Source organism: Loxodonta africana, chromosome 15 (assembly GCF_030014295.1).
Source record: "Loxodonta africana isolate mLoxAfr1 chromosome 15, mLoxAfr1.hap2, whole genome shotgun sequence".
In the NCBI taxonomy this organism is placed as follows: Eukaryota; Metazoa; Chordata; class Mammalia; order Proboscidea; family Elephantidae; genus Loxodonta; species Loxodonta africana.
The window spans coordinates 76,993,531-77,064,655 of NC_087356.1; the positions used below are offsets into that span (position 1 = coordinate 76,993,531).

Below are 71,125 nucleotides of genomic sequence, written 5' to 3' on the forward strand. Positions count from 1 at the left end.
ACTGTCTCTGGGTGAATGGTAGGGAGCAGAGTGAAAACTTCACCTCTCAGAACATAAGTTAGCTACCTACAGCAGGAGGGACTGTAGTTGGATAAGAGGTAACAGTTACTGAGTGGAAGGAAGATGGTTCCATTATGGCGCAGAAATCCCTCTGCCTTGGGCAAGTTCAGGAGCCTGGGTGGCACAAGTGGTTAGTGATCAGCTGCTAACCTAAAGGTTGGAGCTTCAAACCCACCCATCAGTTTCATGGAAGAAAGGCCTGGCAAATTGCTTCTATAAAGATTACAGCCAAGAAAACCCTACAGAGCAGTTCTACTCTGAAAGGCATTGCGTCTCCATGAGTTGGGGCCAAATTGACGGCGGCTAACAACAGGCCAAGTTCAGTGACAGAAGATTCCTACGGTGCTCAGATGACTACCTCAGAGGCTAGTCCCTCTTGGACTATGGACACCATGGACACAGCTGACAATATAGGCATTGCTTCATCCTTGGTTCTTAAAAGTTCGGGGCCAAACCCCATCCATGCTTGGGGCCAACTCTGTACAGCCAGTGGGCTTCCTCCAAGATCCTGTCTGCTCTGCGCCTGTGCCCTGCACCATGGGTTTGCCGAGGGGACTGATGAGGGCTGAGAACTGATTGTAAGGGATGAGCTGGGTATTTAATGTTGGGCTGACCTGTGTGGCTGTGGGGGGACATGGGTAATAGTAACAGGAGTCAGTGTTCATTGTGGATCTCCCTTGTGCCAGTAGCCGTGCGTCCACTAACCCTCACAACAGCCTGATGAGGTAGATGTCACCAATTCTTCCATTTTACAGAGAAGGAAACTGAGACCCAGAGGAGTTAAATAACTTGCCCAAGGTCACACAGAAAACGACTGAGTCAGGATTTGAGCCCAGCACCCCCACTCCACAGCCCATACTCATCATCATTACACCCTATGGCTTGTGTCAGGGATAGGACAGCTGGGGTGATGGGGTCAGTGAAGGGAGAGGCGGGGCTGGGAGGGGGGTTCCAGGGTCAGCATCAACTCTGCTGGGCAGTGCCTTGGTGACTTAGTAGGTGGGGGCAAGCTTTGAGGAGGGGAAGGCAGTGTTGCTGGGCCACCTGTGTGAGGCTGAGCACTCTTCTGAAAGGGGCATAGAGGCTGTACAGTCCCACCTCCCCAGAGCAGAGTTCCCACCTGTGGGCATAGCACATTGTACCAAGACTGGTTACAGGTGTGTCAAGAGAGTTCCCTTCCATTCTCCAGATGGTGGCCAGGGGTCCCAGGATGTCTGCTACTCTTTCCCCCCGGCTGTAGCCTGGGGCTGCTCTCATTTTCTGGTATGCCGTGGTGCTGTGAAAACAGTGGGGAAGCCCTGCCTCAGAGTAACCCTTCCAGGCACCAGTGCCACACAGCGACTTTAACAGCTGCTACTGCCACTGCGCTTACTGTGCGCCAGGCACAGACAAGCCCAGCCTTGGTTGGACTGCTCTGATACTCTGTGGGTGGGTGGGTGGGTAGGTAGGTAGGTAGGTGGGTGGGTGGGTGGGTGGGGGAGCCTGGGTGGTACAGGCTACTTAAACCCATAAAGCTCTGAGAATCTCCTAAGAAGCTCATTTCATCCTTTGACCCTCCCCAACCCACCGCCCTCATGCAACCTGGTCACCACCAGCAGTGTGATCCTTAGACAGGTCGCCTCTCTAGGGCCCCAGTTTCCTCATCAGGAAAATGAAAATAATGAATGCCCACCTCTGAGGGTACTTGGGAGCACTCCGTGAGCTCCTCTGCTCCTCCATCAAGCCTTTGCTGAGTGCCTGGTGTCCGGCAGTGGGTGGTGGGTGGTGTGAGGGATGGGAGAGGACTTAATACCACAGGGTGCCTGCCCTGTACAAGGGAGGGTTCCAGGGACAGAGACATCGGCCCAGGCTCAGAGAGAAGGATACTTAATATACCGGGCCTGGCAACGCGCCAAGCACCCCGCAGCCATGAGTGAATGCTAGCAGCACCTCACCCTACATCATCGACGGCCCTCATCCTTCTGATGAGCGGCTGGATGTGGATTTCAGAACAGTCCTCTGCCTCCTTGTTCTGGTGGGTCTTTCCCCCCAGTATGCCACAGAACCTTCTGGAGCTCAGACCCCTGTGACTCCGCCCTCCCCGCCCTCTCGCCTCCACCCCCCGCCGTGCTCATCAATCACCAAACTCAGCTCCCCCATTCCTTGGCTGCGACGAAACTGAGAGCGGGCATGAAACCCAACCCTGCTTCGGGCATGAAACAGGCCTCTGTGGTGGGCTGGCATCTGCCATCAAAGCCGAGCGAGCCGGGGCAGGCCTGGGAACGCTGAGAGCCTTCGCTCCGCTCCCTTCCCACCGTTCCCACGCCCGCCCACTGCTTCCGCGCCGCGCTGGCCCAGGCTCACCACACGGGGGCGCCCACTCCGCCGCGCAGCGTCGTCTCGCGCCCGTCTGCTGTTTTGCTTCTGTTCTTCCCACGTCTCATTTCAGTGATTAGAGCTACTGGGCTTTACAGCTTTAGGAAACTCTTTCATGTGAGATGACTTATTTGATCTGCATCCCAAACTAAGAAGGTGTTAGGGAGCCGCTCAGAGCTCTGTTAAGTAATTCCGTCTGTAAGCACTACTGTGTGCTAGGCTCCGAGGACAGGATGGTGGGTGCAGATTGAGCAGGGTTTCGGGCACCTTAAGGGCTTGGCTCTTTATTCTGAGAGCAGTGGGGAGTCTTGAAGGGGTTTAAGGTAGGCAGGGGTGGGATGAGGGCTGGGGTGAGGGGCGAAAGAGGGAGGTGGTGGCAAGTTCAAGTTTACGTTTCAGGAAGATCCCGCTGGCTGCAGTGTAGAGGGTGAACTGGAGTGAGCCAGGGTCGCTGGGGGAGAGCAGTCAGGAACTGCTGAGAAGTTCAAGGTGGGGATGGGGGCAGGGCTATGCAAATACAAAATCTAATGAATTATGTATGTATGTGGAATTCGGACCAGGGTCGCTGGGGAAGAGCAGTCAGGAACTGCTGAGAAGTTCAAGGTGGGGATGGGGCAGGGTTATGCAGATACAAAATCTAATGAATTATGTATATATGTGGATTTCGGACCTCGGTCCAGCCTCTCCTGACTCCCTGTGGTCACTTCAAGCCATGACTTTTTGGTGAAGTCACTGAAGTCAGGCAAACCCCCTTCCGTCCACAAGCCATGTTCCCCCACCTCAGGTGTGTGTAAGTCTTGAGCCTCTGCTCAGATTAGCTACATCATTGTTAAGTTGGGACCGTAACCACCACCACCACGCCCATAAGCATGGTGAAGGTCAATACATTAAGAAGGCACACTTAATAGGGGGCTGTGATGGTTCAGTGGTAGAACTCTCACTTTCCATGCAGGAGACCCAGGTTCAATTCCTGACCAATGCACTTCAAGTGCAGCTACCACCGGTCTGTCAGTGGAGGCTTGGGTGTTGCTATGATGTTTAACAAGTTTGGGTGGAGCTTCTAGACTAAGACAGACTAGGAAGAAATGCCTGGTGGCAGTTTACATTGGAAAACCAGCCAAGGAAAACCCTTTGGGTCACAATGATCTGATCCTGTTGTGTTTGGGGTCACCATGAGTCGGGGGCCAGGTCTATAGCAGCTAACAACCACAACGCATACCTAATAACAGAGCTTCAAAATACACGAAGCAAAAACCAAAAGAACTAAATAGAGAAGCAGGCAAATTCACAATCATAGTTGCAGATTTTAATATCCCTCTTTCAGTAATTGATAGAGCAAGTGGACAAAAATCCAGTTAGAATATAGAAGATCTGGATGACATTATCAACACCTCTGACCGAATTGACATTTCTAGAATACTACACACAACAAGTGCTGAATACACGTTTTTTCCAGAGTACACATGAAACATGCACCAAGCTCTTAACTCCTGTACCACCAGGGCTTAATTCACCAAGACAGATCAATGCTAGACCAAATAGCACATCTCAATACACTTCAAAAGACTGAAATGTTACAGAGTGTGTTTTCTGATCATACTGGAACTAAATTAGAAATCAATAAGATATTTAGAAAATTTCCAAATATTTGGAAAGTAAAAGATAACAGTTTAAAAAAACTCATAGGATAAAGAAAAATCTAAAAAGGAAATTATATTTTGAACTGAATAATAATGAAAATAGTATATATTTTAAAATAATGTATCAAAATTTGTGGGACTGAATTTAACCAACACAGTAGTTAGAAGAAACTTTATAGTTTTAAATGCTTCTGTTAACAAAGAAGAAGGGCTTAAAATTATCATCTACGGTAAATTTTCACCTTCAAAAGCTAGACAGAGATTAGAAGCGGGAGGAAATGATAAAGATAAGAGCAGAATCAATAAAATAGAAAACAAATGATAGAAAAATACAACTGAAGCAAAAATTTAAATTATAATAAAATTGATAAACCTCTAGTAAGACTGATCAAGAAAACCAAAAACTAAAACCAAACCCAGTGCCGTTGAGTCAATTCTGACTCATGGCGACCCTATAGGACAGAGTAGAACTGCCCCATAGAGTTTCCAAGGAGAGCCTGGCGGATTCAAACTACTGTCCCTTTGGTTAGCAGCCATAGCACTTAACCACTACGCCACCAGGGTTTCCTGATCAAGAAAAAGAGATAGAAAATACCAATTACCAGTATTTGGAATGATCAAAGTACTATCACCATACATTTTACAGAACATCAAAAGGAAAATAAAGGAATATTATGAACAACTTTTTGCCTGTAAATTTGACCTTGTAGGTGGAGAAATTCCTTGAAAAATACAACCTACCAAAACAGACACAATCTGAAACAGAAGGCCTATATAGTCTTAAACCTATCCAATAGATTGAATCTGTTATATAAAGCTTCTCTATAAAGGGAATTCCAGGACCAGATAGTTTCACTGGCAAGTATATCAAACGTTTAAGAAAGAAATAATACCAATAATACACAAAGTCTTTCAGATAAAAATGTAGTAGGAAGGAACACTTCTCAGCTCTATTCATGGATCTAACATAACCCTGAGACCAAAATTTGACAAAGATAACACAAAGAAAATTATAGACCAACATCTCTCATAAAAACAAAAAAAACCCAAACCCACTGCTGTCAAGTCGATTCCGACTCATAACGACCTTATAGGGCAGAGTAGAGCTGCCCCATAGAGTTTCCAAGAAGCGCCTGGTGGATTCAAACTGCTAACCTTTTGGTTAGCAGCCGTAGCACTGAACCACTATGCCACCAGGGTTTTCATCTCTCATAAACATGTATATAAAAATTTTTGATGAAATATTCGTAAATTAATTCCAATGGATTCAATGTACATAAAAAGGATTATCCAAAAAATCTAAATCCACTGCCACTCAGTTGATTCTGACTCACAGTGACCGAGGACAGAGTAGAACGCCCCATAGGTTTCCAAAGCTGTAATTCTTTATAGAAGCAGACTGCCATGTCTTTTTCCTGCAAAAAAGATCATAAATCTGACTAAATGAGATTTATCCATTTCACATTTGTGAATAAATTATGGTAATCCACCACATTTACGTAATAAAGGAGAAAATCCATACAATTATCTCAATAAATGTACAAAAAGTATTTGACACAATTTTATTGATTCATGATTTAAAAAAAATATTCTTAGAAAACTGATAAAAGGCATCTATGAAAAACCTACAGTTAACATCATCTTTACTGGTTACATGTTCTCCATAAGATAAGAAAAAAGGCAAGGATGTCTGGTTTCGCTTCTAGTCAACTTTGTATTGCAGATCATAGCCACTGCAACAAGGCAAGAAAAAGAAATAAAAGTCATAAACAATGGAAAGGAAGAATTAAAACAGTACATATACATAAATGACTTGATAGTTTATGTTGATAAAAAAACTTACTAGAACTAATAAGTGAATTTAGCAAGGTTGTATTTCTATATTTTACATAACTGTTGTATTTCTACATATTACGTAATAAATATAATATACCATATTACATAATACAAACTATTTCTACATACTAGCAGCAAATAGTTGGAAAATGAAATTTTCCAATTACAATAACATTATTAATAACAGAATATTTAGGAAGGTATTTAACAAAAGATATGTAAGAACTCAAAACCCACTGCCGTCGAGCCATAGCACTTAACCACTATGCTGCCAGGGTTTCCCAATGTAAGAACAGTACATTGAAAATAAGAAAACATTGCTGAGTGAACTTAAAGAAGATTTAAATAAGTGGAGAGATGTACCATATTTATGAATTGGAAGACTCAGTATTGATAAAATGTAATTTTTGCCAAATTAATCTATAGATTTAATGTAATTCCAGTCATAATCCTAGAGAGCTTTTTTAGTAACTTTTTTTTTTACAGATTTATTCTAAAGTTCATATGGAAATGCAAGGACCGCAATAATCCTGAAAAAGGAAAACAGAACTGAAGAATTTATGACAGATTAAGACTTACTATAAAGCCACAGCAATCAAGACCGTGTTGTATTGGCATAAGGATGGACAAATAGATCAATAAAGCCAAACAGAGATTCCAGAAATAGACTTTCACTGATATAGTTAATTGATTTTGGATAGAGGTGCCAAAGCAATTCTGTGGAGAAAAGAAAATATTTTCAATAATTGATGTTGAACAACTGGGTATCTTTATGCGGGGAAAAAAAAACCAAAACAAAACCTCAAGTCCTGAACCTTACACCATTTAAAAAAAAAAACAACCCACTAGAGTTGGATCATACACCTAAATATAGCAGCTAAAACTGTAAAGTTTAGGAAAAAAAAAGCAAGGATAGAAAAAAATCTTTGAGACTCAAAGGTAGATAAGATTTCTTAAGTAGGACCCAGAAATCAATAACCATAACATAAAAAAATTAAAATTAGGCTTTATTAAAATTTCTCTTTCAGTTATGAGGGAGCAAATGGGACCAGATTTACCCTGCCACCTTATAACAACTAGAAAACTGGACAACATGTATGAGGCAATGGTTTTCAGACCTTGGAAAACAGATAACGAAGGCTGTGATCCTTGAGGGAAGGGCAACAAATGAAGTAGCCCTACAATTGCCTCAGCTTAGTGCCTGGGTGCAGTTTCCAGGCCACAGAGTGGTGTGTGTATGTGTGTGTTGGTGGTGGTGGTGGTAGGAGCCAAACAGAGTTGGGCGGACTTGTTTGAATTGAGAAGAAAGTGATTGGGATTGAGAGAAGCCAAGATGCTAGAACTTGCAGGGCAGAAGACTGAAAAGGAGGAAGCTACATATAGAAAGACAGAGTTCTGAAGGTCTGCAAAGGCGTCTCTTGAATCTTTGACTGGATGTTGATCTGCAATATGTGAGAGCCAACGACTCCAATCTGGGGAAGGGATCACCAGAAGGGAGAGGGTAGAACAACTTCTGAAGCTCACACAGAAATTGGAATAATCTTGTGTTCCTACTAGACAGATTTGACAGACCTTACAACACACGGAACACTGGGTAGGATTCTCAGAATGAGACTGCCTTAGGAAAAAGAGAATCAGTTGCTCTTGGGTTGATTCTCACTCATGGTAACCCCGTATGTTTCAGAGTAGAACTGCACTCCATGTGGTTTTCAGTGGCTGTGATCTTTCAGAAGTAGGTCACCCAGCTTTCCTCTGAGGTACATCGCATTTAACTATTTGTACCATCCAGGGACTGGGGGCTAAATTAATTCTAGTAGATACTTGTTATTTTGGGAGATGGGAAATATAACACCAAATGTGGGTGAAGTGTCCCCAGCTTGACCCTGGTAAATGATGTCACTAAGAAGTAAAAAAACAAAAACAAAAACAAACCAAACCCAGTGCCATTGAGTTGATTCGGACTCAGAGCAACCCTATAGGACAGAGTAGAACTGCCCCATAGAGTTTCCAAGGAGCACCTGGCGGATTCTAACTGCCGACCCTTGGGTTAGCAGCCGTAGCACTTAACCACTACGCAACCAGGGTTTCCCACTACTAAGAAGTACACAATGGCATAATAAAATCTATTAAGAAAACATTCTGCATCCCACTTTGAAGAGTGGCGCCTGGGGTCTTTAATGCTAGCAAGCAGCCATCTAAGATGCATCAATTGGTCTCAACCCACCTGGATCAAAGGAGAATGAAGAATACCAAGGACACAAGGCAATTACGAGCCCAAGAGACAGAAAGGGCCACATGAACCAGAGACTACATCATCCTGAGACCAGAAGAACTAGATGGTGCCCAGCTACAACTGATGACTGCCCTGACAGGGAACACAACAGAGAACCCCTGAGGGAGAAGGAGAGCAGTGGGATGCAGACCCCAAATTCTCATAAAAAGACCAGACTTAATGGTCTGACTGAGACTAGAAGGACCCCGGTGGTCGTGGCCTCCAGACCCTCTGTTGGCCCAGGACAGGAACCATTCCTGAAGCCAACTCTTCAGACATGGATTAGACTGGACAGTGGGTTGGAGAGGGATGCTGGTGAGGAGTGAGTTTCTTGGATCAGGTGGACACTTGAGACTATGTTGGCATCTCTTGCCTAGAGGCGAGATGAGAGGGTAGAGGGGGTTAGAAGCTGGAGAAATGGAAACGAAAAGAGAGAGCGGAGGGAGAGAGCGGGCTGTCTCTTTAGGGGGAGAGTAATTGGGAGTATGTATTTATCAAGGTGTATGTAAGTTTTTGTGTGAGAGACTTGATTTGTAAACTTTCACTTAAAGCACAATAAAAATTATATAAAAAAAGGAAGTAAGCAAGAAAAAAGGATGTTTTTAATAAATGCTGGGACATGTACAACTGTTCAAGGACTAAATAACAGGAGCATGAACGAATGGGTATGTATGTATACATACAAGTGTATAGGTATGTATATGTGTGTATACAGGTAGACATATATAGATGTATCTATATGTTTTTTATATGCAGATATAAAAAATGCATATATCTATATGCAGATATATATGTATATATGTATGTATCCATATATAGTCATATATACAATAAAACACATAACCCAAAAAACCAACCCTGTTGCCATTGAGTCTATTCTAACTCATAGGGACCCTATAGAACAGAATAGAACTGCCCCATAGGGCTTCCAAGGCTGTAAATCTTTACAGAAGCAGACTGACAGATCTTTTTCCTGCAGAGTGTCTGGTAGGTTTGAACTGCCGACCTTGTGGTTAGCAGCTGAGTGCTTAACCACTGTACCACCAGGGCCCCTTAATAAAGCACATAGGAGGGCACAAACATGGATAGATATTAAACACTTTTAGGGATTGATTTTCGGGTGACGGGTTAGAACCATATCTCGTGGGACAACTTGGTCAACTGGCATAATACAGTACCTAAAGTTTATGTTCTACCCCCTAGTTTGATGAGTAGTGCCTGGGGTCTTAAAAGCTTGCAAGTGGCAACCTAAGATACAACTGTTGGTCTCTACACATTCAGAGTAAAAGGGAGTGAAGGAAACCAAAGACTCAGAAAAAACTAGTCCACAGTACTAACAGTCTGCACAAATCACTTCATCTACCCTGAGACTAGAAGAACTAGATGATGCTTAGCTACCACTACTGACCATTCTGGTCAGAAACACAATAGACGGATTATGGTAGAATGGGAGCACAATGTGGAACAGAGCTCAAATTCTTAAAAAGTCCAGACTTACTGGACCAGTAGAAACTGGAGGACGCCCCAAGACTATCACTCTGAGATACTCTTTAAACCTGGATCCAAAACTATTCCGTGAGGTCATCTTTTAGCTAAATTGGCTCTTAAAATAAACAATATCATCCATGAGTACTGTGTTCATCTATACGAATCGAAATCTATATAAGTCTATACGAATCATCTATATGAAACAAAGTGATCAACGCTTACTCCAAAGCAAAGATAAGAAGGCGAGGGGGCAGGAAAACTAGATTACTGGAAATGGAACAACCAGAATAGAAATAATGAGAAAGTTGACACACTGCGTAAAAAGTAGCCAATGTCACTGAACAAATTGTGCAGAAATTGTTAAACCGGAAAAAATTTGCTCTGTAAACTCTCACCAAAAACAAGATAAAATATCATTAAAAAAAAAAGAAGAAATTAAAGAAATAGGGAAAGACAGCGAGAGGAAAAAAATCAATGAAACACAAAGCTGATTCTTTGGAAAGATCAATAAAATTCATACAACTCTTAGTCTGACTGATCAGGAAAAAAAAATGGGAGAAGACACAAATTATCAATATCAGGAATGAAAGAGAGAATGTCAGTACAGATCCTAAGGACAGAAAAAAAACAAACAAACTCTAAAGGAATATTATGGACAACAATATGCCAATAAACTCAACAACTGAGAGGAAATGGACACATTCCTTGAAACACAAACTACAAAGACAGCCCATCAAGAAATAATTTGAAAACCCCTTTATTAAATAAGTTAAATTCATAGAGAAATTCATACACAGCAGAACATATACCAGTTCAAGAGTTTCTACATGTACGATTCATTGACATTGACTACATTCTTTAAAAAAAAGTTAAATTCGTAGTTTTATGTAAAGAAAACTCTGGGCCCAAATGGCTTCACTAGAGAATTATACATACGCTATGCTGGTCAATATTTTACACCTGGTTCTTCAGAGGAAAAAAGCCCTGGTTTGTAGTATTTGCCAATTTCCCTGGTGTAAATACACCCGCCAGGCAGATTTCAGGTTGTCGATGTCGTGTCACCGATCACAGAGTTGAGAAGGGTTGCACGGTAGAGCACCGAACAGGTACAATAGTCATAAATAGCCCCAAAAGAATCAATACTAATAAAATGTAGCAAAATATTTAAGAAGTGATAAATATTTATTCAATAGTTATTACTTTTGTTTTCAGTATATCTTTTTAACTTTTAGTGATGGCTGTGTTTAAAAACTGGCTCTCAAAATTCCTGAAAATTTACAATAGGCTCTCATGAGCCAATACAAATCAGTTCCATTATATCAATGATGCTATTAAACATTTAAATAAAAAATTAACTTCAATTCTGCAAAAATTGTTGCAGAAAATAGAAGTGGAGGAAATGCTTCCAAATTATTTCATGAGGTCAGCATTACCTGGATATCAAAATCAGTAATAGACATTCTAAGAGGAAAAAAAGCCAAAATTTCAAACCGCCATCCTTCAATAATCAGAAATTTTAAACAAAATTGTAGCAAAGAAAATTCAGCAATATATAAAGAAGACACTAAATCATGACCAAATGGGGTTTATCCAAGGAATTCAAGGTTGGTTTAACATTCAAAAATCAATCAATATAATTTACCATATGTGATAGACTGAATAATGACCTCACCTCCCTCAAAGATTTCCATTTCCTAATTCATGGGATCTGTGAATATACTACTTTACATGGTGAAAGAGCCTTTACAGATGTGATTAAATTAAAGATTTTGAGATGGGGAGATTATCTTGGATTTCCTGGGTGGGCCCAATATAATCACAAGGGTCTTTATATGTGGAAGAGAGAGGAAGAAGAGTCAGAGTAGAAAAAAGAAATGTAATAATGGAAGCAGAGATTGGAGTGAAGTGATTCCTGGCTTAAAAAAAAAATTATTTTATTTTTTGTTGCTGTTGAAATTATACACAGCAGAACATGCAGCAATTCAACAGTTTCTACATGTACAATTCATTGACATTGATTACATTCTTCAAGTTGTACAGTCATTCTCACCCTCCTTTACTGAACTGTTCCTTCTCCATTAACATGGCCTCACTGTTCCCTAAGCTTCCTATCTAACGTTTTGAGTTGCTGTTGTCAATTTGATCCCATATAGATAGTTCTTTAAGAGAGCACAATGGTTAAGGCAGACATTCTTTACTAATTATTTTTTTTCACTGTTTGGTTTTAAGAAGACTTCAGGGGATATTTTTGGTTTAAGGTTTAAAAATTAGGGTAATAGTTTTAGGGTTCATTCAGGCTCAATGACCCCTGAAAGTCTGGATTCCATGAGAAATTGAAATTCTGTTCCACATATCTCCCCTTTTTGTCAGGATTCTTCTATAGGATCTTTGATAAAAAACACTCTGTAAGGGTAGCTGGGCACCATCTAGTTCTTCTGGTCTCATGGAGAGAGTTTAGCATAACTGTGCAGGGAATAAGCACAATATAAAAAATTTGATTGCATTTCTATATACTTGAAACTAACAATTGGAAATTTAAGTAAAAAGTATTATTTATAATACTTAAAATGTACTACTTGGGACAAATTAGCAAAATTTATTCAGTAAACTGATAAGTATAAAACACTGCTGAGAGAAATTAAAGAAGATTGAAATAAACTGAGAGACATACTCCATGACCATGGACCAGATGATCTGGTATTGTTAAGATGTAAATTTTTCCCAAATTGACCTAGAGATTTAATGTACTTTGAGTTGAATCCCCAGTAGGGTTTTTGGAGAAATCGACAAGCTGATTCTAAAATTCATATGGAAATTCAAAGTACTCTAATAGCCAAAGAAGAAGAAGAAGGAAGAAGAAGGAAGACAAAGAAAAACAAAGAACAAGTTTGGAGTACTTACTACATGGTTTCAAGACTTCCCGTAAAGTTAAGATCATGTACTATGGTACAGAATAGACATGTAGATCAGTGGAACAGAATATAGCCTAGAAATAGACTTATACACTGATTTTTCACAAAGATGCCAAGGTAATTCAAGAGGACAACTGATAGTCTTTTCACCAATTGGATACATACCAAAATAATTTAAATAAATAAATAATTTGATCCTTACTTCAGACCATAAACAACATTTAACTTGAAATACTGGATGGATTAAAGACCTAAAATCTTTGTGCCCTTGGGTTAGCCAAGGTTCCACATACAGAAAGCACACAGATAGGACACAGAAAGCACAACTTCTACTGTAATAAAAATCAATATGTTAGACTTCATCAAAATAAAAAAAAAATGTTTTTTTCCTTTTTGAAAGACATGGTTAAGAAATTGAAAAGACAAGCCACAGTGGGGGAGAAAATATCGTAAAACTATATCTAATAAAGGACTTGAATCCAGCATTGAAAAAAAAATTCTTCCCACTCAATATGAAGACAACTTAATTAAAAAATGAGTTTTTGATAAACACATACAGTAGTGTAACTATGAACATTTGGAGAGTCATTTTACCAAAAGGTAAACAAATGACAAGCAAACACATTAAAAAAGTTCAACATCATTAGTCATTACATAAACACCAGTTGAAGCCATGCGGAGATATTGTTACATAACCACTGTTGTTGTTAAAGGCCCATAGTCAGACTCATAGTGACCCTATAGGACAGAGTAGAACTGCCCCGTAGGGTTTCCGAAGAGTGGCTGGTGGATTTGAACTACCGACTTTTTAGTTAGCAGCCAAGCCCTTAATCACTATGCCACCAGGTCTCCTCACAACCACTAGGTTGGCTAAAATTTAAAAGACTGATTATACTACGTATTTCAGAATAGGGAGTGACTGGAAGCCTTTGTTTTTTTTTTTTGGAAGCCTTAGGTATTGCTGGTGGGAATTCAAAACGGTATAGCCACTGCAGAAACAGTTTGACAGTTACTTAGAAAATGTATTATTACTATATGTTCCAGCAAACCCACTCACAGGTATTCACTCAGGAGAAATGAAAATAGGCCACAAAAAGGTTTACGTAAATATTCATAACTGAAACAACCCAAATACCCATCAACTGGTGAATGGATAAACAAATTGCGGAATATCCACACAATGTAATACTATTCATTGATAAAGAGGAATGAACTACTGATACAGGCAAAACATGGACGAATTTCAAAAACATTAGGCTAAGTGAAAGAAGTCAGGCATAAAAGATTACATATTACATGATTCCATTTATATGAAATTCTAGAAAAGGCAAAACTATTGTTCCAGAAAGCAGATCAGTGGTTTCCAGGAGTTAGGGATGGGAGATTCAGGACAAGAGAGCACAAAGGAACTTTCTGTCATGCTTCTGGTGATGGTTACATCAAAGAAGAAAATCTCATACTCTGTTAGGAGTGAAAGAAAAGGAGTTTTATTGAGGAATAATACAGCTCGAGCCTGGCAATGCTAAGTGAAAATACAAAGCATGCCACAATTCAAGTGGAGAGAGGGGTCTATATACACAGGGAACAAAGGAAAGGTAGGGGGTTTATGACTAATTATAGATAAGTTCAGCCTCAGCTTAAAGTCCTTTGAAATGTAAAGGTGGGCCAGTTGGCTAGGAGGCAACAAATTGTTTACATCTTGACACATTCGTCTCATGAACAAATGGCTTGCATTCTGACCTTTTGCTTCCTGAGAACTCGTGTTGGCCCCCATCATTCTTATGTCTGACACTGAGTGCCTCCAGTTTGAAACTTTCCTGTTCATAGTTACACTACTGTATGTGTTTGTCAAAAACTCATCAATTTGTGCACTTAAAATTAGTGACTGTCACATAAATTATACCTTAATAAATCTGATAAAGAGACACCATTGAGAAAATCAGCAAGCTACAAATTTGGAGAAAATATTTAGGAAACATATATCTGACAAAGGATACGTTACCATAATATACAAAGAACTCCTATGAGTTAATAATAAAGAGACAGGCAGTCCCATTAAAAATGGGCAAAAGACTTGAACAGATACTTCACAAATAATTCACAAAAATGGGCAAAAGAAGATAGATGATGGCCAATAAGCATATCATTAGTCACTAGAGAACTGCAAATTACAACCACAATTAGATACCACTGCACACCCACTGGAAACCCTGGTGGCATAGAGGTTAAGAGTTCATCTGCTAACCAAAAGATCAGCAGTTTGAATCCACCAGGTGCTCTTTGGAAACCCTATGGGGCAGTTCTACTCTGTCCTATAGGGTTGTTATGAGTTGGAATCAACTCAACGGCAATGGGTTTGGGCTTTGTTTTTTTTTTTTTTGCACACCCACTAAAAAAAAAGAAGTCTAACAACAACAAATGTTGACAAGGCTGTGAACCAACTAGAACACACACACATTACCAGTAGGAATGCAATGTTTTGGAAGAAGATTTGGCAGGTTCCTATAAACATACACTTCCTCTTTGACCTAGCAATTCTACTTCTAGGTATTTATCCGAGAGAAATGAAAGCATATGCCCATAAAAGCAAATGTTCACAGCAGCTTTGTTCACAATAGTCACACACTGGAAACAACCCAAATGCTCATCAACAGGAAGATCATGAGACAAATACTGATATATTCATTCAATGGAATTGTTGTTGATGTTGTTAGGTGCCATTGAACAGGTTCCAACGAATAGCCACCCTATGTACAACAGAAGGAAACATTTCCTGGTCTTGCGCCATCCTCATGATTGTTGTTATGCTTGAGTCCATTGTTGCAGACACTGTGTCAATCCATCTTATTAAGGGTCTTCCTCTTTTTCGCTGACCCTCTACTTTACTGAGCATGATGTCCTTCTCCAGGGACTGGTCCCTCCTGATAACATGTCCATTCAATGAAACACTAGTCAGCAATTTGAAGAAATGAACTATTGATAACATGCATCAAGATAGATGAATCCCAAAAATATTATGCTGTGAGAAAGAAGGCAACCACTAGAGAACACACCGTATGATTCCATTTATGTGAAGTCCTGGATCAGGCAAAACAAATCTACAGTGTTACAAATCAGATTAGTTTGAAGTGGAGGTGGGTGGGTGGGTGGTGGGATGGACTCAGAAGGAACGTGACAGAATTTCTGGTGAGATGGTAATGTACTATATTATGACAGGGATGTGGGTTACTTGACAATAAACATTTATCAACACAGCTAATATTTGTGCTTTTTAATGTATGCAAATTTTCATAAAAACGATAAAAATTGAGTGGGTGAAAATATAGTGAGGCAAGAATGTGATAATTGTCAAAGTGGGGCGATGGGTTCATAGGGATTTAAATTATACTATTATGTTTTTTATTATGTTTACTTTGTGTATTTTTGAAGTTTTCCGTAATAAAAAGTGAAATAAAAGAAAAGAAAAGAAAAGAATAATTATACCTCACAGGGCTATTGTGTGTTCATGTGAGACAATATTGGTGAAAGGATTTTGTGTGCTGGGAGCACATTTCCACGGGAGCTTTCTCTCTGTTACCAGCCTCCCTCTCTGTCTCGTTTACTCACTCTAGTTCTTGCTTTCTCTGTTGCATGCTTGTTTTCATTCATCCTTCCCGCAGCTCTCTTTTCATTTCACTTTCCCCTCTTCTTTGCTCCCTACTTCCTCTCCCTGCCCCTTTGCATTTTGCCAAATGAGGGCTCCAGATTGTCTGTACCAGGGGTCTAGTGGCAGCAAGCTGGGTGAAGGGGTGGCCTTGAAGCTTTGGCTACACAGCAACCATTCTGCTTTGGAGAAGATGATGTGGGAGGGGCTCAGGATACTCCAAGGCACTGCTTCTTGCTCTTTCTCCTTCTCTCTCACTCCCTTGCCCAACCCTGTCTCCCTGTTTCTCCCCTAGGGAGGGTCAGGTGCTCTTGATGCTACTGCCTTCTGGGTGCCTCTGTAACGGGGTAGACAGGCTGTCTTTGCCCGGATATGTCTCTTCTCCCTGGCTTCCCTGAAAACCCTAGATTGGAAAGAAATTCGAGATGGGGCCCCAGTCCCGTGCTGTGGCCAGCTGCCCTACCTAGCCTCCACCTGAACGGCTCACCACCCAAACAGTGCCTCACAGCCATTACCATTGTCCCAACCCTTGCTGCAGTGGTTTGTTCTTGTCAAGAGCCAGCTGAGCGCCTGGCCCTCGCCGCTGTGGGAACTCTGGGCTTTGGGGAAGTGTCCTCAAGATGCCTGCACTCCCTCCTCTCTTTTGCTCTATTTAACCATCTGTTAATTCAGCAGGTAGTTATTGAGCACCCACTGTGTGCTGGGTGCTATATTAGGCCCCCGGACCTGAGGCCCATGGTGGTAGGGAAGTGGAGTAAAGAGATGATTACAACGCAGGGTGGCCGGGCAGTGCTTGGGTGCTGGAAGGAGCAGCAAGGAGCTCTGGAGGTGCAGCAGGACTGGGGTGGGGTGGGGTGGGGTTGGGGGGGTCACGAATCGCTTCTTGCAGGAAATGCCAACTAAGCGAAGACCCAAAGGGGGTGGAGTGGCAAAGGAACAGTGTGTAAAACGGCCCCAGGGTGAGCATTCGCAGGGCGTCCTGGGAACTGTGGGTAGTTCAGTTTGGTTTGACTTTGGGTGTGAGGGGTGGGTATGGCCAAGAGATGAAGCCTGGAGAGCCCAACAGCTCCACTGCCGGGAGCTGCCACGCCCAGCCTCCCTGCTCCTCCTCCCCCTGTCAATTCCAGCTTCTGCCTGGGTGGGGAGGACCTGAGATGGGCCCTGGCCTGGCCCGTCCTAGAGCGGCCCCTTCCTCCCTTCGCCAGGCCTCCCTCCCTGTAGCCCTGAGGCTGGGCAATGACTCAGGCAGAGCTGGCTTCTCCCTCCCTGTGACTCATGCCTTCTGTCTCTGTGGGGTCAGGCTGCCTCCTCCTGCCCCCTTTGTCTTTTGGGGAGTGCTCTGGCTCTAGGTCTGGCCCTGCTTCTGATTTTGGTTTGTGTTTGGTTCTGGCCCTGGCTCGGACTCAGCTGTGCCCACAGGTGAGACCAGAAACAGGGAACATGGCCTTGCCAGGAGCAGGGGAGGAGATCCAGACCTCACAGCCTCCTCCTTGCCCCTCCCCATCCCCATTCCTGAGCTTAGGAGTTGGGAGGGGGAAGGCGGAGGGAGGCAAGGGCTGCCATGGGGTGCTGAGATGGTCTGTGGGTGAACTTGCCAGGAGTTGAGTCTGGAAAAACAAGGAAGGCTTGGAAAGAATTTTTAAGGACATCACAAGGGTGGCTGTTAGACTCTAAAATCAGTGAGCATGTTTGGCTCAGGAGGAAAAACTTAACAGTTCAGCCTAAAGGATAAGAGGGAGAGTTCTGGAGTTGGGTTCTGTGGGGTTCAAAACCTAGTTCTGCTCCTGATTAAATTACCCTGTTTCCTTGGGCAAGTTACCTAACCTCTCTGTGTCTCAGTTTCCTCATTTTTAAAACACAGAGAATGAAAGTACCCACCTCACAAGATTATTGGGAGGCTTGATTGAGGTAATTCATGCCGAGGGTTTAGCACAGTGCTCACCATGTGGTAATTGCTTAATAAATGGTAGTAATAATGACGACATATATTATTCTGTCCAGTCCCTCTGATGGACAGGTGATTGGTCTTTGCTTGCCACCAACTGGGGGCCTCACAGGGATTTACTCCCTCTGCCCATGAGGATAAAGAGCTACAGAAAGTGGGGGGTGCCCCATCCACATTTTAGTAGGGGAATTTTCAGGTTTTAGAGCTGGGAGATCTGGCTTCATTGATTAACAGTTGAGAGACTGAGGGCTAGTCTTTAAACTTCTCAATCTTAGTTTCCTCATCAGTGAAATGGGGATGATTCTATGTCATGGATTACAATGAAGTTCAGATGGAGTGGATGATACAGGGCTAAGTTCCAGCTCTGCTGTGTGGCCTTAGGCAAGTTGCTCCACCTCTCTGGGCCTCCGTTTCCTCGTCTGTAACATGTACTGTGCACCATGGAGCATTGTGGGAATCAAGGATAATCTACGTAACGTGCCCGGCAGAGAGTATGCCATCAATAAAAAATAGCACTTTAGTATTGGTATCCTAACGATGACTGTGATGAGGAAGATGGGTAGGAGCTCAGAAGTCTGAGAGGGAACTGGCCTCATCTGCACATTTCTTGGCAGACAGCCCTACTTGCAGCCTCAGGACAAGAAGCACATTTTGTCTTATTTTCCTTAAAGCTGTCCTGAGTTGTTAGCACTGCCTGAACCTAAGCAGGTTCACATTAAATTTATGTGGTGGGAATGGGGAACGAAGGTGTCTTCTGGGGTCTTTGGAGCAAGCCCAGAGAAGACCTCTCTCTCTGATGCTCCCCTCTGTGGGGTGTGAGCTGATGACCCCTCATAACCTTGGGCCTGGCTGTCATCCTTCCCATTGAGAATATTCCAGCAACGGCAGACTGCTCCACCACACCTGCTCAGTCTGCTCTCGGTTTGTTTTTTCCCCTTTCCTTCTACCTTTCATCATTCTGGGGAAATTTCTAGAATTTCAAAGAGCGGAGAGGAAAACCCAGGGGTCATTCAATCCATTTCCTACCACAAGGCAAGGTCTGCCAAATACTCCGGACAACTTCTCTGAGGGAGAAGCCATTGAGTCCATGTTATCTGAGGCAAGGCAGACACCCTACTGTCTAATGTCAGTCCCCTAGCTGCACTGTTAGCCTGTTCCCTCTTGCTTTGCCCTCAAGAGAGCTGGAGAGAATCTGGCCAGTGCTTTCATCCAAATAGCCCTCTTTAGGTTGAGAAGGCTGTAATTAAGCCACCCCTTCTCCTGGCTAAATAATCCCAGCACCTTTAACCCTTTCCTCTCTGGTCCTATTTTCCAAATCTTTAATTATTTTCACTGCCTTTCTCTGTATTTTAGAATGCAACCCTATAATCATAGAATTTCAGAGCTGGAAGGTAGCTGGGAGATGACATGGATGAGAGCCAGGCACAGAGGGTTGTAGGGCTGGACTGATCCAGCTGCCTGAACCACATAGAAGTAAACCCAGCCAGTTTCCCGGTTCCTGATGTCCCTCTCCATTCTCCTCCAGCAGGGGAAAGCCCTGCTAATTTTTCCTTAAAACATTTTCCTTAACAAACATTTATTGAGCCGTTACTGTGAGCCACACACTGTATAGCCATTTTCGCCGTTGTTAGTTGTTACTTTCCTTAATCCCTCAACAGTCCTGTGAGGGAGCTAGGATTAGCCTCATTTTGTAGGGGAGGAACCCAGCTCAGAGAGATTAAGGAATTTGGCCAAATTCACACATCAAGAAAGTCCTCCGGTTCCTCCACCCAGACTCTCCCACCTGCTCCTCCCACCCCAACCCCAGCTGCACCCACAGAGAGCCAGTCCTCACAGGCCTGCATCAGAGCTTCTCTCTCACTGAGAAGCTGTGGAAACCCTGGAGGGCAGAGCAGGGATGCAGCAGGGATGGCGAAGGGGACACCCTGCTAAGAGAGGGTGATGGGACACATGCAGAGCCTCCCTTATGGCTGTGGAAGGGGGCATGTCCCCAGAGGGAGCCACGGGGAGAAGCCAGCCTTAGCCAACGGCGATTTCCCGAGTCCTAGGCCAGTGTTCTGGGTTTTTTTTTTTTTGGTAGGCCAGTGTTGGAAAGGCACAGAGGCCAGGCACTGAGACTGCAGAGCCCGCTGGGGGCCAAGAATATGGGATGACTTCATCACTGCTCCCTTCCCACTGTGAACTCATCCTAGGTCAGGGTCATCCCACCAACCCAGAAGCCCACCCTCAGGAGATCCACCTTGCCTCAGGGTAGTTGATAGGATTGATAGTTAAGACCTAGTGTCTCTTTAGGGGGAAAAAGGCTTGTATAGGAGCAAAGGACAATCCTTGGAGTAGGAATCCAAGGACTGTTCCTTGAACCCTGAGGACCCAGCGGGCTAAGAGCACTTGAGATTGGGGACAGTGTCTTTTTCTTCTTGGTACCCCAGTGCTAGGACTATGCCTGGCCCATTGGAGATGGCCACAAATGTTTGTTTCTTTCCCTTGCCTAGGCCTCCCAGGTAGGTGCCTGAAACATGCTAATCAACCAACCAAGCAGTTGCCATTCATTCTGATTCACGGAGACCCCATGTGTTGCACAGCAGAACTGTGCTTCATAGGGTTTTCATGGTTGTGACCTTTTGGAAGCAGATTTCCAGGCCTTTCTTCGTAGGGGCCTCTGGGTGGGTTCAAACTGCCATCCTTTTTGTTAGTAGCATGCACCTAGCCATTTGCATGGCCCAGGGATTCCTTGAAACAGGCTAGGAAGGTAGAAGTCCGTCCTGTTTTTAAAATTCTTCCAAGAAGGGAACTTATGATAGCAGGGACAATCCTTCTCAATCCAGAGAATTCTTATCATCTAAATCCCTCTAATTTTAGGATAGGAAAAATGAGAAAATTAGAGTTCAGAAATTTTATTATTGCAGCCTTCTTGCTGATGTCTGCAACCAGAAGCTCACCAAAAGGACAAAGGTACCAAGGAGTCAAAAGAAACAAGTGAGCATTAAAATGGAACCAGAGCCGTCCCTTTAGGGTGTGATTGCCTCTCACCTTGTCCTTTGCAGGCCAGAAGCTCAGTCCCTCAGCTCTTAACTCCATACGATTCCTTCATTTATGGAGTACTTAAGTTAAACTTTCATTTATAGCGTACTTAAGTTAAACTTAAAGAACTTCCTGCAGTGAGCTGTACTAGACCTTGAAACGAATGGCTAAGGGATGCTGTGAAGCCTCCTTCCCTTGCAGGTCTTTTAAAGGTAGTTTCTAGATAGAGTCTTGCCCAGAGGCAGGGGCATGGACCAGCTGGCCTCTCCCTTCCAGCCCTGGGATTCCAAGGAAGCTGGGGGAGTTTTCTCCTTTTAAGGGGTTTCCTCTTTCATCTGGGGTGATGGAATCAGGTGTCACCAGGCCATAGCAGTGGGTGGGTGAGGCTGCTCCACCCACTGAATCAAGGGAGGCTCCCAGGAGGGGAAATGCTTTGAGATGCCTCAAGATAGAAGCTTGGGAGGAGGCTTGGGGTTGGCTGGTGGGTGGGTATGGGAAGGAAGAAACTAGGGGGTGGGGGGAGGGGTTCGCTGGCAGGGCATTGCGGGTCTGAGGGAACCAAAGGGGAGGGGAAGAATTCTCCTTGTTCTCTAAGAATCCTTCTCTGGAAGCCACACCTACTGGCTCTTCTTACCTCCTGAACCCTGCAAAGGACAGGGTAGAGGTTGGTAGCCAGTCAAATTCCACCATCCCTTGGTATAGGGAGAAATGTCGCAGCAGGAACGCTTTAAGCTAGACCAAAGGAAGAACAGGATAAGATGGGACATGAGTGACTGAGGGGATTCATGGAACCCCTTTCTTTCCAGGCCTTTAAAAATGAAGCATTCCCTCTGCATGGAGGCCTTCCCTCAGCCACAGTGGTGGATGGGGTATGATGGCCTTTTGGGTCTTTTGGCCAGGTTGCAAGTGGCACATAGGCTGTCAGGAAATGCCCGCCTGGGGAATCTTTGCAATTGGATTTGGGGGTGAAGAGGACAGGACCCCAGCAGTTGGGGCTGGGTGTACCAGCTCCCTTGGTGGACACAAATGGCCAATGTGTAGTGTGGGCATGGGGGGAGCTCTGGGAGCATGACCGTCCCTTGGGTAGTCCTCAGCATCCACCCTAGACCTCAGTACTCAACAGATGAAAACCCTTACCTCCACAGTCCAGCTCCAGGAATGCTGGTGGGAATGGCAGTAGTGTTGGGAGGGCTAGGTCAGCCCTGGAAGGAGAATTGTTTCTTTGGTTTGTTCCCCAGAGAAATCCTTTCCTTCCTTTGGAGCTGAGGGACCCCAGTCCAGCCTACCTTCCACCAAGTTTTTGGAGGGAGCAACTCCCAAGAGAGGGAGGGGCTGTGGGCCCGGCACAGAAGGTCCGAAAGACCAGTCAACCAGCATTGGCTAAGAATTCAACTTAACAAATATCTGTTGAATCAAATCAAAACCACATTTTCCGCTCGGCCGGGGAGGATGCTTGGGTGCATGGAAAGTGAGCAGCACCCAGCCTGGCTGGAGAGACAGGCCTCTCTGTCGGGAGGTCCTGGATGTACCCTTCTCTGAGCTGCCCCACCTCCTCACACGTAGTATATGTACAGTTTACACCAAATTCATTTACTTGCTGGACTGTGAGCTCCTCAAGGGCCAGACTTGGGACTTATTCATGTCTGTGTGATCAGTCCCGGGCTTAGTGCCTGGCACATAATAGGATGCTCAGTAAACACGTGTGAATGAACAATTAACATCAGGTGGTCTGAGCTAAATGCCTTCTGAGTAGCACCACCCAAAAAACCCATTGCCATTGAGTCGATTCTGATTCATGGCGACCCCATTGGACAGAGTAGAATTGCCTCGCAGGGTTTCCAAGGAGCGGCTGGTGGATTTGAGCAAACAACATTTTGGTTAACAGCCAAGCTCTTAATCACTGTGCCACCAGGGCTCCTCTGAGTAGGACAGACGGTAAATATTATAGGGGTCCAGAGAAGGGAGCTATCCCTGTGGGCTTGGGGCCCAGGGGAAACCTAATGGAAGAGATAAATTAGCCTTGTCTTCATATTTGCTTTGAAATCATTTGTGCCTGTTGCCCTTCTCAGGATAACTGTGGGTGGTATTCTCCAGCACTTATTTGTATCCTCCCTCCTATTATCTATCTGCCTCAACAATTCACCATTCCTCCAGTGGTGCGCTGGAGCCAGCTCCCACTGTCTTCAGAGAGCCCATTGTGTACATACCTTCCTTGTACACCTCACATTGGTAGCTTGAAATTTCCTGGAGTATTTACACCCGGGAAATTGGCAAGCATTTTTCTCCCTGGAAGAGCTAGTTTTTAAACTTTTGCCAGCACACCACTGCAATCCACTCATTCATCTACTGCCTGTTCATCCCCCTTCCTTTTTTTCCTTCCCTCTCTCTCTCACTTAATCTTCCTTCCTCCCTCCTTCATGTTTATCCAATTCTATAACTATGTATCTATCATCCATCTATCCATTCATTATTCACATCTATTATCCATCCATTTACCTATTTTCCACTCTTATACCACCCACCCACCCACCCACCCATCCATCCACCCACCCACCCATCCATCCATCCATCCATCCATCCATCCATCCATCCATCCATCCATCCATCCATCCATCACAAATATTTTCTGAGCAGTCTATTCCTAAGACTCAGAATCTTTCCCCAGATTCCTGTCATGAACCCTAAGGACATGCAGAGGCCTCCCAGTGCAGCATCCCAGGTTCAGGGAGCATTAATATTGGATCCATTACCAAAACCCTTCGGTTCTCCTCTTTTGTTCCTTCTTTTCCCCTCAAAATCTATTCTCACAGGCTATGTTCTATCTGGAGAAGAGCGATGGGAATAGCCTCCTCATCCAGCAGACCAGGACAACACTTCTCTCTCTCTCTACCTCTCCCTTCTGGCCTGGCTTTTTGAGAAGGGGTTCTGTATCCCAGAAGTTTCCATGAGCTTTTAACCAACTCATCAGTGAATTCAAACAAGAAGGGGCTCCCATGGGGCCTGAGAACAGAGCTGTCAGGTAAGAGGAAAATCCGCATCATGAAGCCATCGCTCCCCACCCAAACACCACCCCCACATACCTCCTCTTAAAACTTCTGGCTGCTTTGTGAACCATGCTTGGCTCTGCCCTTTTCCCAAGGGCTGTTATTGCAAAAGGATTAGCTGTTCAGCCTGGTGAGCCAAAGGGGTAGGGCTGCCAGAGCTTGGCCTGGATTCGAGGGGAAGGCAGGGAAACCCACTCCCCTACACAGAGCCCAGAACCTGCCACACCAGCCACACCTACCTTTTGCTCTGCCCTGTTCAGTCCGGCCTGGGAAAGGCACAGCCCTTTAACTTGGGGATGGGTTGGGGGCCGATGTGGGCTTCCAGGGACCACAGCAGCGTGTAGTGCCCCAGAGATGACCTGATGGCACAGCCTGGCAGGAGCTGAGAGGACTGTGCCCAGTGTTCGTACAGGGGGTTGGGGAAAGAAAGGGCCTAGAGCAGTTTTTCTCCTCTTTTTCCCCAAGGTTCTGTATTTACACAATAGTCACATCTGAGCAGTTCACTTGTGAGGTGTTCTGGGTCCCATGCTTCTCTGCCTTCCTTTCAGAGGCTGCTGCCTGTAGCCTAGAAGGGGAATTGGTGGTTCAGTGGTAGAATTCTCACCTTCCATGAGAGACACCCCAGTTCAACTTCCGGCCAATGCAACTCCTGTGCGGCCAGCCACCACCCATCTGTCGCCGGAGGCTTGCCTGTGGCTATGGTGCTGGACGGGTTTTAGTGGAGCTTCCAGACTAAGACAGACTGGGAAGAAAGGCTTGAGGATTTACTTTCGAAATTCAGCCAGTGAAACCCTGTGGGTCAAAACAGCCCCATCCACAACCGATCATGGGGATGGTGCAGCACCGGGCAGCGTTTTGTTCCATTGTGCACAGGGTTGCCGTGCGTCAGGGGCTGAAACGACGGCAGCTAACAACAAAAACAACCTGTGGCCCAGAGAGGGTGAGCATATTTTTTTCTGAGTCATACAGCGAATTTGCTGTGGAGACAGGTGAGAGTCAAGTGTTTGGACTCTGAGGACCAAACCACCTGGCCTCTCATTGCTTGAAGGCCCCTTATCATGGTTTCCCTGTCTTTGGATCCAGGCAGGTCCTGACCTGCCCTTACAGAAACAACCTAAAGTCTGTGTGCCTCTTGTGGGGGTGGCTGGGATAGGAATGACTTTCAAAAGCCATCTCTTGGCAAGATACTCAGGTCACTCCATGACCCCCTGGCCCATTGGTCCCCTGAAGAAGGGACTTTGGAATCTTAAGGGCCTCGGGGTTCAAATCTCAGCTCTACCACTTGACTTAGGACAGTGAGTATTTTCTTAGAACCTCCATTTTCTTGTCTATTAAATAGGAATAATTGAAAAGATTGTAGTGAGAATCAAATGAGCTCATATAAAGTACCGAGAACAAGGTTCAATAATCAGCAACCACTTCACTCCAAAGCCAAATTGAACCGGTCACTCCCCTTAAGGTGATAGGCAACTCCACCACCCAGGGTGGGGAATCTCCGAAATCCAGGCTCGAAAATTACAAGGCGATTTGGCTTGTGCGACTCAATTAATAGCCCATCTGTCCCATGGGCCTCTGTGGACACCTCAGGTCTGCCTCGGGAGCCCCTCAGCCCGGAGAAGCCAGCCCCCCTATAAGGATGGAGACTCCCCCACTTCCCGGATAAGGAGCCAGCACTTCAGACAGAAGCAGCTTGACTGGTTGCTGGGTTGTGGAAAATAATTAAACGGGAAGAAAAAACACTTCTTTAAACAATCAGGTTAGGTATGAATGTGTAGGGCGTGGGCCCCTGGGTAATGAGCCGCTCTGCTGGCTCCAGGAGCCGCCTGCTTCTCCCCAGCCCCCTGCCCCTTCTATCAGGCCTGCCCCTGCTGCTCCGCCCACCCGACTGCTGCTCCTCCCTGTCGCTATAGCTGTGCCTCTCTGCTCTGTGGCTGCCTGCCCCACTCCCCGCCGAGACACGCTCCAAACAGGTCACCCACCTGGAGCCCCAGCAAGCCCGAAACAGACAGCCCAGTGACGTGCCATGGAAGCCGCCGACGCCTCCAGGAGCAACGGGATGGGTCTAGAAGCCAAGGATGCCCGCGGCCCCCCAGGCCTCAGCGGTGGCCTGGAGAGCGGGACCAAGGGGGAAGCCAAGGACGCCAAGACCACCAATGGGCATGGTGGGGAGGCAGGCGAGGGCAAGAGCCTGGGCAGCTCCCTGAAGTCCGGAGAGGGGAAGAGCTCCCTGTTCTTGGGGAACGAGTGGCGGCGGCCCATCATCCAGTTTGTTGAGTCCGTGGACGACAAGGGCTCCAACTACTTCAGCATGGACTCCGCGGAAGGCAGGCGGTCCCCCTACGCAGGGCTCCAGCTGGGGGTCACCAAGAAGCCGCCGGTCGCCTTCGCCGACAAGGGGGAGTTGCGCAAGTCCATCTTCTCGGAGGCCCGGAAGCCCACGGTGTCCATCCTGGAGCCGGGGGAGGCGCGGCCGAACAGCTACCCTCGGGCCGACACCAGCATCCTCCTGCGGCCCAAGTCCGGCTCCGAGGAGGTCCTGTGCGACTCGTGCATCGGCAACAAGCAGAAGGCTGTTAAGTCTTGCCTGGTGTGCCAGGCCTCCTTTTGCGAGCTCCACCTCAAGCCTCACCTGGAGGGTGCCGCCTTCCGCGACCACCAGCTGCTGGAGCCCATCCGGGACTTTGAGGCCCGCAAGTGCCCTCTGCATGGGAAGACCATGGAGCTCTTCTGCCAGACCGACCAGACCTGCATCTGCTACCTCTGCATGTTCCAGGAGCACAAGAATCACAGCACTGTGACCGTGGAGGAAGCCAAGGCCGAGAAGGAGGTAACTTGTGGGCCCCTCCAGGCCTCCACGGGGGTGCGGAGCCCCCTCCTGCCTCCCGGTCCCTCAGCCCTGACCTTCTCCTCCGGGTTCTTAGTGTTTGGACTTGAGTCTCCACTGCCCCTGGCTCCTTTAAGAAATCTTTCCTTCCCGTTCACACCTCCCGCTGGGCATCAGAGGTGGCTCCCTAAGGCCTTAGGAGACAGGACCATTTCCTAGATGAGCAAGTAGGGGCTGGGAAGAGGTTGGGGGCTTGACCAAGGTCATAGGATAAATTCAGTCAGATCAGAGAATAAGACTCAATGATGTAGCACTCAGTCCTGGGCTCTGTGTCAGTCTGGGGTGTTTCTTTGTTGTTTTAAGGGAGAGAGAATTTGCCCACCTGAGCAGGCCTGGCCCACAGGGAATAGGTCATGGGTGAGGGAAGATAATGTGAGGAGGAATTTTTGGCCCCTTTTGGCTGGTTTCGGAGTTTGCATTTGCAGTACTGCACCGTCTTGTTGTCTGTCTGATGCCCCAGTGTCTCCTGACGCCCCCATGTACTCCTTCAGCCTTCTCTCAGCGCGGCCCTGTGGGTTTTGTGTCTGTGGCTGCATATGGACGTGACTGTGCCTGTAGGTGGACATTATCAATGAGGGCCGGAGTCTGTGTGTGGGGAGGATGTACATATATTTGTGTGAGTGTTTATGTGCCTATGTGGATGTTTGCGTATATTCGTGTATACAATACATAAGTGCGATTGCATGAGCTCTGCGTACGTGATTATGCTTGAGCTGAGATGGGGATGAGCAAGGGCGTGTGGAGGCTTGTGAGGTGTTCCGGGCTGAGGACTCAGCTCTGGCTTCTGCCCCTTGACCCACAGGTGCTGGGCCCGCTCTCACCCACAGCTCTGCAGGTCCCTGCTGTGGGCAGCCTCCCCTGAGGTGAACCCCACTGGCAATGGATGTAGGGGACCGGACTTTCCTCAAAAACTTCTGCACTCTCAGGGTGGGGTAGCACCCCCACCGCTGCCTAGCCTTCCTGACCAGGAGCTTGTTGATATTCTTTCCCCTGTACTCCTTGCCACACCCCGTGGGCAGGGTGGGTTGAGTAAGAGATGGGAACGGACTCCCAGATTCTTCTCCGAAGCCCCATTTGGCTCAGGCAGATGTTCCGAGCCCTCCCCCACCACTGCCTGGCCTGAAACTTGTTACTGGAGGATAGAGAGGTGGCAGGGATACAGAATCCATCCGCAGGGGGACTCCTTGGAACAGTGGCAGCCATCTCATCCATTGCAACCAAGAGAGTACAGAGCCTCAGGCTGGGTTTTGTTGTTGCTGGGTGCCAGTGAGTCAACATCCACTCAGCGACTCCATGTGACAGGGTAGAACTGCCCCACAGGGTTTTCTCAGCTGTAATCTTTACAGGAGCAGATCACCAGGTCTTTCTCCCATGAAGCTGCTGGTTGGGTTTGAACCTCCAACTTTTCAGTTAGCAGCCCAGTCCTTACCTTTTGCACCACCAGAGCTCCTTGGAGCCCTGAATTCCAGTCCTGGTTTTGGCCTCTAGTTAACTGTGAAACTATGGACGAGTCCTTCTATTCTCTCAGTTTCCTTTTTCCTGTATGTAAAACCAAAGGTTTGGGCTAGATTGCTGGTTTTCCTTGAACCCCATGGAGCCCTGGGATTCTCGGAAATGTTTTTGAAGCCTCAAGGATGAGGAGAGAGGGCCAAGAGGGGCCAGGAAGGCTGTACTAAGCAGTGCACACCCTTGGTTATCTGTTTTATACACAGAGTTTGGCCCCAAATTTCATCTGAAACAAGGGTATCACCCCATAAGAAAAGCCTGAGTGCCATTGGAGGGGCCATGACGCTATTCAAGGGGGAGGAGGGTCTCCAGCAGCCTTTTCTGGAGATGCCAGGAGCTCGGGGCTTGTTCTGGTACTGGGGCTACTGCAGGAATCAAGGATGTGGTTCTTACCCTTGAGGTCCCATGATGTAGGTCAGGAGGCAGGGCTGAGCCACACAAATAAGAGTGGGAGCCTATGCCCAGTTACGAAGGAGCAGCTGTACATAAACATCAGATCTGAGTATTAGCAACATCATTGGTCTCCTTTACCTTGCAGATGGGGACACTGGCCCAGAGAGAGGAAGGGACCTGTCCAAGATTCTAGAGTTTGAGGAAGAAGGCCCTAAGTCTTCTTCCAATGTTTGAGAGCCTCAGGGAAGGGCACTGAGGGGCTGGGACTCGGGCGTGTGTGCTTCAACAGGGTCACCAGGAGAAAGTGCCCTGGTCCACTGGGGAGGCTCCTGTCGTGGAGACTTCAGACTGCGCGCATGTGCACGTGCGTGCGTGCGGGTTGTGTGTGTATAGAGAGGTGGGGAAGAGTAATGCAGAGAAGCAAGGAGACTGAGATGGAGCTGAGCAATTGGTCCAGGCCTAGCACTGCAGGAATGTCGGCTGTTGAGGACATTGACACAGAGCAAGATTAGTGGGTTGATGGACTAAAGAGAATGAGTATGGCAGTCCTGGCATCCTTTGGAGGCGTCACCTACAGACCCAAACATCAGCCCACACACAGCTGTTTGCAAGGAACCCTGTCCAGAACCTGTTCTGTGGCCTGCTGGTGAAGGGCCAGGTGAGGTAAGCTCAGATCTGCCCTGGTAAGGTGTACGCAGCTGTAGCTGACAGCCAGGATGGTGGTGCTCATCTACTAGGCCTCAGCTCTACCTACAGACCACAAGTAGAGGTAGTGTTGGACGGTCATTTGGTGTGGCAACATGGAAATCCTAGGTCAGAATGTTTCCAATTCTACTCCAGATGCCACAGGGAGTCCCTTGGATATCATCCCATCCAGTCCATTCCTCTGCCTCTGGACATTTCCCAGGCTAGAAGGCTAGATCAGGTTGATGAGATTAAAATTTACATATTCATTCCTTTCTCTGTCTCCTAGTCCTTCTCTGTCTGTTCCAAGTCCATCCTGCTGCATCAGGCCAGCATGTTAGGACTCCTCCCAGGGAGGGTGGCTGCCTGCTCTGGGGTGGCGGGCCTAGCTTCAGCACCCACTGGCAGCCCTGCCCTGGCATGGGTCCTGTCTGGGCTTTGGGTTGGTAGCCTGGTGGGTGTGTGCAGAGGAACCATGAGCCATGAGTAGGGCTCTGGGGGCGAGCTCCCAGCTCTGCAGAGTGGCTCAGATGCAGCGCCTTGTCCACTCTCAATTCCAAGGTTTGGCTCGGCTCATTTCTCTCATCATGTCTGGTGGCTTTGTTTCTCATCTTGTTGCCCAATTCTTCCACCAAAGTGGAACTACCAGCTGCTGGGCATGGGCAGTCCATGTTTGCTGAGCATTCTGAGCTGTGCTGGTCTGGTCAGGAAAGCTCTTTGTGGGCAGACTGTGGTGATGGGAAGCAGGGGAAGGAGCCAGGCTCAAGGGCTGGGGGTGCTGTGGAGGGGCTGGGACACTTTCACCAGAGTTTGTGGGGTACAGGGAAAGGTTGGGAGAGAAAGGAGGTGGAGATGACCTCTGGGGTGCTGGGGTGAAGCCTCATGGTGGTGTTGGGAGTATGCATTCACAACAAAAAAAATTATGCATGTTTTTTGGAGTTTTACAGACAGGAAGCAGGGAAGAAAAGAGAAGGGCAGGCGGGAGACAAACCAGGCTTTGTCGAACACATCTATATGCCAGGCATGGTGCTTGGCATTCCCATGTTGTCCCACTTACTGCTGACAACGGTCCTGTGGCGTGGGTGTTATTGCAGCTATTTTGCAGGTAAAGGAACAGACTCAAAGATGCAAAGCAACTTCCCAAGGCTGCAGAGGTAGAAAGTGGCAGAGCTGGGATTCAGGCCAAGCCCCGTGGTCTGGCCAAAGCCCAAGCTGTTTCCTCTCCACCATTTTAAACCTTTTTTTGGTAGGACTGGAAGGGTCTCCTTCAGGCCGTTGAGTCCAGTGGTTCCCAAACATTAGTCCTCAGACCAGTGCTGAGCTGGTTGCACCGGAGTCACCTGGTGAATTGTTAAAACGTCGATTCCTGGGTCTTACCCCAGTAGGTTCTGATTCAGGAGGACAGGGCCTGGGCCCCGGATCTGGATTTTTAAGTCTCCTTAGGGGATTCTAATGAGTAGCCAGGCTGAGAATCAGAAATCTAGTTCAATTCCACCACGAGGAGACCGAGGCCCAGGACGGTGAAGTGACTTGCCCGAGGGCCCCCGCTGGTCTGGAGGCTGCCAGATGATGCTCTTCCCACCTCTTCTTGCCCCTCCCTGGACTGAGCACTATCAGGAAGCAGAGGAATGGTAAACCCCAATCAAGCCAACTAACTAATGCTGGACTATTTGACACCTGGGTGGAAATGAGGAAATCTATCCAGCATTTCAGATTCTTATCGAGAATAATTACTGTTTGTCAGAGAGTACAAATTTGACAATTAACTAGCTCACTTGGCAAATGTCAGGGGTAACGGCCCATGTAGTTAATTCAAGCCAGGGTAAGGTCCAATCTCCCTGTTCCTGGAGGCAGCGCAAACACACATAGCCAGGTGAGTGCTCAGGTGAGCGTGCACCTGAAGGCTCTGGCCAGGCCACGGCAGCACCAGCAGCTGTGCTACCCCTCTGCTTTCAGTGAAACCTTCCTCCCCCAAGGCTGGAAGGGCTTCAAGGCTGGGTGGCCTGCTCAGGGCCTGTCCCCGGTATCAGAGAGCGAGAGGCAACCAGACAAGTGTGGAGAAGGGAACAAAGAAAGCATTTAGGGCAGGCCTGGGCAGGGCGAGAGGAATTCCATGGGCAGTAGGAGGAAGCTGTCAGGAGGAGGTACAGGCAGGGGTGCTGTGGAGAGCTGAGGCCCCAGTCCCACAGCAGGGGCCTCAATCAGATTCCCAGGGAGGAGGGAGAGAGGGAATGAGAAAGCCAGGCCTCAGGGACTATGGGGAGGGTACGGGGAGGGTACGGGGAGGGCATGGGGAGACAAACGGGAGAGGCAACAAGGGAAAGAGGTACAAGCGTCCAGTTGCACCATCTGAGAGGTAGAGGAAACCCAAGTGAGCTTAAATTAGCAGGATTAAGGGGGAAGGATAAGGTCGTAGAAGATACAGAGAATAGCTTGGAGTTTAGGAGGCCACATGATAGGATCCAAGTCCAGTTGTTAGATCTTGGTTTTATACTTTCTAGCTGTGAGAACTCAGGCAAGGTATGTAATCTTTCTAGGCCTCAATTTCCACATCTGTAAAATGGGGATAACACTACTTACCTTCACATGGGGCATTTGCAGATTAAAGGAGAGAAGGCCTGGCACATAGTAGATGCTCAATAATAAAAGTTAAGGTCCTTCCTCCTTGTGTTGCAGGAGTACCCAACATCTTTGGGACCTCTCATGCTGTGTCAGCTCTGTGTAGCCCTGCCAGCATGGAAAAATTGTCAAGAGCTGAACAGGTGTTGGGTGTATCCCCAGAGGTCCCACCCCACACCCTTCTTTCCCAACAGGAGTAGGACTCCTTCCAGACAGGAGAGAGTTCTGTTTCAGCGGCACGGGTTTCCAGTTCAAGATCCCCTCCAAGATCCCGCTGCGTCCTGCCAGTCTGGTTTTGGCAGGCATGCTATGGGAGCAGGCCCTGTTGTCTGGCTTCCCTAGTGCCCCAGAGAAGTAAGGAGGGCTTGTCTCTCCTCCACCCTCACTGACTGTTCCGCCCACTGCTGCAGACAGCCTGTCTCCACTCTTGATCCTGCCCTCACACATTTCCAGATCAACCACCTCTCCCTCTTCCTCTGACCAACACCCCTACTCTTCTTTTCATATTTCAAGTGTCTTATGCCCCGGACGCCCAGGAGGCTGGCCTCTTCATTGTTCTAAAACCCTCTTGGGTTTTCCATTTCTTAATACCCTCTTTAATACCCTTAATTCCCTATCTTAATACCTTCTTTCACCCCTTTGTCCAGCAAATCCATGCTTACCTCGGTACGACCTTTCCCTACCCATAGGCTTCACCCCAGACTCATCCCTCCAAGCAGCTCCCAACAGGTCTCTCCCTGTGGGATGCTCGCTCCAGATACTCGACTCCTCTGGCGTTCACATTCTCTGGTCAGATGTCTCCCGCCCACGGGTAGTTAGACCGCCCTCATTTCTTTTTACTCCCATTCTGTTTTCCTCAACCCCTTCCAATCTTCAATGATCTATGGTCTGAGCCACTGTTTTGCACCTTCAGCCTAACGTTTGACCTCCTGGTCTCTCTATGTACTCTTCAGCCTGCATCTTCCAGCCCTTTGGACATGGGCCTCAATGCCACAACCACACCTTCCTCATCACTAAACAACACCACGACCTCCCCTGACCATGCCTGCCCTCTCCCCTGGCTTGTCTGTGACCTGGGGCCTGCCCACTGCACTGCCCTCACTCCCACTGAGCACTGCATCAGAGAAATCCAGTATGGCCCGTAGTCCATGCAGGTGTCCACAAACAATGATGGCAGTAACCACTGTCTGTAAAGCACATGCCCTGTGCCAGGTGCTTTCTAACAGTGTTACTTCCCTAGCTCAGTTCACTCTCACAATGCCTCCTGGGAGGCAGGTCCAGGTCCTTTATGTAACAGATGAAACTACTGAGGCAGGGAGAAGTCAGGCCCCTCACTGAAGGCCACCTGGCTTGTAGGTGGTGGTAGTCTCGTACTCAGGGAGAGCTCCCTCCAGGAACCCCTGTTGCTTATTTTGTGGAGGGGTTGCCCTTCTCTCGTCTGTGCCTAGGACCTTTATCAGCATTGGGCCTGGGCGTGGGGGTAGGAGTGAAGGCGGACAGGAGGGTGTGAGAGAATGCACTTTTGTTCTGGGGGTGGTGAGGTAGTGGTGAGAAACCCAAATGCCAGTTCCTCCATCCCTAAGCCGCCTTAAGAAGTCTCAGCTGGAGTGGGTAGGAGGCCCTAGCTCTCCCTTGGAGCTCAGGAGTTCTCCAGGGTTGGGAAAGCTGCTCGGGATAGACCCATTGTCTAGCCTCTTGGTGTCTTCCCCACAGCTCAGATCCAGCTAGGAGGTACAGCCTTCTCAGGATCCTTCAGTGCCACCAGCTCAGTTGACCTTTGTCTTCTGGGCTCTCAGGCTGTTCAGCCTCAGAGTCAGAGGGAGCCTCCTGCCATCCACAGTGGGGACTTAGTCTCTTTGCTTTCCATCCTCTACCATGGTATCTATTGACAGCTGACTTCTGTCCTGCTTTTTCCAGAGACCAGGCCAATACCCACCCCCGTCTCTGTTAATTCCTCTCCTGATGATAACCATCTTTCATCTCTGGTGATGACATTCTCTGTATCATGGAATTTCCAGCCCACTGTTGGCTAGGCAGATGCCTGGAGAGCCGGAGAGTATAGGCAGAGGAGGAGTGCGTGGCATCAGATGCTCTCTGTCTGGAGAGCTCCATGTCTTCTGCCCTGTGCCTTTCCCACCTTCTCCACCAGCTCCCCAGCAAGGAGTCACAGAAGCTGGGCAGAGAGCTTCACCACACATCACATCTTTGAACACTCCACCAGGCCAATGGGACACTAATTGGGTACCTGTCGCAGACACCCAGGGAAGCGGGCTGGTGGTCCATGGAGCTTCTCTGGTTCTCTTGGAAAAGGTTCCCAGAGGGCCCATGTCCTCTGCTGAGTGGAGATCCTCAGAAACTCTTCTTTTCTTCTCTCTTCTACCCTTCATAGCTTCACTCTCTAGCTTCTCTCCTTCCCCAGAGGCCCTGAATAAAAGTCCCTATCTTGTCAAAACTGCAGAATGCGTTCACTTTCCCATAAACAGGTTTATAGCTGTGCCTGCCCAGACAGAGTCCATGCTGGCAGCAACCCCAGCTTCTACTTGTAATACAGGCCCCATGTCATGCCTCAGAAACGTTGCTCACTGTTATTGCCACGAGACACTCCCTGGGCTGTGCTGTGCTATGCTGAGCTAGGCTAGGTCCCTTTCCTCCCCTTGGCTTGAAAGAGACGGGAGTCTCCCTCCCTCTCCCCAATGGCCCAAGGTCCATGTAAAGAAGCAAGAACCCCATGAATAAGCTTCCCTCCTGCTCATGGTGGGTAGAGGAGGCAGGTAGAGGTTTAGCACTTATAAAGGCATGACTGGGATGTCTAGCCCTAGAGGCCTGAGGATATAAGGAGACCATGTTTCATTGGTTGATGTATCCTTGGTGACTGACACAGTGACTGACATATCCCTGTCTTTATCAGCATTTACTGAATGAAGGAATGAATGGATGAGTGATGAGCCCTGCCCTAGAGTTTGCTCTCTGGGTGGGCTCTCTTGGATTCTCTGGTTCTCTTTTACCTTCCCCCCCCTCAGTCTCCTGCCAATCCCCGACCTTTCCCTGCAGACTGAGCTGTCACTACAGAAGGAGCAGCTGCAGCTCAAGATCATTGAGATTGAGGATGAAGCTGAGAAGTGGCAGAAGGAGAAGGACCGTATCAAGGTGGGCAGCCCCCAGACCTCTCTTCTGCTCTATTCTCATCCCACCTGTCCTGCCTGGTCCTCAGAGGAGGTGGGCATTGGCTCCTGTTTGAGGAAGGCCCGCGTTTATGTCCCATACTTGTCTTTTCTGGGCTCCCCACCCCCCTGGCATTCCCACCTACTCCCCTTCTAAGTCTGGGCCAAGCAGCCAGGCGGGATCCTGCCCATCACCTTATGCTCATTTTACGTCATTCCAGCAAATAAGGACCCCAGACTGACTTGCCCTCCAATGTCTTTCACTGTCTACTCTGCTCACCAGACTACCCCGCCACCAAGTAGACACCATTTTTCCTATGCTTGCGCCAGTGTGGTTGGACGTATGTCTGCTGTGGTTTGGATAGTTGCAAACCACAATCTGAAGTCATTGACCCTTGACTCTGGTGCATAAAAATCCACCTAATTTGCTTTCTAAATGATTTTTGGTTCTGGTTGAGGTTTCAGTGAGCACACCCTGACTCACGGGAGTCCCTGGGTGGTGCAAACAGCTAACAAAGCTAGCAACTGAAAGGATGGGGGTTTGAATTCACCTAGAGGCACCTTGGAAGAAAGGTCTGGTGATCTACTTCTGAAAGGTTGCAGCCTTTGAAAACCCTATGGAGCATAATTCTACTCTGACACGCATGGGGTCGTCATGAGTTGGAGCTGACTTGACTGTAACTGGTTTTAACCCTGACTCATGTGGGACCTTCTGGGCCCATGGTGAGTCACCCAAGGGTGGAAATGGTGGATCAGTCAATCTACTAAGGAGAAGGAGCCACAGGTGGGTAAGGAAGGGTACCCTGTTAAAAAAATGGCCATCTTTATCAATTGACGGCATCTCTCAATGGTGGCTTTGAGTGAGAGGATGATTCTTGGCCAAACAAGCTTGCCAGGTTGGGTCAGTGGAAATGCCTTGACCCTGTCTTAGGAACTTAAAGATGCACTCTACTTGGGAGGTTTTGTTCTAAATGAACCCTCCTTCATCCATCCCTTTCCTGACCCTGAATTCAGAGCTTCACCACCAGTGAGAAGGCCATCCTGGAGCAGAACTTCCAGGACTTGGTACGGGACCTGGAGAAGCAGAAAGAAGAAGTGAGGGCTGCACTGGAGCAGCGGGAGCAGGATGCTGTGGACCAAGTGAAGGTGATCGTGGATGCTCTGGACGAAAGGGCAAAAGTGCTGCACGAGGACAAGCAGACCAGAGAGCAGCTGCATAGTATCAGTGACTCAGTGCTGTTTCTGCAGGTAATAAGCAGCTCCACTGCCATTCAGTCCCATCTACTTTCCCAGATCCTCATCTGTCCATCTGCCCACCCACCCACCGACCCACCCATCCATCCATCCATGCAAGCCATCACTTATAATCCCATTCCATCATTCAATCCATTTGTTCTCCTAATCCATCTAACTTTTTCCATGCAAGCCATTTCCCTACCTACTCTAAAAACAGCACACAATCACCTTGTACCAACTGCAATTGATGTGTACTAACAGTACTCCAGACTCAGCAGAAGTGTTCAGAAATTGATTAGTGATGCCTGCCTTGGATATGGGTGGTGGTGGTGGCATATGAGTGTTGCATATTTTTGTCCTTAATCTGGTCTATTTGTCTACTTATTCATCCATCCTTCTGTCTGCTAGGGTGTTTTCAGTACTGCTCTACACCCAGCACTCTGTTAGGTATGGTGGAGAATAGAGAAGCATGAGACATATTTTCTGCCCCCAAGGAGCTGCAATTCAGCTCGGAAGATAAGACATGTACAAGTAGAGAACAACATAGGAGAGTGTGTAATTAAATGATAAAGCACGTGGTTCAGGAGATAAGTGCCTGTGGAAGCTCGGAGGAGGGCCAGCCCGCTAGAATGACATAAAACAGTTTCATGGAGGAGGTGGAATTTGAATTGGGCCTTGAAGGCCAGTTAGGATTTGAAGGAGGAATTCTTCAGGAAGGGAAGGGAAGTGAGAAGTGCAAAGATGTCGAGGCAGGGCTGGGTGTGGCAGGTAAACATAGATACCACCATGACTGACCCAGGGCACAGCAGTAATTCCTTGCATTTCTTCAGTGCTTTCACTGTCAAAGTCTTCACAACTGTGTCACCCTCATAATCCCCTGTGTGGAAGGAGTGATGTACCCAGTTTTAGGGGTGGGTGCCATGGAATCACATGAATCATATACCATCAGGGATGTTAGAGAGCATCTAGTGGATCTTAGTCAAACGCTTTCATTTTCCAGAAGAAACTAATGCTCAGTGAGAAGAAGTGGAACTAGTTAATACCAGAGCAAGGGCTAAAACCCAGCTCCCAGAGCTGAGTCTTCTAGCTGGACTGTGAGAGCCCCTTCAGAGAAGGGTCCTTACAACTCCTAAAGACCCCGGAAGTTAATGGCTTCCTTCCTTTCTCGGTAGGAATTTGGTGCATTGATGAGCAATTACTCCCTCCCCCCGCCCCTGCCTACCTACCATGTTCTGCTGGAGGGGGAGGGCCTGGGACAGTCACTCGGCAACTGCAGGGATGACCTGCTCAACGTGTGCATGCGCCATGTTGAGAAGATGTGCAAGGCGGAACTGAGCCGTAACTTCATCGAGAGAAGCCACATGGAAAATGGTAGGACCCTCTTGGGGGCAGGTCCCAAGGCAATGGGCCTTCCTCTCCCAGGTCAATTCCATCTGCCTGGTGCAGGCTGGCATTCAGCCACCCACCCACTCCAGGCTGCTTTGAACTAAGACTCAGGGACTTGCCCAATCCAGCATTGTACGGATTCTGCAGATTGTATGGGCCAAAGCCTAGACTGGTGGCTTTGGAGACTTGTGTCGACGTGACCTAAGAATGCACTCATGCTTAGAGGGAGAACTTGCCAGTCACAATGGCTGTGCTGAGCAGTGGTGACCCAGGGACTGGACTTGGCCAGGTGGGCCAAGCTGGGGATGGTGGGACACAGTATCTCTGTGACTCGTGAGCTCTTCTGCAGACAGCTTCTCTCCTGAGTCATGCTGTCCCCAGAAGGGTTGACTGAGTAATCTTGCAGAAAGCCTCCTAACCTGAGAAACTACCCCATTAAGTCCTTTTCCACCAGTCACAACCCAGTCCCTTTAGGCCCTGAAGTCTGGGCACTTTCCCCAAGGCCCCACCCAGTGACTGTGGCCCAACCCAGGGCCTCTGCTGCATGGCTTTCTGACAGCCCTTGAGGATGCCACCTAGTTAATGATTTCTATCCATAAACACCCCAAAGGAAGAGACCTCTGCCTTTAGCTTCCAAATGGAGCCCATGATTCTGGGGAAGAAAGGGGGATTATAGTGTGCTCAGGAGAACATGTAAACATCTCTGTGTCATGGTGATGGTGATACTACACAGTGTCCCTGTGAAATGTAGCCCCTCATTCAAGCACACCTAAGGACAGATGAACCATTTCCTAGCAAGACAATCATTTGGCTTCCACCAACACTTGGACCCTGAAAGCCTCCTGGTGACAATAGCAATGATACCCATGGTGATGCTGACACTGATTGAGTGCTCCTGTACGCCAGGTCTTGCTCTGAGCTCACCATTTACATTGTCTTATTTCCCCTGACAACACCTATGGGGCGTATTACATTTTACAGATGAGAAGGCTGAGGCTCAGAGAAGGATCTTTTCAGTCACACGGCTTAGCAGGTGATGCTGTTGGCTTAACACTCTCCTATTCAGCCTTGGGAGCCCTGATGGTGCAGTGGTTAAGAGCTCAGGCTGCCAACCAAAAGGGCAACAGTTTGAATTCACCAGCTACTCCTTAGAAACCCTATGGGGCAGTTCTACTCTGTCCTATAGGATCGCTATGAGTTGGAATCGACTCGATAAAAAAAATCGGTTATTCAGACTTCTGTCCCCTCTCATGTGAGGAGCTGTTGATGGTGGTAGGGTTGGGGAGTGTGATGATCGTCGTCCCTGAGGTACACACCTGGCAGGGGAGCCCTCCAGGTAAGCACTGGGCCTGACCTATGAAGATGGTCCTCGCTAGGGTGGGGTGGCCTGTGAGCCTTGCAGGGATAATCCAGCCTTCCTTCGCCCCGTTTCTAGGTCATGATTGTGCTGCCATGGCCTCTGGAGAGGTGTGGCCCTGCACCCTTGTACAAGGTGTGCAGTGAGGTGGTGGCCAAAAGCAGTGAAGAGCACTTCTGATGTCAGTGGCCCTGTACCTGTGCCTGGGGCTGCTGGGAGGCTTCCTTGTGGGACCGTCACCGCTGCCTTGGTGTTGAGAATGTGTCTGGCTGTGGGAGGCTGGGAATGGGCGGACAGTGAGCCACACTTCTGAGTGACCATCCTCTTCTGCCTGATGCCAGCCCTCCCTCCAGACCAGGGACACATTCCCAACCTCCAAGGTCCAGGGGCTAAGAGACCAGGACACCTTCATGTTAGGCTCAGAGCGTAGGGGGAGAGGGGCATTTAGTTGTTCGTTGAACACCTACTGTGTGCCAGGCCCCTGCCAGGCACAGGTGATGAAGATGATGAGAGTGAGCCACTCAGTCTTCCTCTTTCCCGGGAGAGACAAGAAGGGAGGACAGAAAGAAAGTGGGAGACAGGAAAGTAGCAAGAGAAGGGAATGGGGTGGAGGACTGGCTGCGGGAATCAGGAATCAAGCCACACGTTTGTTTGCGATGGGGAATCTGCTGGTGAATACAGCTGGATGCCAGGGAGGGAGGAGTCAGTGGATCCTCCCATCCATGCTTCCCACCTGGGACCCACAAGGTCTGAGCTTCTTCCAGGCTCATGTCAGCTGGCTGGATCCCTGGGCCATGAAAGCCAAAGCTAGGACTGTGTTCCTCTACCTTGGGCTGCCAGCAGTGACTGTGACTGAGCTGGAAGCAGGGGACCAGGGCTCAAACCTCAACTCTGCCCTTGCTAGCCATGCAACATTGGGCAAGTTGCTTCCCTCACTTCCTGGGCCTTTGTGTCCTCATCTGTCACATGGGGATCTTCATATCTGCCCAAGGGTTGACCTACAAATAAAATGAAGAGATGGATATCAGCAGGACCTTGTAGACTGCAGAGTGCTGTGCGCATGCTTTTATTCTCAAGGGATCAGTCCAAGAGAGGGTGGCTGGCTCACTGCAGACCCTCTCCCCCACCCCCAAGAGCTCAGCAGCTGAACAGATGTTGGGAAGAACATTACATTCCCTGAGGCTGGGAAACCTTGGCTCTCCTGGGGTCATGGACTGACTCAGCTCAGCCAAGGGATGCCTCCCCGCTCCTCCCTCTGCTGACCTGACCCCTGTCCTTCCCAGGTGGTGATCATCGTTACACGAACAGCTATACAAACAGCTACGGGACTGAGTGGAGTATGCCAGACACCATGAAGAGATACTCCATGTACCTCACACCCAAGGGTAAGGGGACTGTCCTTGCCCAGGCCTGGTGCACTCTTGCTGCTGAAGGGTCCCTATTGTCCATGAAGTAACTCTCAACCAGGCTTCTCCTCGGTGAGGCGACCCGGGACAGTCCTGGCAAACACCTGTTGTCCAGGTGTAATCGTTGATAGTGCCTCTTTTCACTCTCAGATGTGTGTGGTCTAGATGAAGAATTATGTGCTCACCCTGCTCCTCAGAGGCTTCCCTCCCTGGCAGACAGGCAGCCCCCTCCGCACCCTTGCCTCCACCCCACACCTTGCTTCTCTTTCCTTGAGGGGGCCTCCTTGCTGCTGATCTCATGGGCTTCCGTCTGCCCGTGGCTGGACCTATATTTTTCTGCCACTTATTTTTTTGTGGATCTTGAGTCCCTGTGGGAAGGTTATCTCCCCAAACCCATTCTGTTTCTCAAGGTCAGGAGGGTGACGTCTCTTCGCCCAGATCTCTTCACGTTTCTCTCCCTGTGCTGGCCCTCCCTCACCAGGCCCCGGAGAGTCCCAGCCTGTGGTGGTGATGTCCTGGAGGGGTATAGGCCAGTGCCTGCCTGTTCTTGCCCTGTGGTAGCCTTCCACATTCTTTGGCACCAGCAACAAACCACAACAATGCCCATACATAAGGGGGGTGTGCCAGGCTGGCCAGCTCTCGGACACGGGGGTTGTGCACAGACGAGCGCATGAGGAGGAGGAGAAGAGTGGGATATGGGGGGCTGGGGGAAGACGCAGGCTGGGGAGGGGGCACTGAGGCCCTAAGCAGTGATTCACACACCCAAACACACAGGCATGCACAGTGGGAGGGGATCTGGAGAGATGAACTCAGCTGAGAAGAACTTCCTGCCACTCCACCCAATTTGAAAACAACCTCTGGGCTTCTTGCAGAAGTCTGGGGAAGCAGCTGTGTGCCCCCTCCCCACATTCCTGATGTGGGCCAGGCCCCAGCCAGCCAGTCCTGCCCACTTCCTGCAGGCCTAGTTCTGTGAGAGGTGACCAGCACTAATGAGCTTCAGAGGCTTTCCCCCTGCCTTGCCCTGGCCTGGTCCTTGTCTCCCACTCCTCCTCCCAGGACCACCCCCTGAGGTGGCGTTCAGTCCCCTAACCAGCTCCTGCTTGGTGCTTCTACTGCAGTGGCGGGGTGGGGGGGTGGGGGGGTGGAGAGGGGGCAGACAGCAAGAAGGGGTGGAGGTAGGACAAGCAAGGTCAAGATGTAACCTGAGAGCCCCAGGATCTAGATGGCCTTGGGCTGGCCACCCCCGCCCCCAGCCTCCGTAGCCCCACCTGAGAAGGGAGAGGTTTGACTCAAATGCTAGGAGACCTTCCAGCTTTGTCGCTGAGTCAGTCTATGACATTTGTAGGTGGAAGGAAACAGGTTCATCTGGTGCCCCCGCCCCAGCACTGTGGGTGCTGAGGAGAAGAAGGAGGAGGAAATCTGCCCTCTGGGAGCTCCCAGGCTCAGGGTAGAGGCAAGGGAAGGGCCAAGACGAGTCAGAGTCATCCACGAGACCAGGGAAATTAGGCCACTAAAGGGCCACCAAATGTCTGAGTCTGGGAGTTTTGGGATTGGGCAGTGAGGATTCCTGAAAGAGAGACAATGTGCTCAGTAGAGAGGATATGGCTGTGGTGGACGCAGGGCTGTGACAGTGGACACAAGGCTATGACAGTGGACACAGGGCTGTGATGGTGGACACAGGGCTGTGATGGTGGACACAGGGCTGTGATGGTGGACACAGAGCCGTGATAGTGGACACAGGGCTGCGGTGGACGCAGGGCTGTGGTGAACACAGGGCTGTGTTGGTGCATGCAGGGCTGTGATGGTGGACACAGGGCTGTGATGGTGGACACAGGGCTGTGATGGTGGACACAGGGCTGTGATGGTGGACACAGGACTGTGGTGGTGGATGCAGGGCTGTGATGGTGGACACAGGGCTGTGATGGTGAACACAGGGCTGTCGTGGTGGACATAGGGCTGTGGTGGACAGAGGCATTGGGGTCAAAGGAACTTTACCCCCAAAGGTTTAGAGGAGGGACCAACAGATGCTGGGGCCAGGAGGGCTAGATCCAAGGCTGTGTGGTCTGAGGGTTAGGCGGAGAGAGAAGAGCTGGTAGAAGGACCCGGAAGTACATGGGGGCTCATTTCCTCATCTATAACACGTGAGTATAGATACCCCTCTGCCTTCATCACAAGATTGTTGTGAGAACCCAAATAGGAGACAGAGGGAAGGGACTCTGCTGTGTAAGGCACTGTGCCATGGGCTTGAGCAACAGCTGCCATCTTGGCACCTGGAGATGCTCGTGGGCACTGCCCATCAGACCCCATCCAGAGGACTTAGCCTCACTTATCTCTGCCCCTTGTTGTTGCCATTGGCTTTTCCTTTCTCAGGAACTCCCACCCCAGGCTCCCACCCCAGACAGTGGTGGACTCTCCCCACCAAGGACCACTGGCTCAGGAGAGAGGTGGTGGCTTTCCAGCCTTCCGATGACCACAGAAGCCCCTCGGTAGAGTGGCCATATGTCACAGTTACCCAGGGCCACCAGGCTTACACCATTGGTGTGACTGTTGATAGCACCCCTTTCACTCTTAGGGGTGTCCCAATTGGATGAAAAATGATTGCCTTACTCTAGACCCAAAGGACCTCTCCTAATGGTGGAGTCCAGGCCCCATGACAGGCAGTTGCGGAGATGTTTGGGGGGCAAGGGGTCCTGCGTATCACCCCTCAGTCCTCCGGAGTTAAGACACGTTCCCCTTTCTGCAATGACAGACACCTCTTGTCTGCCTCACAGGTGGAGCCCGGACATCATACCAGCCATCATCCCCCAGCCGCCTCTCCAAGGAGACCAGCCAGAAGAATTTCAACAACCTCTATGGCACCAAGGGTAGGGGGTGGGGCTCAGCTCAGGAGTGGGCAGGGTCCCCGTGTGGGCCATGCAGCTGGGGGTGGGGTTGGGGTGGGGACCAGATCTGGGCCATAGGGCAGGGAGGCTGGAACCCAATGTGAGATGAATGTGGAGAGCTAGGTTAGGGTGGGGTGGGCCCAGAGAGGGGTGAGGAAGGTCATGCTGAGCTTAAAGCAGTGTGTGTGTGTGTGTGTGCGCGTATGTGCATGACATCATTAGGCTGGAGGAGAAGCAGCCTGGGAGCCTTGGCAACCCTGGAAATCCCCTGAGTCCAAATGATCTTCTTATCCCTAAAGGATGAGTCAGGGGAATCTGGGACTGAGCTGCTGCCCTGGGGTTGGGTGTGGGTACACCCCCCAGCAAGTATCAGGGCGCCAGGGCCCACGGAGTGTCTTTACTGATGTGAAAATTTGTATGGTGGTCCAGGCAAAGTAGCTGAGCCGTAAAGGGAAAGGAGGGCATGGTAGGCAGTAGACCGCCCCTGGAATCCAGGCGCTACGGTTGCAGTGGGAGAGCTGCTCAGTGCACTGAAGGGAACTTTGTGTCCAAAGTCATGGGCCTGGACTTAGTGAGCCCAGGTTCTGGAGGCCCATTCTATCCCAGGGGCCCCAGGGTGCATTCCCGCCATGCGCAGGGAACGAGAGGGCTGTGCCAGCTGCTAGCCAGGGGCCCCGTGGAGCTCCTGCCCCCAAAGGACCTAGGCAGGTCAGCAGGGGTGAGGAGGAGAGGGGCAGGAGTACCCGATGGACAGGGCAACACGCAGGCATCTGTGTCCTGGTTGGTGGTCAGCTGTTACCAGCCACCACCTGCTTCTCCACATTCACCATAGACTCGAGCCCCACGAGGTGGGAACTCTGTCCTGTGCCCTGGGGGAGCAGTAGGGGCCGCAAAGGAAACATTCTCCGAAAGAGAGAAAGAATAAATGAATGAGTAAGTGAAAGGGCAAGGCAGGTGGCTTCTTGGACCCTTGGATGAGTGTGCTCTTGAGGGGTTTACTGCAGAACTTTCTTGAGATCCCTGTGGGGGGGGTTCACGAGGGAGCAGGCCAGCCCTAGCCATCACTGACCGCTGAGCTGCAAGCAGCTGCGAGAGAGGACCACCAGGACGGGGGGCACTTGTGTGATGTGACATCACTAAGGGGAGCTCGTGGCACCATAGGCAGCCCCCCAGCCTGCTGAGGGGGGATTGGAGGGGTGTGCTCATGCCTCCATTGTCCATGGGAGCACCAAAGCCACTCTCTAATGCTCTCTCAGTGCCCCTGCCATTCCCCCACATCCTCCTACGGCCTCCTTTTCCTCTAGCCTGTGGGACCCACTCTGCAAACGGACATTTGTCAGCCTGTTCAACTGGGCAAACAGAACGTCAGGAGTTACATCAGCTGCCTCTCTCCCCAGTGCTTAGGATACGCTTGTATTTTATTTGTTTGTTTGTTCATCCACCCTCCATCAACCGTACAATGAGTACCTTTGAGGAACCAGGCTCTGTGCCAGCAACTGGCTGTGATGCTGGGCCAGATGGGCCTATTTCCTGCCCCCATGAAGGCCACAGCCCAGTGGGGAGACAGACAAGTCAGCCTGCAATCATGACCCGGAGGGAAAGGGATAAGGGCCACCCCAAGGGAAGGACAGGGCGATGTGGGCTGTGGGGCTGAGGCAATTACATGTAAGCTGACCCCCGAATGGGTTTTCTAAGGGTGAGGAGCAGGTGGACTATTCGAGGCAGAGGGCCCTGTTGTGCAAAGAGCCTGGGGCAGGAGAACCTGGTGTGTCCAAGGGGCCAAGAGCTCAGCCTGAGTGGACCATTGAAGACTGGGGGTGGGAGAGGGGAGGGAGGCCAGAAGGCAAGTGGAAAAGGTGTGGGAGTGGGGTGGGATGCAGGTCATGGAAGACCTGGGGGCCATGCTGAGAATTTTGTACCTCATTCTGGGGACAGTGAGTTTTTAGGTAGGTCAGGGACCTGAGGAGACTTTATATTTCATCACAAAATATAAATACAGAAAGATACCTTGGCTGGCAGGAGGGATTGGAGGGAGGCATGACTGGGGATGAAAGCTTAGTTAGGGAATTGAGATGTGGCAGGGGCTGGAGAGAAAGTCACAAAATACGTGCATCCTGCCCTCCTGCCTCCATGCCAGGCAGCCTCGGTCTGACCCCCTTCCTTTTCCTGCCAGGTAACTATACCTCCCGGGTCTGGGAATACTCCACCATCCAAAATTCTGACGACCTGCCTGCAGTCCAAGGCAGCTCCTCCTTCTCCTTGAAAGGTGAGACCCGGCCTCTTGTGGCCCCTCACCGTGCCCTCACCCCCACTTTCCTCCCCAGTGGAAGACACCTTCACAGCTCCTCCATCACGCCACAAGCCTGTGTGGTCCTGCTCCACCACTCGCTGGATCTCTCACGTTGTAGAGGAGTGAGCACTGGCCTGGAGGCTGGAGTCTGGTTGTGGCTTCGCCGGACCTTGGGAATCACGGTCCCTGTCTGGGCCTCTATCATCTTTGCTGTGAAACGAGGCTGAGGGTGGATGGTTTGGACCAGACCAGCCTTTCTCAAGGCTTGATCACTATACACTAGTTCCTAAAGACACTCTACAATGAAAGACCTCAAAGGTCCATGGGGTGAAGAAGCACGGCACCCTCACGCTCCCTGCCCTGGACACCCACAGGGTGCTCTGTCAGGTTTATGTGCTGAGTCTTTTACTGCAGAAAGCCTAGCTAACTTTGTTCTGCCTGGTGATTCTAGAACCTTCTTGCTATGTAACACCTGCCAACATCCCAGAGTCCTGCAGAAACCTCCTTGAGAAAGGCCAGACTAGATGACCCCTAAGGCCTCCCAGGCTTGATTCTCCTTTTCCTATACCCTGTCCCCTACCTGCCTTGCTCCCCCGAGCTCTTTGACAAGGCTGTGTGGCCAATGCTGCCTGTCCCTTGGGGTTATCCTGAGTGGGCAGGCTTGACCAGACTCCAGCTTACAGTGGGGCCAGGGCCTCTTCTCTATCCCCAAAGGTCCTAGGGACAGGGTGGGTGTGGTGTGCTGGAAGAAGGCCCAATTTCTCTACTGGTCCCAGGACATTCAGTCTGGAAGGATAAGCAGTGGGGAGGAGGGGCAGGGAGAACAGGGTGAGGGAAAGAGCCTGTGCAGGGCAGATACACCCCCAAGAAGTAGCCTCTGCATGTGGCTTTTGCACCTAACTGTCCCTTCCAGGCCGGGGTCCCAGCCAATGCCCTGGGCTGGGATTCTTGACGCTACCAGCAAGGTGAAAGACAAGGACTATGACTGGAGGATCTCAGCTTGAAGGACCCAAGGATGTCCTACCCCTGAGGCCTGGGGGGCTACAGAACTTGCCTTGGCCTCTGGCTTCCAGAAGATGCCCTCTTTCTCTTTGGTCAAGTTGGACCAAAGGCCAGCCAGCATGGCAGATGGCGGCCTTCACGTGGGATTCGGAGCTTTTAGGTTCCCAAGTATCTCCCCATCAGTCTGCATAGACCCTCTCCTGCCTGTGGCCTTGCCCTGGGAAAGCCCCTTCTCCATACACTCCACCTTAGGGGAGTAGCGAGGGAACCCCATGATCACATTCCTTAGCTGGCAATGGCTTAGGGAGAGGGGGTCCTGGGCAGGGGTGGCCTGTGTGTAAGGAGAGCCTGCCAGCAATGACTAACCCAGCTGCTCATGTTCCAGGCAGCCGTGATCAAGGCCCTGCTCTGCCTGCTCCTTCCCGGCCCCGCTGGGGCCGGGCCATGCAGCTAATGCCATTCTCTCTCCAAGCAGGCACTGGGAAAGCCCCTTATCAGTTTACCACCTTGGGACAGGCCACTTCAGAGTTTTCCAAACCATTGGACGGCAATTGTCTGTTTAAAAACAATCCTGGTACCTGCCTGTTTTCCACCTCTTCCCTTTTCTCCCCCACAGCAGGGCTGGTGGGGATCCTGTGGGGGCTCTCTGCCACTTCTAGGGTGTTCTGGTCCCCCCTCCCTGAGCTCCCTGGCAGGGGGGTGCATGCCCTCACCCGCCACCCCTAGCTCCCTCCTCCCTGACTTCTGTCTACCGCACAAGGTGGGTCTCCTGGACCCTGCCCTGCCCACATCCCAATCCTCGTCCTTACCTCTTCATGCCTGGTATGGGGCTTTCTTTCTGGGAACTGAGAAGCGGGATCTGCATTCCTGTCTCTCACCTCCCACTCAGGACCCACAGAGCCCTCTCTTTCCAAGGCTGCCCCACCAGATACCTGGTCGTCTGCTCTGTTTCTTCCCCCGCCTTCTTGCTAAGTGCCAACCCCAGGGTGGGTGGGCCTGCGGAGCTGGTGCCAGCAGTGCTGCTGGGAGGTCTGATGGCAGGGCCTTCCCAGGGGCGGGCCTTGGCCTCACTGGGCAGGGGTCTGTCTCCTGGGCTCTCCAGGCTGCCCCAGCCAGAAACAGACCCTGCTGTGTCTTGAGCTCCTCAGTGTCCCTGTGGCTGGCAGCTGCATTTCCCTCTCACAAATCCAGCAGAGGGGCAACTCTGCTCTGCAGACTGGAGCTCTTTGCCAAGCTTCCTGCACTGAGTGAGGGGAGCTGTGGGGAGGGGGCACAGGCACCTTCGTGATCAAACCAGAGAGTGCTCAAGTACCCTGGGCGGGCCCCTCAGCCTTGCTCTCCGCCCTGGGCTGCATCCACACTGGCAAATCACCGCACCTCTCTGGCCCCCATTTCCTGCTGGTGAAATGGGAGAGGCAGCAGAGTCGGGCGCGGGAACATGAATATGGGTTTTGGGGTCAGGCAAAACCTGGTTCAAATCCTAACTGCTGCTTACTGGCTATGCAACTCAGCAAACTGCTGAGCACACTGAAGCAGGGTGAGGGCTAGGTGAGAAGACAATGTCCCCAGCACAGTGCTTAGCACAAGTGAGCCTCCATAAATGGGAAGCATTGTGCCCCCAGCACAGGGTCGTTAGGGGAGAATAAGCTCACCCTGGCGGGAAGCCGGGGCAGGTTGTAACTTTCCTGGGCACGTGGTAGGGGAGGAATCAGGGTATGAGCCTTCAGGGTGGGAGGGTGGGGGGAATCCACTCCCTGCTGCCTGGCCCCACCCTCCTGGCCTGCTCCTCCTCCTCCTCCTCCTGTCTGTGGGGGTACTTCCGCCCTTTGGCCAGCTCTCCAGGAGTTCAGTTGCATCACCCCAGCTGCTGCACGCCCCTTCAGGGTGGCTGCATTTGGTAATGGGCTGGACAAAGCTTGGTGGTCACTTGGGGAAGGAAGATGTGCTGTCCTGGCCTTAGGACTTGGTCGACTGTCCTGGCCTTGGGACTTGGTCGACTGGCATCTCTTGTCTCCCCAGGCTATCCCTCCCTCATGCGGAGCCAGAGCCCTAAGACCCAGCCGCAGACTTGGAAATCCAGCAAGCAGACTTTGCTGGTGAGTGAGGCGCTGGGGGAGAGCCGCCCAGACAGGCACATCCAGAGACCTGGCCACAGGCTGGGGCTCTTGAAGGGCAATTGGCCATCACTTCCCAGGGCTTTGGAAGAAGATGGGGACTTCTCTGGGCCACGGAGTGGGGAAGGAGGCAGCAGTGGCCTGAACACCTGCATACAGCAAAGGGTAGTAGGGACCCAGGGCTAATAGTCAGGGAGTCTGGTATAAGCACACACTTTCTGGGCCTCAGTTTTCTAATCTATAAAGTGGGCGGCCATTTGACAAATGGTAGTTGAGTATCTAGGCTTATTTGAATGGCTGTTTGGTCCCTGCCTGCTCTGGGATTGTAAAATGTTCAGTCCAGGGGTGAGGCATTCACGGGATGGGTTTTACCTTCCTGGGGACAGTTCTCCAGCCCTCAGCGTAGAGGCTGTCAGGGTGATAGCATGAGCAGGGAGGCAGGAGAGTTAGGAATAATGATAGTTAGGCTCTGTCGTCTAATGATCCAAAGCCAGGGCATCAGAAGAGCAGACAACAGGGAAGTGTGTCTTGGGGTCCAGACCACCTGCTGGCTGTGGGGCCTGAGGTGAGTCAGAGTCAGGACCACCAGCTGGCTGTGGGGTCTCAGATGCTGAGATTAGATGATCTCCAATCTCCTTTGAGTCACCATGAGTAGGAATCAACGTGACTGGTGTGGAAGTCCCTGGAGGTGCAAACTGTTAACACACTTGGCTGCTAGCCAGAAGGTTGGCGGTTGGAGTCCACCCAGAGGCATCTTGGAAGAAAGGCTTGGTGATCTACTTCTGAAAGATCACAACCACTGAAAACCCCATGGAGCACAGTTCCACTCTGACACACATGGGGTCATCGTGACTCAGAAACAACTGGTTTGGTTTTGGTTAATCCGTTTTAGATCTGCCATACCGGAGCCCTGTCTGAGACCTCAGTGATCAAGGACTGTCCCTCACATGCTGTGCCTCGGTTTCCCCGAGTGCATCTCTCCTGAAAGCTCACGCCAGGCCCTGATGAGGGAGCCAGCCAGCTGCCCTGGGATGGGGTGGCAGCTGGGCTCCTGCTGGGCTGAGAACCGCTGCTCCCTGCTGTCTTCGCGTGTGGAGGCCAGAACGTGGGGAGGTGACTAGCTCTGGGCCACAAAGAGTGGCTGGGCTGGCTAATTAGAGAGCATCTTTAATTTGCTGCCGATGGGAGCTAAGTGGTGGTGTTTGTAATTTGGAGCTGGGCCCAGGGGCATTGCAACAGCAGGACTGCAAAAAGCAGATACGGGGAGAAAAAGGATTTCTCTTCCTGGACTTGGTCATTCCCCTCCTACCAACTGCACTCTCCCAAAGCCTGGGGCCCAGCAGAAAAGGCTCACTGCGACCTTGAGACCCATGGCAGGACAGGGCTCTGCAGTCCCCGGATAGCACCCAGCGCTGGTAGAATGAAGGCAGGGTGCTAGTGTGCAAAGAGGGCTGGCCAGTGAGTCAGAATGCCTGGGTGCTGCTCCCAGCCCTCTTGCCAACTTGCTGTATGAGCTTGTGTGAGTCATGTTTCCTCTGTGCCTTAGTTTCCCCATCTGTAACATGAATTAGATGGCCTGGATAATCAATAACCCTCCCAACTAACTCTCAAGTGCAGTGACCCTAAGCCAGGGGGACGGGAGGGCCCTGCCCGGACGCCGTGGGGCTCTTGTTCCTGCCCACCTGCCACTCTGGGCTATTAACAAGACAGCACCACACACTTACCTTCAATCTATATTATTGACCCAGCTTTCCTGAAAGGCCTTGGCTGTTGCCAGGTCTATTAACTGCCTTATCGACTGCTTTGGGGTCCAGACTGGTACCTGGGGGTCAGGAGACCCAGTCCCACACTCTGCTCTACCACTGATTTGCTGTGTGACTTTGGCTTTGTCCTTTACCTTCTCTGGATCTCAGTTTCTTCATTCATTTATTCATTTGTTGGTTAAACCAAGGTCTGAGCTAAGGACTCTCAGCCCCAACATTGTACAGACTCCCCAGTCCTGCTCCAGAACCAGGCTTACGTGAAGAGCTGAGTGGCAGATTCAAGTTCCCAGGCAGACAGGGGCAAGGGCAGGGGCTGAGGACACCCTGGGTGGGGGTGGCAGTGGTGTCTCAGTGGGGCATGGTGATGGAGGGGGGCTCAGTCTCTGACCCAGCTCGGGGACAGATCCACTTCCTGAGGTCCTCTAGGGATCGAGGGTGCTCGCATTAACAAGCAGCAGCTCAGATTTTCTCTTGCAGTTCACCCTAGAGGGCCGATTTCGCAGGGCCTTGATGAAGTCATTGAGAAGTGAGGGAGTGCTGATTTTGTGAATTACGTGCGAGATGTAATACACAGAGCTGGCTGGGGAAGCTGTCGCTGGGTTGTCCCAGGAGATGCTGGGTGAATACTGATAAGGGGGCAGGATGAGAGAGGCGAGGGGGTACAGGGTCTGTGTTGGTCTGGGCTGCTGCTTGTCCTCCCTATTCTCCCTCTGTCAGGGAGAATTATGCAGACAGAGCAGAAGCCCTGGAGACTCAAGAAGTGATGCAGACGCGTGGCGTTTGTGGACTCTGGAGCCAGGCCGCTAGGGGCTTGAGTCCTGGTTCTTTTCCTCACTGGCTGGGTAACCTTGGCCAAGTTACTTAGCCTCTCTGTGCCTTGCTTTGCTCAGCTATAAAATGGGTATGATTACAGTAACCTACTTCATTGGGAAGCTGTAAAAATTAAATGAGTCCTTACATTCAAAATACTCAGATCAGAGCTGTATAGTTCTGCAGAGTATGAAGGACTATATAAATAAATGGTAGCTATCGGAAACCCTGGTGGCGTAGTGGTTGAGTGCTACGGCTGCTAACCAAAGGGTCGGCAGTTCAAATCCACCAGACGCTCCTTGAAAACTCTATGGGGCAGTTCTACTCTGTCCTATAGGGCCGCTATGAGTCAGAATCGACTCGACGGCACTGGGTTTGGTTTTTGGTTTTTTAAGAGGGAAACCCTGGTGGCGTAGTGGTTAAGAGCTATGGCTGCTAACCAAGAGACTGGCAGTTCAAATTCACTAGATGCTCCTTGCAAACTCTATGGGACAGTTCTACTCTGCCCTATAGGGTCGCTATGAGTCGGAATTGACTCGACGGCAGTGAGTTTGGTTTATGAGGGCAGTGGTAGTTCAGTGGTAGAATCCTTGCCTTCTAAGCAGGAGACCCAGGTTCAGTTCCCGGCCAAGGCACCTCATGCACAGCTACCAGCCTTCTGTCACTGGAGGCTTGTGTGTGGCTATGAGGCTAAACAGGCATCTGTGGGGCTTCCAGACTAAGACGGACTGGGAAGAAAGGCTTGGTGATCTACTTCTGAAAATCAGCCAGTGAAAAACCCGTGGATCACAGTGGTCTGATCTGCAGTCAATCATGGGTATAGCACAGTCCTGGGCAGCATTTCATTCCGTTGTGCCTGGGGTCACCAGGAGTTGGGGGCCCGACTAGATGGCAGCCAACAACAACATGGTGGTGCTGGGAGGGCCCTCCTGGGCCATGGAGAGAAAGTTTGATGGGGGACTAAAGTTCAAGCTTACCAACCCGTTGACCAGAATGAACTCTAATTAGGATTTTAACTTGGAATTCTAGTAACTATTAGGGACCAACTCTTGATCACAGGGTAGCTAGACCTTGCAGGTTGGGCCACAAGGCCCTGGGAGTTGTTGGGGTTCAGACCACTGCTGCCTCCTGGGGGGAGGATAGGGTAGGGTGGGTCGGGCTGGTTGGGTGGCCACCATCTGCCCTCCCTGACCACTCTTGTTTCCTCCACAGTCTCACTGCCGGCCATTCTACGTCAACAAAGGCAATGGGATCGGGTCCAATGAGGCCCCGTGAGTCCTAGACAGGACTGAACGAGGCATCACCACTCCTGGCCTCCTCAGCTGATTCTGCTGCTAGTGCCTTCTAAACCACTCTTCCTGTTTGGATGGGAGGGCTCCTGGCCCACGCCTGTCTCCCCTAGCTCTCTGCCAGCCCTCTCCGGGCAGTCCTGGCTTCACTTCTCCCTCGTTAGCACACTCCATCCGAGCCCCTTTCTTGCTTTCTATGTTCCGATGGCCCCCATCTTTCCTGTGCTCATAGACCAAGCCATTGCTGGGGTGGGAGATAGGCGGAGCTTCTCTTCTCACTCACCACCTCCTCTTGGGTTGGATTGTTGGGGCTAGCAGTGCGTGCCCACATAGTCTCAGCCTGCCTCTCCTGCCCATGCCCTGCTGTCTGCAGGCCCGATGACCATTGCTCTCCAAGGCCCTTTCCACCATGATGTGGTCAGTAGGTGCCTGGCCAAAACAGCTGTACCTCTCCCATCTATGTAGACCCTCTTCTTCCCAGCTGCCTGGCCCTGCCAGCAGAGGCCTGGCCCCATGTGCCCTGTTCTGGTCACAGCCACCAATACTCAGCCTGGCAGAACCTTCAGCCCGGGCCATGTCAGAAGGGAACCTTCTCAGTGTTGTGGTATCATCCAGCCCTGGCCTCGAATCTTCACATCCACTTTGAGTCCTCGGTCCCAGCAGGGCATGGCTCTCCTGGCTAGCAGGATGATCTTAGCCAAAATATCCCTCTCTTCCTCTTGCTGGGTTAGGCAATTCCCTCAGCATGATATAATGCACCCATGAAAATTGCTACTCTCCCAGCTGCCCTTAAGGGAGATAATCATTTTCCTATAGAGTTTCACTTACTTTACAATTCTGTGTTCTCCTTAGTAATGGAAAGTGAGCAGGCTGGTGGAAATGTGGCCGGGCTGGTAACCGGGGGTGTTATTTACAAGGGTGCCTTACACATTGCCCCCATGAGAGGTTTCCTCTTCCCTCTGACCAGCCTCATGTTGCATCTCACGGGCCCAGGGCCTGGAGAGAGGACCAGACCTGGAGCAGCAAGGTGGGACCCAGCCCTCCTCTCACCCCAAACACCCCTATGCCGCCCCCACTTCCCAGCAGTTGGGGGCTGTGGAAAGGGTGGGCCAGCTTGCAGGGGTGCGAGAGGGTGGGAGAGGGTGGGAGAGGGAGGGAGGAGGAAGGGAGACATTCCACTTGGGCTTTTCCCTCCTAATAAATCAGCCGTCACTCACTTTTGTACTGAACAAGCCTTTCCCTGAGGGTCAGGGGAGGGACTGGCTGCAGGTACTGTGAAGGTGCTTTTCCCCCTCGGACAAGTGTGCCCACATCTTCCTTCTTTTCTCTTGAAGATGTGACTCCTTTGGATCTCCTCCCAGCCCCTTGGCCGAGTCACCAGGGAGCAGGACCTTCCTGAGGCAGCCCTTGGCTAACAGTGAGCAGAAGGAAGGCGCAGGGGAGGAGTCCTAGGGATATGTTGAATACACTGGGAGTCATGAGCCAGAGAATAGACCCCCTGGCCAGCCCACCCGAGGCCCCCCGAGGGGAGCAGGGCCCAGGAGGGCACAGAGCCAGTAGCCTGGAGTTTTCTGGTGCTCACACACACCCCAGACTCAAGTAGAGTCTCACCAGAGGCTTCAGATGTGAGGGTCTTCTTTGTCACTGGTGGCCCTGGTGGCGGAGCCCACAGCAGAGGTGGGTGGCAGAGCCATCTCCTAGGGGCAGCACCATCCTGGGCTAGGGGAATGGAGGAAGGAGACCCAGCGATGTAGTCCATGGGGGCACAGGGAGGCTTGGAGGGGCAGTCAGGGAAGGCTTCCTGGAAGAGGTGAGCAAGACAGGAGGAAGCCTGACTTGGTAGCAAGAGGAAAAGGATGGGGGTTAGGAGCCCAGGGCAGGGGCCAGGCTTCTCAGGAGGGGGCTTCCTAGAATAAGAAAAGGGAAGGGAGAAGTGGATAAAACACAGATGGAAGGGAAAGGAGGGTGTGAAAGGAAAAGGAGGGAGAAGTGGTGGGGTGCACCCATGGAAGACCTTCAGGCAGTGTGAGGAGACCATCATGAGGGGCTGGCATGCCTTGGCTACCTTAGCGCTCTCCGTTGGGAGATGACCCAGGGTGGTCCCCACAGCCCCCTGCCCTGGTGCTGGCCCCACAAGCAATGCCCTCTGAGGAGCCCTTCACAGCAGGCTCACCTGCTGTGGCCCTGTAGGCCAGGGAGCCTGCACGGGCAGTCAGTCCTGTGAGTCTCCTTGACCCTTAGCACCTGCCATCCCTGTGGCGACAATGGTGAGGAGGCCACACTCTTGGGCCTGAGAGATGCCCAGACTCTCTGAGACAGGCCCTGTACTTGTGGGGGCTCCCTGCTCTCTGGGCCCTGCCCCAAGCCCCCCAACTCCAGGGGAGGGGACATGGACAGGAGCCTGGGTCTGGCTGAATTCTTTGGGCCGGAAGTCATGGGGGCAGCTGGGCTCTGCCTGCTCTGGGCCTGGACCTCACTTCCCTTTCAGAAAGGAGGGAGGCTGAGGTCCCAGAAGCTTCTGAGCTGCTTCCTACAGGGCAGAGGCCAGCAAGGTGGGAAGATGGGGAGGATGGCCATGTCCTCAGAGACCAGGCCCTCTGCTGGGCCTGTGCGGGGATGTCCCCCTGAACCTCGCACCCCTCCATCAAGTCCAGCTCCATCACCACCAAGCTGCGATTATAAAGCAATCAGGGAATCCTCCTTCCTAGTTCCTGAGAACACCTCCCTCCCCAGTCCATGAGCCAAACAGGAGAACTGTTAGCAGAACGCAGAAGAGAAAAAGGAGAGGAGCAAGACTCCATTTCCACTTCTCTTTCCTCTTAGGCCCAGAGCAAAGTCCTGGTCCATGTTCCCCTGTTTCCCATGATGTGGGGGACCTGCCTGGGTCTGGGGTGGAAAAGGAGGGAGGTGCTACTGTGCACCAGCAGGGTCCTCAGCTGGATGGTTGGGAGACCTGAGTTCTCATCCTCGCTTGGTCACTTTTGGCTGTATGAGCTAGGCAGGCTGCTTGCTCTCTCTGGGGCTAACCATCTCGATCTACACGGCACCATTCCTGAGGTCCCTTCCTAGCCCTAATAGTCTGTGAGGCAAAGACCACAGCAAGGAAGGTTGGAGGGACTGGAATTTGAGCTTGGACCCAGGTCAGGGTTCCATCATAAGGTCCAGAGTAAGAGCCAGGTAGACCGGACTCTTACGTTCCCAAGGCTTCCCCTCACATTTACACCCAGCCTGTCAGGGGCTTGGAGGGGCAGTCAGGGAAGGCTTCCTGGAATAGACTTCCCTTTCAGAAAGGAGGGAGCCTGGGGCCTCAGAAGCTTCTGCGCTCGGTACTGGACGTAGACCTTCAGGCCCCACTGGAATGTGGACTCCCGATAGGGTTGTTCTGCTGTGTTCTCCCCAGTAGCCCAGGACCAAGAACGGTGTGTGCATAGGCCTTGGAGGCCAAGAAGCAGTTATGGGGAGGGGGCTGAAGGGATGGGGCAAAGGAGGGTAAAAGGAACAAAAGAGGAGTCGGGGGGATGTCCAGTGAAGAGGCATGGGGGTATTTCATTGTCGGGGAGCTGAGCCATGGGCTTCCAAGGGCATCATGCTCTACAGCAGGGTGTAGAGTCTGAACCAGACTCCCCCACCCCTCACCTGCTGTGTGACCTTGGGCAAGCCACCCAGCCTGTCTGAGCTTCAGTTACCTGCTCTGTAAAATGAGGACAGGATAGTGCAGGGTAGTTGTGAAAAACAATGTACCTGGCACTGCCAGCGCTCACTAAGTGGGGGCTGACAACATTATCATTGTGAAATAAGCAATGAAAGCAGCCGGAACAGCATCCCTGCCTGGGACCACACTTGATTTCCCGCCCATTTTAACCACCGGCACTTGGACAGGAAGGGCAGGGTCTGGACCAGCTAGGCTAGTTGTCCTCTTGCTCAGCCCCAGAAACAACTCAAAGGCTTCCTGCAGGTCTGACAGACGGCCAGGAGGTGGCAGCAGTTCCCTGTGGTTAATGGGCATCAGGCCTCCCTCTGGAACCGGGGCTGTCTGGATGCGGATGCTCTGCGAGTAGCATCCCTTCCGCAAGGTGAGCCCCTTCCCCCTCCACTTCTCATTGTAAGCACACCTGACCGTGCATTGCGTGACCGTGGGAAGGCAGTTCCCCAGCCTGAGCGGGAGGGAGGGGCTTGCTTCTTATGTACCAAACAGTACCCCCCTGGCTTGGAAGCCGCAGGGGTGGGGAGGGAAGTCCCTTCGTGGAGGGCTCTGCCTGGGTTCCCTCTGAGGGGCAGGCCCGCGGGGTGGGGCTGAGGGTACATGGACTCAGTCTGAAGCTTCCGTAGGGGACACGTGAGCCTGAGTACGGGGGCTCTGGGACAAGGCAGAACACCAAATGAGGTGTGAGATGGAACCCACGGTGAGAGTTCCTTGCCTTCTGTCATCCTCGGATTCTCACCCATGAGATGGGGGCCTGTGTACCCTCCTCCTGATCCACTGCGGAGGGCAGTCTGAAGGGTAACATTGGGGTCCTATCCCATCTCGTCCCAGGAATAGCTGTCCGGAGACAGGTGCTGCAGGCCAGGGAGGTAGGCTCAGCTCGGACCCACTCTTGTTCTCCCACCAAACCCTCAGATCACCTCCCAAGACTGGCCCAGGCAGTTTTATCTTTCTGAGTATTGACTATTAAGTTTGAAAATGAACTGGTGTTCAGCCACATAAACAAGGGAGGTAAACGCTAATCGCTTGGTGGATGTGCCAGCTCCTGGTTCCTAATTCATCACCTTGCCAAGGCTGAGACTAGAAGAGGAAAGGGAAAGAGGAGGGAGGGCACCGGGACTTCTGGAGTCAGCAGACCCTCTCACAGGCGGTGTGGCCACGGGTGGGCGAGCCAGGAATCCCTCTCTCCCCAGGGCGTGAGAACAGTGTCCTGGGTCCCTGAGGCTCTCCAGGTGGGACCGGGAGCCGGGCGGGGGAGGGGGGGGCCCTTGGCCATGCTCATTTTTTTCTTAGCTGCTATCGAGTTGATTCCAACTCCTGGCACTCCATGTGTGTTAGGGTAGAGCTGTGCTCTGTAGGGCTTTCAGTGGCTGATTTTTTGGAAGTAGATCACCAGGTCTTTTTCATGAGGTACCTCTGGGTGGGCTTGAGCTTCCACCCTTTCAGTTAGCAGGACCTGACGATCACATTAACTGCTCATGGTTATTAAGAAATTAATCCCAAATGCAATTATGATTTGTTTCCCCGCTGGACTTGTGGTTGGCCTTGGTAAAAAAAAACCCAAAAACCAAACCCCGTGCCATCAAGTCGATTCTGACTCATAAAAAAAAAAAATAACAAGCTGTATTTCTCTGAGCTGGATTCCACCTTTATGTTAAGACCCTCAATGGGGCTAAATTGATGGGCAATGACACCTCAGCATAAAGAAAACAAAAATCTTAAGAACTGGACCAATGAGCACCATCACGATAAACAGATAAAGTATTGAAGTTATTAAGGATTTCATTTTACTTGGGTCTACAATCAACACTCATGGAAACAGCAGTCAAGAAATCAAAAAACATATGAATTGGGCAAATCCGCCGCAAAAGACCTCCTCATAAAGTGTTCAAAAGCAAAGATGTCACTTTGAGGACTAAGGCGTGCCTGACCCAAGCCATGATATTTTGAATCATCTCATATTCATGCGAAAGCTGGACAATGAATAAGGAAGACTGAAGAATTGATGCCTTCGAATGTGGTGTTGGTGAAGAACACCGAATATACCATGGACTGCCAGAAGAATGAACAAATCAGCCAGAATGCTCCTTAGAAGCAAGAATGGTGAGACTTCATCTCACATACTTTGGACATGTTATCAGGAGGGAACAGTCCCTGGAGAAGGACGTCACGCTTGGTAAAGTAGAGGGTCAATGAAAGAGAGGAAGACCCTCAACGAGATGGACTGACACAGTGGCTCCAGTGATGGGTTCAAGCATAGCAACGATTGTGAGGGTGGTGTAGGACTGGGAAATGTTTCGTTCTGTTGTACATAGGGTCGCTGTAAGTCAGAACCGACTCAACGGCACCTAACAACAACAATAACAACAACCACTATGCACTGACTGGTAACTTGCAGGAGGCTGACCTGGCAGGTGGGAAGGTAGAGACCTTGAGAGCCCACCTCTGAAGAGGCTGTGGAGGCTTGAGTTCACTTCTTGAGAGATGAGCATATGGGTCTTGGATGGCTTAGGTGTGGACCTGCCTAGAGGTGGGGACTGGACTAGTTGACCTGGAGCCCAAGAGTTGGCCCACTACACAGGCCCAGGTAAGAGAAAGGAGCACAGACGCCCCACAGAAGGGCAGGGAGGGGGATCCATGATGTTGGGCAGGACTGGAGGGGCGGGCAGGCTTCTGATAGGGATGACCTTCGTCATTTACCAATATTCTCAATAGGCCAAGATCCAGACACTGGGGACACAGGGGGCATAAGACAGACACACTCTCTGCTCTTCATGGATGGTGTGTCTGGTCGGCGAAGCAGATACTAAAGTCATAAGTAAACCAGTAGGTGATTTAGCTAGTGATAAATGCCCTGAAGGGCATAGAACCCAGCCATGGAGTAGAGGGTGACTGTGGGGGTGTTCTCCAATGAGGAGATGGCAGCTGAATTGGGGCTTGTGGTGAGAAGACCCAGGTGAAGGCTTGATTTGGAGAGTGAGTTGTGTGTGAGGATGGGAGGACAGTGTGGGGCGGGCAGCGGGGCAGGTAGGGTGTGGTCACACATGGGCTTGGCTTTATCGTCAATGCCATGGTCATCTCCCCAGGAGAGTGGGTGACAGGTTAGCACTGTAAGAAGAAAGCTCTGGCTGCTGGGAGTGGGGAGGGTTGAGGGGGGCTGCGGTGTGGTCAGGTGAACAACACTAACGGTGGGACTGACTGCATCCCACGTGGAGGAGCCAGCATGAGTAAAGTCATGGAGACATGGCAGGTACAAGATGACAGGCAGGGCGAGAGACGGCTTGGAGCACAGACAAATGGGCAGGGAAGGTGAGTGAGAGCAGGTCCCAGCTATAGGGAGAGCTGGCACTGGAAAGGGGGCTCCAGCCCCCCTGTGATGGCTCAGGAGGACAGAGCAGGGAGGCCTCCTCTGGGTGACATGAGCCCTCACCTTCTTCCAGGTGGGGGGCAGAGCGCTGTTCAGGACTTGACTCCTGACTCTGCCACTTAGCCTCAGGGTCAATAGAACAACTGACTTGTTTTTCCTGGTCCTCAATTTTCTCATCTGCAAAATGGGGTAAAGTTAGCAGCTGCTCAGGTTTTTTGTGTGTGTGAGGGTTAAATAAAAGGAAGCAAGCTGGCACAGTGCCTGGCACATGGCAACCATTCAGTAAATAAATGCTCAGTGAGTGACGTGGAGAACAGGACTGAAGGTAAGACCTCCCCCCTGCTCCTTTCTCATCCAACCACTGCTCCTGCTGCTGGTGGTGCTGGTGGAATCCAGCCCGGCAATTCCAGGGAAGGATTGGCTTATCCCCTCCAGTCCGCCCCTGGATCTGGCTCTGGGAGCAGGTGGAGTCTAGGCCCTTCCTGCCCTGGTCCTCTGGGCTGTGTCTTGAAGGGGAGCCAGACTGCAGGAGGGATTGGAGGCTAATGCTTCCGCTCCCAGAGCAGGGCTGGCCACTACATGCACGGGTGGCTGGAGTAATTAATTCACACACTTCATCCCGCTTAAACTCATAAGCTTCCATTTCCTCCTTCTCCACTGAGCCCAAGCCTCCATTCTGGGCCTGCTAGAGACATCGCCGGCCCCAGGGACGGTGAGTGATGGTGCCACCACCACCTTGTGGGCTCCGCCCAAGGCTTCCAGGTCATGTGTATGCACTCCCAGGGCTGCCTATGTTGGCAGCCCGAGCCTGCTTGTCCAGGTGGGACTCAGAGGCCATGTAAAGGTACCCAAATGCACACCTCATACTCTCCCGCTTGGGCGTCTATCCTCCCAGCCTCCTGCCCACTGGCTCACCTTCCTGAGAGATGACAGAGAAAACGAAGACACCCTCTGTGGAACGATAAGGACCCGTCTCCAAGAGAGACTGTTAGGTGAAGATAGCAAAGTGCGGAATGGTGTGTGTCATGTTCTGTCACTGATGTTAGGAAAGGGGGAGCCTCCCCCTGACCCTGTCACATATTTGCTTGTGTGTGGATACAGCCTCTCTGGACAGACACACAGAGCCTGGCTGCCTTCCTGGCTGGCTGCAAAGGGGGTTGGGTTGGGGGGAGGATCTCGCTGTAGACACTTGGTACCTCTTGAACCTGATTCAAAATGCATCAACTGCTCAAAAATAAATACAAATTTAGTGTAAACACCTCATTTGTTCAGCAAACCTTTACTGGGGATACCTTTGTGCCTGGGAGAGACTTAAAAAACAAAACACAGCTGCCATCGAGTCAACTCTGACTCATGGTGGTCCCACGTGTGTCAGAGGAGAACTGTGCTCCATAGAGTTCTCAATGGGGGTTTTTGGGGAGTAGATCACCAGGCTTTTCTTCCAAGGTACCTCTGGGTGAACTCAAACCCCAATCTTCTAGTCAGCAGTCTAGCAAGTTAAGCGTTTTCACCACTGGGGCCTCTGGGAGCGAGGATATGTGATAGTAAGTTACCGTCATTCCTTTCAAAGAGCTGGGGAGGAAGAGGTGGAAGTCCTTGGTTGTAATAACCAGCGGTGAATGCAACGCTGGGGAAGGCGTCTAAATCCAGGTTGGGAGGGCTTCCTGGAGGAGGGGATGTTTGAGCTGTTTTGAAGGTTGTGTAAGAGTTGACCAGATGAAAAAGAGAGGAGAGGGCCAGATGCAATTGGAAGTGTGGGTTCCAATTCTGACCGCCAAAGCAGGCGGTGAGTTCAGCCCTAGTCTTTCCTTCTGTACTGCAGGAAGAATTTGCTCTGAAGGACGGTAAGGGAGGTGATTTCAGCCCCTGCAGTTTCAGTGATCACCAACCCCTCTCCCCCTTCCTGGAGCTGTCGCTGGGCACTTGAAGGCCTGGAGTCTGTGCCGGCCACTCCTTCACACGGACAGACTCTCTTGTCAGCTGAGGACCGGCCGGCCAGCTCCTTCCGGCTGCTTCCTCCTACTTACAGATTCCGCTTGTATGCACCGATTCCAAGTCCTGCAGGATTTAATATCCACTCTGTAATCTACTGGCACCAATAGGCATTATCTAACTAAGCCTTAAATTGAAAATAGTGGGCTTCCATTTTCCCTGCCATCGGGAGGAGTCGGCACTGTCTCTGTCGGCTGTAATTTACTCTTGTGCTAATTAAAGTACATCAGTGTTCCGTCCACGCAGGCACGCAGCCTGCCCTGGCTTGGGACCCAGCCCCGGGTGGGAGAGAATCAGGGGCTGGCAGGATTGTTCCTATGTCTATTCCAAGTATCTCTTGCTTTAAGCCCACTTTGTTTCCTAAGAGGCCATTAAGTTCACTTGCTGCAATAGTCATTCATTCATTCACTCACTCACTGATGCATGTCTGAAGCACTCAGGGCAGGCACAGAAATTAAAGGTGTGAACACACGGTCAGGCTTTTGTAACGCAACCCTCCCTTTCATTTGATGTGACAGGTTTATGTGACCTCGATTCCCACTCACACCAACTCAGAGAAAACAGGGGGGAGGGGGCAAGATGGCTAATGCACCAGACATTATTTACTTAAATTTTTTTAAAATTGAACTTTTTGTTTTATTTTAATTGTAGATTCACACGGAGTTGTAAGAAATATTACAGAGAGATTTCATGTACCCTTTACCTACTTTCTCCAAATCGTAGCGTCTTGTGAAACTATAGTGGGATATCACAGCCAGGCTATTGACGTGATCGGCCAGGACACAGAATACTTTCGCCACCTTAAGCGTCCCTCCGTTGTCCTTTTACGGGTACCCTTGCCCGCTCGCCTGGCTTCCCTGACCCCCAGCAGCCGCTCCTCTGTGCTTCATTTCTATAGTTTTGTCATTTTGAGAATGTCATATAAACGGACGCATACAGTGTGCCGTCTTTTGGGATTGGCTCAAATGGTCATTTAATCCTTATAACCAAGGCAAAGCTCACTCTCCCCATTTTATAGAAACGCAAGTCTAGGCCAGGGGCAGTAAAGGAACCTGCAGAGGCAGGATTCAAGCTCAGGTGGTCCTGACCCCAATCCAGGCTCTCAAAGGCAACACTAACTTGCAGGTACTGTTTGAGCTGATGTTGGGGAGGGTTCACCCCACATCCAGGCCACAGCTAGAGGTCCTGGCACTGGGCCGCGGGGGGATTTCAGTCTTAGGGACCCATGGGAGCAGACCCAGCTTGAATTCTCACAGGCAGGCAGAATGGGATCCCTACCTGGGGCCCCGCTATGGTGAGAGGGCCCAGGAATGATGTGCCCTGGAGACAGAGGTCAAGCCCCCACCTGTCCAGAGGGGCTGGCAGTGGCAACAGGTGTTCCCTCCTGCCTGACTGCATGACAGACAGGTTACTGCTTCTCGTGTGGGGAGGGGAGACTCATTCTCTGATTCCTGCCTACCCACCTCCCCCAGTCCCGCCAGCCTGGGCTTGAGTCTCAGCCCTCTGGTCTGGTCAACGCGTGGGCCACGACGGGTCAGCTCAGAAGCAATGTCGCTCACAGAGCTAACCAAGCGTGAGATTGCTCAGGCTGCTAGAATGAGTGTCCTCACCCCTCCCCACGTGCTGGCCACAGGCTCCTGCAGCTCTCACCTGGATTCTCTCTGGCATAAACTGACCTGGTGTGTCCAAGGGTCCTGAATCCCCAATGATGAGGGGCTTGTCTCCTGGTGGCAGGCCTCTGTTCCTATCCCTGGGGAGGGGATCTGGCTTTCTCTGCATCCAGTGGCAAATCCTAGATAAAGGTGTGGGAGGGGGCCATGCCCTGTGGTCAGGGAGGCCGGGGAGGAGGTGGGGGGGCTCCTGAATGTGTGTGAGCAGGGAGGGGGGCCCCTGTCTACCACAGTTGGGGTCGGCAGTGGTGAGCAGGTCCCTGGGCATCAGGTGTCCCTCAGAGGCAGAACCAGTGCCAGTGGGAGGACGTATGACAGGCAGCAAGTTTTGCTCAGTGAAAGAAAGAATTTTGAAGTAAGCAGAACTGTTCAGCAGGAAAGCAGACTGCTTCATGATGCAGCGAGGTCCCCATGAGTGAAGGTATTCATTCATTCATTTAATACACCGTCTACCTTGGGAAGGCAATATAGCATTGTGACATTCCGCTCTGGAGTCCCTTAACGTGGGTCCAGGTCCCAGCTCTGCTACATACGACTCTGTGACCATTAGCAAGCTCTCTGTTCCTGAGCTGCCTTGCCTGCAAAACAGAAATAATAACTTCATTACCTAAGGAGGCCTGGTGGTACAATGGTTAAGCAAGCGGTTATTAACCTAAATGCTCAAACCCAGTTCGAACCCATCAGCAGCTCTGCGGGAGAAAAGAGCTGGCAATCTGCTCTTGTAAAGACTGCAGCCCAGGGAACCATATGGGGCAGTTCTACTCTGTCCTATAGCGTCGCTGTGAGTTGGGCTTGATTCGACCGCACACAGCAACAACCTACCTCAGTGGAAAAATTGTAAAAACCTTCAGCCCTATACCTAGTGCCAAGTAAAGACTGGGAGGCTTGCATGTATTTATTTCACGGGGTTATTACCTCTGGGAGTCTGGTTTGACCTTGGACGGTCACTACCTCTCTGGCCTCAACCTTCTTATCAATAATTGTTGTTAGTTGATTCCGACTCATGACGATCCCATATGTACAGAGTGAAACTGTGTCCCATAGGATTTTCAGTGGCTGAGTTTTCGGCAGTAGATTCGCCAACCTTTCAGCTAGTCGTGTGCTTAACCATTCTACCTCATTGGGTTGTCAGTGTGACGTTAGATGTTGTGTTGAAAGCACACAGTAAGAGTTCAAAGTTTATTTCAGTTAGTTTTCACATCAGTCCTGTGAGTAGAGGGAGCAGGAATTATTATGCCCATTTTACAGACGAAGAAACAGCGTGGCCGTGTGTAATGGTGACATATACAAAGGGACAGAACTGGACCCTGCCTACAAACACGTGCCCATGACACAACTACCTCTGCCTTTCCTGACATCTGTGCAGGCTGGACGCTTTCCACAGCACTTTCAATAAATAGTCTCATTTCACCTCGTGACAAGCTTCTGCATAACCAGGATGGGTATTATTAGCTCCATCTTACAGGTGAGAAAACTGAGGGCCAGAGGGACTGACCTGAGGTTCCCAGCTGACAGGACCAAACCGTAGCTTTTCTCCACTTGGAACTGTACAACTCGTGGGTCATGTGAGGGGAAGGACAGGGTAGTCTCTGATCAGTGTTCAGAGCAGCCCTGCTTCCTGCTGGTGGTAGAGCAGCCACACCCATGATCCTGGAACCTTCTAGAAGGGACACAACAAACACAACATGCAGACAGATGAAGGGGCTTGCGGTAAAAGTGGAGTTCTGGGAAGGTGCTGAAGGGCAGAAGCGTTGGTGCAGGCTGGTGGATGGGCCTGCGGGCAGAGGGTGGGTGAGCCACGCAACCTCCCCAGTGGATCCCGGTGCCTCTCTGCTCTGGCAGAATGCAGGAGAATGGAGGCTTCTCCACCAGGCAGAGGCAGCTGCATATCAAACGGCAATCACACAAGTACTCTTGCTAAACAGCAGGTAGCCCGCTCCTGCCAGCTAATAGGATTAATCTAAATGCACACAGACGCAGCTGGGCAAAACCACAACACAGAGCCCAGGCTAAACGGCACCACTTAACGGCAGAGCCTCGGAGCACCTTACCTGACTTGCTGCTCGCTGCAGGGGTGAGGACCGCAGTAGGAGGCTGCATGTGTGCTGATGCAAGCTGCCAAGGGCGTACAGTGCCCACATGCGGGCATAGCGGGGTCCAGGTGATCCTGGTCCTGGAGGTGGTCCAGGGGAGGAGGCAGGTCAGGGTGCCAGGCATCCAGCTGGCCTTCGAGAGAGAGATGGGGTTCCTAGTGGCATGTGGGGTGGCATGTTCTGGAAGGCTGAGGCAGCTGCCGTGCTCTGAAGAAGTGGGAAGGAGCAACCAAATGCTTTTGTGACCACCACTCCTACTCCATCATCCTGCCTGACCAAAGGGCCCATCTGAGGGTCACAAGAAAAAGAAAAAGCCTGGTCTTTAGGTAGCTCTGCCTACCTAGGGTTTTCACCAGCTAATTTTCTGAAGTAGATCTAGGCCTTTCTTCCTAGTCTGTCTTAGTCTGAAAGCTCTGCTGAAACCTGTCAGCCATGGGTGGCCCTGCTGCTATTTGAAATACTGGTGGCACAGCTTCCAGCCTCCACAGAGAGGAGAGGGAAAGGAGCAAACACTTTACCCAGATAACCATATTCAATCCCCACAATGGCTTTGATTAACCTCATGTTACCGTTGAGGAAACTGAGGCAGAATTAGCTCTCTGCATGGCCTCGTGCTTCCTCCCAAGTCATGTCTTTGGTAAAAAGCAAACCTGTCTTGGGCTCGGGTCAACTCCAAGCCCAAGGTCAGGGCAGAAGCCCTATGGCTACCCAGGATCTGGATCCTTGCTCAGCATCCCTGGTCCCAACAATGGCTCAGGACCGCCAGCACCTTGATGAGGTCCTCATAAACACTGACTAGCGATGCCACAGTGGGCTGTGGGCTGGGAAGGTGCAAGGGAGAAAGGCCTCGGAAGTCACTTCCTGGGCTCCTTAAACTGGGAGAGATCTAGGAGTCAGCAGATCCATTTCTCGGCAGGCAAGCCAGTTGGGGCAAACACGTAAGTACCTTCCCCGTGAGCCTTAGGAGCGATGATAACATTCGTCTATCAGTTTGTCCGACTGTGGTGGCTTGTGTGTTGCTGTTATTCTGCTAGCTGTGCCACCAGTATTTCAAATACCAACAGTGTTGGACAGGTTTCAGCAGATCTTCCAGACTGAGACAGACCAGGAGGAAAGGCCTGGTGATCTACTTCTGAAAATTAGCCAACGAAAACCCTATGGATCACACAGAATATTATCGGATATAGCTCTGGAAGATGAGCCCCCTAGGTTGCAAGACACTCAAAATACACAGTGGCCACAATGATGGATGCAAGCCTACCAATGACGGTGAAGACGGTGCCGGGCTGAGCAACGTTTCATTCTGTGGTACATGGGGTTGCCATGTGTCGGAGCTGACTCAACGACAACTAACAACAACATTTATGGAGCACCTTCTCTGTGCTAGGAGTTTGGCTGAGCCCTTAAGTCCATTATCTCATCCGAGGTCACAACACTAGGAGGTAGGTGCTGTGTGTGTTATCTCCTTTATACAGAGGAGGTAGCTGAATTCACACCACTGCTAAGTGGCTCAGCTGGGAGCTAAGCCCAATGTCTGGTTCCAGAGGCACTCTTCCAAGTCCCATGAAATCCACCTCCCTGGGTTCAGTGCCTCAGAGTCAGAGCATCCTTCCAGGATCTAGCTCATTCTGTGTGGGGTAGCAGTAAGGGCAAGGGTGGGATCTAGGATCATGAGCCTTGGGTTCTGGTCCCCTCCACAATTACCTGGGGCAGCCCCTTTATCTCTTTGAACCTGGAATTCCTGGTTTGTTAACCCAGGGAAAAAAAAATCTTTGCCTTACCTGCATTAGTACGTTGTTGTGGGAATCAAATGAGGAAAATACATCTGACTGCGCTCTTCATGCTGTGAGGAGTGACATAAACATTAGTTATGACTCCACACCCCAGAGCAGGCATGCTCCTGAGCTCTGTGAGAGCCTTCCTTAATACTGGTAGGAATGATAATTACTAATCAGGACCCCGCTGCTTACCTATCCACCTCTGCGTGGGGACCTCGAGGCCTGGGAACACGAGCTGGGCCTCTGCACAGGGCCCAGGAGGAGGGATAATGCTCCTTGTTTTGCAGTGGGGTAAACTGAGGCCCCTCAGTTTAGAGAAAAGAGCCGCTCAAAGTCCCCCGGCCCTCCAGGGGGATGTTCTGGGCTTAGGATCTGGGATTTCCCAAGTCTTCTCTCTCCTGCTGTGGGGGCTGGCAGAGCGAATTATGGCAGAATTTTGCAGAGTGAGTGCTGGGTCAGCACTTCCCCCCGTCTCCTACCTTCCTACTCTGGTCTCTACCTCTCTTTATCTGCACTTGGTGCTCCTTTCTCCCCAAGCTGCCACTCACCTCCCACGAGCTTCCCCACCCTCTTTCTCAGAGTGAGCTGGATCTAAGAGCTGGGGAATTGGAAAGTGGGGGTGAAGCTGGGGAGAAAACAGTGCTAACCCAGGTGGTTTTCACGAAGGCCCTTCAGACTCCAAGAATGCCTCCAAGAAAATGAGGCAGAAAGGCCAGGTAGCAGTGCAGAGCCAGAGTTTGTATCTGGGTGTGGGACTCCCAGGCCCATGTGTTTCTCCCAACACCCAGCGTGGTAAAGCTAGGTGAGTGCCACGGACTGTGGGCACAGCTGCCCTGCAGAGGACCAGGTGGGTGTCCCCGTGCAGAGGTGGCTTTGTGTCTGGTCATAGAGCAGGGGGGCAGGATCCCAGACCCAAGTCCTACAGGGAAGGAAAATCCAGGGAGGGAGGTGGAGCTTCTGGACTGGGGAGCAGGGATCAGGAAGGTGCAGCAGACGTTGGGTCCTCCTTCGTCAGGTCTGGCTAAGCAGGAGACGGGGGCTTGAGGGAGGGCCGTGAGTGGGTCCTGCTGGCCGGACGGGTGCCTTTCCCTCCTGCTCTGTGGTTGTGAAGGCTCTATGAAGGCTGTCATTGCTTGTCTCTTTTGAAAAACAACTTTAAAGAAAAATTGCTCATTTTCTGGACTCCTTCTCCCTATAACATTTTCACGGTCAAGTCAGAAGTCGCAAACATTGTCCAAGAAATGGTTTCCCAGCTGGCCAAGACTCTTCCCTTTCTTTACAAACCAGTTGGGCTTCTTGCCCCCAAATGCTTTTAATGTTGCAAAATGCAACATTAAGACCAAGAACTGCCTTACTTTCATGCTGAACACATTACACCCATTATTTCCTTTAATCTGCACAGTGACTCACTCATTTTACAGATAAAGAAACTGAGGCTCAAAGAGATTAAGTGGGCATGTCCTGGATCACAGGCTGGGAAGAACAGACCTGGGATCCAAGCCCAGGATTCTGGTTCTAAGTCTATGCTCATAACCACATACTGCCTGGCAGAGTTTTTGTTTTTTTTTTTTTAATTTATTGTGCTTTAAGTGAAAGTTTACAAATCAAGTCAGTCTCTCATACAAACACCTTGCTATGTGCTCCTAGCTGCTCTCCCCCTAATGAGACAGCATACTCCTCCTCGCCACCCTGTATTCTCCATGTCCATTCAACCAACTCCTGTCCCCCTCTGCCTTCTTATCTCGCCTCCAGACAGGAGCTGCCCACATAGCTCACTCCTCACCAGGATCATTTTCTGTCTTGTCCAGTCCAAACCCTGTCTGAAGAGTTGGCTTTGGGAATGGTTCCAGTCTTGGCCTAACAGAAGTTTTGGGGACCATGACCTCTGGGCTCCCTCTAGTCTCAGTCAGGCCATTAAATCTGGTCTTTTTACAAGAATTTGAGGTTTGCATGCCACTGTTCTCCTACTCCATTGGGGATGCTCTGTTGTGTTCCCTGTCAGGGCAGTCATGGGTTGTAGCCAGGCACCATCTAGTTCTTCCAGCCTCAGGGTTATTTAGTCTCTGGCTTGTGTGGCCCTTTCTGTCTCTTGGGCTCGTCGTTACCTTGTGTCTTTGGTGTTCTTCATTCTCCTTTGCTCCACGTGGGTTGAGACCAATTGATGAATCTTAGATGGCCGCTTGCTAGTGTTTAAGACCTGCCCGGCAGACTTTTGATTCAAGAATCTTCAAATTTGGCAGGGCCATCACTACCACGTTTAACTTTTCCCCAAAATTGTATCTTCGGTGATGAATGGGAAACAAATCCATGCTGAAGTGAGGTGTTGGAAATTCTGCAATAGTAATTCAGTAAGTGAGACCACAGGTCACCTTAGCCATGGCTTCAGAGGGCTTCACAGAGTTAACTCACTCATGCCTTCACTTAGCACCTTGTGACTCAGCACCTACCATGCATCAGGGTCTGCAGCAGAGATGCAGGGGACAACAAAGTTTCTGCCCTCATGGAGCTTACATTCCAGTGGGAGGAAAGCTATATAATAAAATAGAAAAAGCAAATATGCTATATGCACACACACACACATACTATATATACAGTGAAACCTGTGAGAGCCGGAACTCAACAGGGCTGCCTTGTTTTTCTAGGTCTTACGCCTTTGACAGGGCACAGTCTTACCACTTTTTTATCTCTCTTTTTAGTGGAAAACTCAAATACTTTTAACTAATAGAAAGTGATAGAGAAGTGGTAAGACTGCATCCTGTCAAAGGCGGAAAGCTTGTGAGACCCCGAAACACAAGACCGTCCTGTCGAGCTCTGGCTGTCACAGGTTTCGCTGTAGTTGAGTTTTCCATCTCTAACAGGTTTCCCCTTACAGTTTCCAGCTTTCGCAGGTTCAACTGTACGGCCTGATGCCGGGTGTTGATATGTTAGATGACGAGTAATAGCAGGTTAAAGGATTAGAGAGAAAACCTGAGGCTCCAAGGTGACATTTAAACAGAGACCTGAGTAAGGGAATAAGCCCTGTGGATAAATATCCAAGAGACAGCATCGTGGGCAGCGGGAACAGGAGGTGCAAAGGTCCTTAGGTGGGAACTTGCTCAGTGTACTTGAGGAGCAGCAAGGAGCAGAGTGGAGCAATGATGAGTGTCATGAAATGAGATTTGAGAGGAAGGTGGGAGACAGATCATTAAATGGTTTAAAAAAAAAAAGAACACTAAATTTATGACATTCAAGGATTTATGGTATTATTAGCAGTGACCTCTGCAGTCATGGGCCCTGGGCTTGGGAGTCAGTGATTCTCGCCCCTTGTCATGGCTCCTCCCCCACATCCAGGACCTGGGTGGGCCTGAGGAGATGGGAAGGGCTCGGAATTGCCATCATAACTCTCATTTCTGGGACCCAGAGGATTTAAGGGAAAAGGCGGGCTGCCCTGGTGACAGCAGGCACTACATGCTAAATGAGAGGGCCGCCGTGATCCTTGGGATGCCAACCCCCGTCTCTCAACCCCTCTCTTGGGCCGTACCTAA

General features: G+C 50.4%; 1 protein-coding gene across 1 annotated transcript; it reads left to right on the plus strand.

Annotated features, from left to right (window-relative positions):
- The first annotated feature begins 26,131 nt into the window (after positions 1–26,131).
- On the plus strand, positions 26,132–54,514 carry TRIM29 (tripartite motif containing 29). Its single transcript, XM_003418196.4, has 9 exons — positions 26,132–27,043; positions 35,354–35,449; positions 36,478–36,711; positions 37,872–38,070; positions 40,726–40,827; positions 43,620–43,712; positions 45,904–45,996; positions 49,042–49,118; positions 52,922–54,514. The coding sequence occupies exons 1-9, from the start codon at positions 26,240–26,242 to the stop codon at positions 52,982–52,984; spliced, it is 1,761 nt and encodes a 586-aa protein (XP_003418244.1). The 5' UTR covers positions 26,132–26,239; the 3' UTR covers positions 52,985–54,514.
- Positions 54,515–71,125: the final 16,611 nt, after the last annotated feature.

Coding starts and splice junctions, on each gene's coding strand:
- TRIM29 (XM_003418196.4), top strand. CDS start 26,240: ATGGAAGCCGCCGACGCCTCCAGGAGCAACGGGATGGGTCTAGAAGCC. Junction 35,450..36,477: donor AGGAGAAGGACCGTATCAAG/GTGGGCAGCCCC, acceptor CCCTGAATTCAG/AGCTTCACCACCAGTGAGAA. Junction 36,712..37,871: donor ACTCAGTGCTGTTTCTGCAG/GTAATAAGCAGC, acceptor CTTTCTCGGTAG/GAATTTGGTGCATTGATGAG.